The sequence below is a fragment of the Zeus faber genome, assembly GCF_960531495.2.
Source record: "Zeus faber genome assembly, chromosome: 9".
Classification (NCBI taxonomy): Eukaryota; Metazoa; Chordata; class Actinopteri; order Zeiformes; family Zeidae; genus Zeus; species Zeus faber.
In genome coordinates this window covers 2,651,565-2,702,114 of record NC_137197.1, presented here as the reverse complement: position 1 = coordinate 2,702,114, position 50,550 = coordinate 2,651,565, and the positions used below count along the sequence as shown (strand labels likewise).

Here is a 50,550-nt window from a genome sequence, read left to right as displayed (position 1 = left end):
TGAAATAAAGTTCATCAATTTAAACACAGACAGAATATTTACACTTTAAAAAGACGTCGACATGACGAGTGCGGCACAGTGTTTTATTTTTCTAATTGCATTGATTCCACTTATCTCCATTATTTGTGTTGTGTCGGCAGTGTGCACGCACCACCCACTTGGTACGGCTCAAGTTCGAGACTGATTCGTTCGTTCGGTGTCCACCATCACCCAAGCCCGCGTTAGCCCGGCTCCGCGGGCTTGCTTACCCGAGCCAGCGGTCGCCATGTCCGGCACCAGCCGCCAGTACTGGTCCGTGGGCGACACCAAAGCCCTGCTGACCATCTGGGCGGAGGACAGGGTGCAGCAGCAGATGGAGGGAGCCAGCCGCAACCAGGAGGCGGTGCGGGAGATGGTGGAGGAGCTGGACAAGCTGGGCATCCAGAGGAGCAGCAGCCAGGTCCGGGAGAAGCTGAAGAAGATGAGGCACCTGTACAAGACGGCCAAGCGGGACGGGAGGAAGCCCTTCCCCTGCTTCGAGCTGATGGACCGGGTGCTGGGGGAGAGGGGAGGACCCGGGGGAGAGGCCCGGTCCCCCGCAGGTAGGGGCGAGGCCCTGCCGCCGGACGGTGAGTGGGGCGGGGCTTAAGTACACAAAATAAACAAAAACCCGATCGATGATCAACTAATCTAATGATTCGAGGATCGACAGATCAAATGATTGGATGATCAACTAATCTAATGATTGGATTCGATGATCAACTCATGGTTCGATGACCAACTAATCAAATGATTGGATTCGATGATCAACTAATCGAATGATTGGATGATCAACTAATCGAATGATTGGATGATCAACTAATCTAATGATTGGATGATCAACTAATGTAATGATTCGATGATCGACAGATCTAATGATTGGATGATCAACTAATCTAATGATTGGATTCGATGATCAACTCATGGTTCGATGATCAACTAATCTAATGATAGGATTTAATGATCAACTCATGGTTTGATGATCAACTAATCTAATGATAGGATTTAATGATCAACTAATCAAATGATTGGATGACCAACTAATCAAATGATTGGATGACCAACTAATCTAGTGATTGGATTCGATGATCAACTAATCTAATGAGTCGATGATGACCGGATGTTATTCTGCACCGCAGCACCATGCATTCTGACCCCACAGCATGGTCCTGCAACCGGGGAGGCTGCAGTCAAACTCCACCTAGAGAACGACAGTTTTAAAGGTTTAGGTATAATGTTATAGATGGTTACGTTTAAGTATAATGTTAGATGGTTAAGTTTAAGTATAATGTTAGATGTTTAAATTTAAGTATAATGTTAGATGGTTAGGGTGTCGTCCATCTTGTCCATGTGTCCTGAAACTGCAGTCTCCTCTATTGCAGGACTGTGCTACTCCTCACCCTGATGATGTCATCCGGCAGATCTTCTGCTGCCGCGTGACATCATCAGAGTCCCGGCTCCCTCTGCGCGCACACGCGCGCGCGCGCACACACACACACACACACACACACACACACACACACACACACACACAACTTGCGCAAAAAATGTGCAATATATTGGAATAATATTGTAATAATTGAGACTCAACTCATCCTTGTCATCCATGTCCATATTATTGTTCATATGTATTCATCCTGTACAAAACTCCAACTACATTTATATTCATAGTCAGTACTTACACCATACGGCCATTTCATTAGTCCCGTCGTCTTCTACACATTAGTATAATATTACATACATTTTTTACACTGTTGAGACTTTTGACTAAAACTGTTTCGTATACAAATTTGTTTACTAACATTTTCTTTGGCCAAGTAAACAGATTGTGACTCTGATTCTGTGTTTCTCATGCTCCCATCTTTGAGACCATGAAGTTTGATGCTTTTCCCTTCACAGTTTCACTCTGTTTCCTCATCCTCTGTATTGATATCACAGACAAGTCCAATCCCACTGGGAGCGCAGCATCTGCAGCGAGGTCAGGGCCACATCTGGCCTTTCCCAGAATAAACACCAACGTTCGACCCGGTGAGTTATTGACCATCCTCTGCTTATCAGGATTTCAAAGAAATGTCCTCATGAAACCCTCAACTACCAACATAATAAAAACATTATAAGTAATATGTACTTTATAGAATCACGCGCTGTAAACTGTCATTTTGACTTTCAAGAGCAAATTTGAAGTGTGGAACTGTTTTCTTTGATAAATATCCTTCTTTTTTACCATTAAAATATGTTTTCAGTCCAAAGAATGTTCAGAACCTCAGGATATAACCTTTGCAAAAACGTGTATTGAACTCACTGCCGCGTGCTTGCAGAGTCTCGTAAAAGCCGAGGCGACGGCGACGCCGCCAAAGACTTCCTCGGCGCCATGTCGGAATGCCACCGGCAGTGGATGGAGAAGGAGCAGGAGCTGCGGAGGGAGGAGTGGGAGCGGGAGGCGGAGCTGAGGCGGGAGGAGATGCAGCAGGAGCGGGCCCTACGCCGGGAGGAGCGGCTGAGGCAGCGAGAGATGGAGGCTCGGAGCAGGGACAGCGAGCTGCTGACCTCCTGCCTGATGCGCGTGGCCGCCATCATGGCTCAGGACCAGGCGGTGGCGGCGGTGTGAGGGGGGACAACCACGGACGGTAACATCTTTCTGTTGCATTAATTCCTACTTTTCAATGAGAGCCAAGGAAGAAGTTGGCGTTTTCGGCAGCAGCTCAGCTCCTGAACAGGCCTGTGTGAGGTCAGGTTGACGAGCCGCGACCCAGACGTGCGTTCACTTACACAACTCTTCATACCGATGACTCCAGAAACGGCTTTTGAGTCCAACACAGATTGTTAATCTGCTGATGCAGAATACCGTCTCACCTGTCATAAAAGCATCTTTTTCCCTTCAATTGAGAGATCAAACCTTCTCAAAATGGATCACGAAAGTCGAAAAATCAACGTCGGATAATGAACTTCAACTGGGATTTGGTGTTGGGGATGTTCTCCGATTTCAGCTGTTCATCGTGTGATACCCGTGGTTCATCACAACGTCCTCTGTTCTGAAGAACATTCTCTCACATACGTTGAAAAACCTCTTAAGAATTCCTGAAAGAAAATGGATTGTTTGATGGATTCTACCAGAACTTTATGTCCACAGAAGTGGTGATTCACACGCCTGATGAGACACAGTGCACGGTGCCAAAACAAGGCTCTTCCAGATGTAAGGACGTATTCCAATGATATCATCAACACAACCACGAGGAGGAAGAGGCCGCGCCCGGCGACCGCTTCCTTCTAAACAGCAACTGTGATCTTAAAGCAGACGCATCAAAAGGAGCCACAGGGAACCTTTCAGTCCAACTCCATGTAAAGTTTGACAGCAAGACGTTAGTCAGGGTCAGAGTGTTGTCCAAGCTTCATGTTCCTTCCTGACCCAAACTCAAAAGATCTTCTAATCCTGACGTTAAGACGTTTCCTGTTTGACATGGGGTTCAAAACATTTCAAAACACTGCGACATCTGAATGACCAAGAGAGAATACACTCTGAGGTCAGACTATTTAGAGCTGCTGGAATGAAGCGCTCATTGGGGCGGGACCCGACCATGATTTGGAGAGGGGGGCATTTTGCACACCTGTCTCCGTCTCCGACGTTGCAGACAATGCGCACGCCGGCGGTGGGGCCAGGACAGTGTTTTTATTTTGATGTAGTTATTATGTTTGACGTCTCCTTATGGAAGGAAACCGTGCGTAACGGGGACACTTTCTCCATCACTCTCCCGTCGATCGCCCGCTCTCCATCGATCTGTGCAGAAAATAACCTCAAAGAGTCTACGAGTCGCGCCCCCCCCCCCGCAACGTTTCTACTTCTTTTATTTGGAGAAACGTGTTCACATATTGAAATACATTTGATCCAGAGTTTGGAACAAAGCGGTGCTGGTTGGCGTGTCCTGGGAGATTCAAATGGAAGAGATTTTGGTCAAATATTATCTGTGTTTATTGAGCATAAAAACTATCAAGGTATATAGATGTATAATATTTTTTATTGAATATTCAGAATAAAATAGGTCCTGTCAGTGAATGCCTTTTTAATAATAAATAAAAATGACAAATTATTATGACTTGAAATCAAATCATTTCTGTTTGTGAACAACAATGAACAAGTGCAGTTGATTTAATTTACAATTTACTAAAATAAAATTTGCATCAAATCAAAAACAAAATAAATATGACAAAGTAGGTCTAAAAAAATAATAAAGTTTGTGTTGTTGTCCGTCTTCATCAGGACGTCTCGTCAACATATTTTACACAATGAATATTTAACGTCTGCTTTGGGTCAGAACTTAAATACTTAAATATCCAAAAAAACACCAAAATATGGATGTATGTGTCCCAACGACACATCGTCTTTCTGCTTCTCCTCAGAGTTCTCTGTGTTTACAAGCCCAACCTGTCCATGAGGGAGGGGGCGGGCCTTAGTTCTATATCGACAAACGTGATTGGTCAGAGGGGAAAGATCAGCTTTAGATCGTCCAAACGGATTGGCTTTCTGTTGCAACTTGCCGAACGCAGCAATGAATAGACTTGCGGGTTTTTTATAGAAATGATCGAGTTTATTTTATTTTGACATTGAGGAAACAAATTTATTTACAATATCGTTATTGTTTTGTCACACAGCACTGATTAAATTGAGCTTGGAGGGAATTATTTTGTTGTGAAATGTTATCCTGTGCATTTTGTGAGACTTTATCTGTACTATGCTGTTATTGTAACGCACACTGACTGAAAAACAAACAAAAAGACGACTGCTCGACTTGAAGAGTCTCATTCGGCCCTCGTGGTTTTCGTACATTGCATTGGCTCTGACTCACCGTCCGATAGAAGCTCCTCATTCTGAGTCTCAAGTCTTTTCTGGATCCACGTTGTCCTCACAGAGGTTACGAAGGACGCAGCAGGCCTCCACCATGTCCCTGACAACGTCTGTGTTGCAGTCGTTCCTCTTGCTCAGACATTTCCACCTCGCCTTCAGCCAGGCGCCCGGCCCGCTCCATCCCAGCGTTGAGCAGCAGCTGCTGGGCCGTGAGGCAGCCTGTGCCGGGGTACGGCCGGAGGAGCCAGCTCCGCGGGGGATGTCCCGCATCTCCGAGCAAGAAGAGGCCTCCGTCAGCACCGCAGATTTTCTGCATCCTGTCGGGGAAATCATGGGACGCCCACAGTGGTTCCGACCCGCTTGAGTCCTTCACCCACCTTGGAAGGCTGATATTTACATCGCAGAACGTTCCTCTGTCATCCACGACTGCCTGAAGCGACGCGGCGGGACAGCCCTCTTTGCTGGCTTCACCTGCCTGCCAGCGTGGCGGCCTGATGACTGGGATGTGCGTGCTGCCGGTCACACCAACACACCGCGGGATGCCGTACGTCTGGTAGAAACTATCCGCTAGCTCTTTGCGGCGGGTGTTGTCGGGTGCTGCAATGAGTTGCGGTTTAAGAACGTCAATAACCGCCCTGCAGAACTCGTGCACACAGCGGCAAACAGACGCCACCCCGACGGCAAAAAGTTCGGCCACGGCTTTGTAGTCGCAGGAATTGGCCAACTTGAACAGGGCCAGAGCCAGTCTTTTCTGCAGAGGTATGCAGAGGCGATAGGTGGTGTCCTGGCGCTTGAGCTGGGGCGTCAGGGTCCGGCACAGGAATGAGAAGGTGTCCCTCGACACTTTGAAATGCTGCAGCCACTGACGGTCTGTGAAGGCTGCGGCGCTGCTCTCCCACCAGTCGCTGGTCCTGGGGTAGAACCACACGTTGGGCCTTCTTCTCATCCACACCCTCAAAAAGTTCTGAGTCATCTGGTGACAGGGAGAAACAGAGGTTTGATGGGCAAAACGGCAAAAACAAATAAAAGTAAGAGCTTAGCTACAGAAAAATATACGATATATGTCTAGATGGAACCTGGACCATCCACCACAGCACTGTGTTGGGTGAATTACACCACAGGACCCACAATTCCTTTAGGAGCCGCAGGGTTTGTATTTCCCCAACATCCAGGTTTCTCCTCGTCCTCGCTCCACGGCGTCGATTTATTCTTCCTTTGTCTGATCCACTGATTTGTCATTTTCTGTCTCTTGAGGGGATGATATTTTTGCCAACGTTGATCCATATTTACTTCACTGACCCATCGACCTCCACTGCTTTAGCTAATTCTCAACGTGCGTATGGCGGACCCCGCCACCAACTGTGGAAGCAGCATAAAGACAGAAGAAAGCACATGCAGCACGGAAATACAACAGAGGCTGTTTCTTATTGAGTGGAAACTAAGTAACGAATCAAATGTTTTTGTTTTTTTAAATCGTACGGATTTCGACTTTAAAACGAAAGCTGTCTACTCACTTGTTTTATTCCAAACAGCTGAGCAACATGTCGGAGCAGTTTACAGAAACTAAACACAAATGAGGTATAAGAAGCCAAGTGGTAAGAACAGTCCAAACATAGCGGCCACTTCAAGTACGTAACAGTCCAACACCCAGAGCGGAGCGTGTCCTCACCGCCTCCATCCGCTGACGGTGCGTGGACAGGCGGAGCAGCGCCCTCCGTCGGTGCCGGTACCGCCTCCGCTTCCAGGCCTCACGCAGCTTCTCGAGGCGAAACCGTCGCAGACACTCGGCTTGGACGTCTCGTTCCACCTGCCTGGACTGACACCACGCTGCCATCCGCAGCAGCGGCCCCGCTCCGCGCCTCCTCCAAGCCGCCCCCTTGCCGCCTCCATGCCGCCCCCTTGCCGCCTCCATGCCGCCCCCTTGCCGCCTCCATGCCGCCCCCTTGCCGCCTCCATGCCGCCCCCTTGCCGCCTCCATGCCGCCCGGCGCCACTTCCGGGAGAGGGCGTTCCCACCCGGAAGTGGACTCAAGTACCAGCTGACCGGTTTCACCCGGGTCAATGAAAAACGCCCGTTATTCACGTTTCCCGATATTATGACATTAAGTATAATACATATACATATCATACCACGTCATATATGTTGACTTTTTTTTTTATCAGACACAATTCTGTTTAAAACCCACAAGTCTAATCTCGAAAGTGCTAAACAGCTAACGGCTAACAAAACAAAGTCACGCAAATCAGACGTCGCATTTCTCCACGATGTAAAAAACAATAGCAGGACAGCGGATGTATTTACATGTGAATTGTACTGAAAAGAAAACAACATTATGTCGTTGGTCATTCGCTCAAAATAGGAAAAAAATCAGTGGCTCTGAATCCGCGCGTTTAGATTTAAAGCGTGACGTCATCACCAAGCGAGGGTGTGCGTGGTTTGGCGGCGACAGCAAATGAACGTTTAGCGACGAATCAATCAACGAGGCGCGATCGAGGGAGAACTCACGGAAACAAGCATCTGCCCCCTACCGGTCCGTTTGGGAACAACACCGTGACGTGTCAACATGAAATAAAGAATAAAACAGAAACAACAACAACAACAACAACAACAACAACGTCCCATAAAGATCCGAGTTACGAAGAAGACATTCAACTCTCTCTCCGACGGGTTGTCCGTTTTCCTTCCAGCCGAACAGCCTAGAAAGTGGGGTCTTTGAATAGTACGTCAGCATTAAAACTACTTATGTTTCGATATAAGAATTTAGTTGCAGGACTGGAAAGTTACAGGTACTTTGTTACTGTACTCAAGATTTCAAGATTCAAGATTCAAGATTCAAGATTTGTCACATACATATACATACTTCCATACATATATGCAGTGAAATGTAATGCAACGCACCCGGTGATAGCACACAATAAGTCCTAGGAAAAAGTACAAAAATAAAATAAAATAAAAAGTAGAAAATTCCTTTCTAATAGACCGACTAACTGACTCCTAAAACGTAATACAGTAAGTGGAATACTTATAGAATAAGATAAAAAATATATAGAATAAAATACAATAAAAAATAAATTGAAATAAAATGGAATAGATAGAAGGAATATGCCTATGTATATACAGATATGTGCATTTAAAGTGGCATGTGCATTAAAGTGGCATGTGAATGTGAATAGTGTGAGGTAGTGTTTGGGATAATACAGCACAGTATACAACAGTACGGCGCAGCAATACGGCATCACGAACAACCCTGAACAGTGACACAGTATGCGGTACAGTATGCTACATACAGTACAGTAGGTAGTGGAGCCTAGTGCATGGCTCAGTTAGGACCCCTGGTGAGGTCAGCGTTGACAGTTCTGATGGCTTGAGGGAAGAAACTCCGTCTCAGTCTCTCTGTTCTCGCTGCGTGACTGCGGAGGCGCTTGCCTGACGCAGCAGCTGAAACAGTCCGTTGTTGGGGTGATGAGGATCCTTCATGATCCTGCAGCTCTGCTACTACACCTCCTGGTGTATATCTCCTGCAAGGGGGGGAGGGTAGTTCCAGTGGTACGTTCAGCTGAACGCACCACCCTCTGCAGGGCCCGCCTGTCCTGGGCAGTACAGTTCCCAAACCAGGCAGTGATGTTGCCTGTCAGGATGCTCTCCACTGCTCCAGAGTAGAAGGACTTGAGGATCCTCACCCAGACCCGGAATTTCCTCAGCTGCCTGAGGTGGTAGAGACGCTGCCTCGCCTTTCTCACCAGAGTGTCTGTGTGAACAGTCCATGTTAAGTCCTCTGTGATGTGGACTCCCAGGTATCTGAAGCTGCTCACCCTATCGACAGAAGTCCCATTAACCCACAAGGGCGCGTGCGTCCTCGATTGTGATCCACGCCTAAAGTCCACAATCAGCTCCTTGGTTTTGCTGACGTTCAGGTGGAGGCTGTTGTCCTGGCACCAGAGTGACAGGTCAGCCACCTCCTCGCGGTAGGCCTTCTCATCGCAGTCGGTGATCAGGCCCACGACCACGGTGTCGTCAGCAAACTTGATGATGGTGTTGGAGCTGGACCTGGCCACACAGTCATGTGTGTACAGGGAGCACAGTAGGGGGCTGAGGACGCAACTACCTTTTTCAAGTTGATTCAGTTTTGGAAACTTCAGACTCCACTAGCATTCCAAAGCAAACATTCATACTTATTACAACTACATGTCAAACTCAGGAGCAAGAGTTTTATTCACACACACACACACACACACACACACACACACACACACACACACACACACACACACACACACACACACACACACACACACACTATTGTTAATTATAATCAGGATCTTCCTGAGCATCCCCAGTTCAGTCGTACTTCATCAAGAGGCTCTGTTATATCACTGACAAGTACTTTTAAGCACATTCAAGAACAAGTACGTTTAAACATGTACTCAATTGGAAATGTCAACGCGGTACTTTTCCTTTTTACATTTCTATGTTTAGTGTCATCGCTGCGTAATAAAAGGGGAAATGTGTCTTGCAGTTCACATCGCAGAGCTGGGAAAAGATCAACTACACAGGAAAACTTTCTTGTGAGAACTTCGCTCTGGTGAGTACTTCGCTCTGGTGAGTACTTCGCTCTGGTGAGTACTTCGCTCTGGTGAGTACTTCAGCTGTTTGTTTATTTATAAGGGTTGACTTTTGCACAATGTGGCGCCCCCTGTGGTCAGCGCCGGTGCTGCAGGATCCTACATGACTGCTCCCTGGAGCAAACAGGACTCAACTCCAGACGAGGAGCAAACTTTCATGTGAGTGAAGGTTCTGGCAGCACTCGGCAGAAAATACAGGCTGGAGAAGGTTTGAGTTGAAATATTTTTTCAACATAAGCTTTAACGATACCATTATTTTATTATTGTAAGTGTTGGACAAGTTAGAAATATGCCGAACTCCACTGAGGGTCAACTCTACAAACGAGCCTATGAGTATTATTATGATTACTGTGACCCCGTCATCGTTGATGAGAGCCAGCTGAAGTACAGCAAATGTAAGTATCTGCACCTTTCCAAAGCATGTTCCTCTTGTTATGATGCAGCATCATACATCAGTAAAGTCCGTCTCTCTCTCTCTGCAGACTCCATTCTAATAATATTCTGGATAACGCTGCTCGCTTTCGTGGGATTTCTTTTCATCATTTTGACTCTGATGTCTCGTAATGGAAACCCGCCACGGTAAGTGTTACGCACCAACTGCAGCACAAAACTCAACTGCTGTAGGACAATGTGTTTGTGTTACGCTGGTCCAACAACTAAACGTAGTAAATTTAGTATAAAAAATATTTTTCTTTCTTTCTTTAACAGAGCTCGAACATACCGCAACACGCAGAGAACCTTTGCTGCCTGATCCCAGAGGTCTCAAATTCCATCATATTCACAATTAATCAATAGAAAAATGCACCAATGCATAGCTAAATGCCCACATTCTGAAAATTAAATGCACAAATATATTTGCTATTTTTAACCGTTAGGTTTTAATGAAAATGTAGGATTGGTGAGTATTAATTCATTATTTAACCATGCTATATCAGTCTAACCGGTATTTATTATTCCATGCGCTGGCTGAGAATTCTAATTATTGTTATTTTCAGAGTGGGAGGGAACTGGTGGGAAGTTGATCTGTTTTGGGCTCCGCTACGGATCAAGAAAACACTGAACCACCATTTAAATCACACGTTTTTCAGTTTCATGACACTTTGGCACCCGACAAGGCCAAAATAATAAGCTGTGTGTGGGAGGGGAAAGGTTCAAATAAATGCGGAAAATGGGTCGATATATTTAAAAAGACTGTTTTCAGGTTGTAAATAAAGTAAATAAATATTTCAGAATACCGGATTTGATGTAAATCAAATGAGGACACTTGAGAGCTTTAGAGCATTTAAGCCCTTTGAGACTGGATTGTGATTCATTTTTGTAGAAATAAAAAAACAAGACACCACGTGAATTCACAAGATTTAGTGAAACCATTTTATGACAGTTTTCCTTTTGCAAAGCATAAAAAATATTTTTTAGCTTTTCTTTTTTTTTTTTTTAACAAAAAGCAAATGCGTTGCCACATCTCATTTCTGTGTTCCGTCTCCTCTACCTCCTCCTGGAGACGATGTCCAGGCAGATGGTCCTGACGGCCGTCTGCTCCGCCCTCACTTTGCCCGACTTCCTCCTTCCTCCCCGCTTGGCCCCGCCCACCAGCGCCACGTGCCGTAGGAACAGATCGGGCGTGGCGGCTCCGCTCCACATCTCGTGGATGTACAAGGACAGCAGCGCCAGCCCGGCGCCTGCGAGGGGACGAGGCAAAGAATGATTCTGATACCAAAACCAACCCCGCCAGCGGAACAACAATTCAAAAAACTAAATATTCAAACTGAATCTAAAGACATCGATGGAGCGTGTTTCTGAGCAGCTGTAAGATTGTTTTTAACAACTGTAAAATAGAAAATAACAGACGAGGATTTGTTGTTAGACGTTCGATATTTCAGGACTTCGACCAAATTTGCCACCAACGAGTTCCGAGAAGCTCAGGGTCATTAACGGCAAATTCAGTTGATTAGTGAGTAAAAAAATAAAACTTTTTGTACGGTCAACTGTGTCGTGTAACCTTCTGTTGTTTGGCTGGAACGATTCTATTCTGTAGCGTTAAAAATAAAAACGTCTCAAAGACACAGAAGGTGTCAAGACGGCACCGGTATCATCTTGATATCCTGATTGAAAAGAGATGTAAAATAAAGTGAATGGTTCGATCCCTCAGCATCCTGCTCTTCATTCATCAACTGTCTGGAAAAAACAATACTTACTTATTTTAATTTAATGTATTTCGTTTGCTTGATTTTTTTCTTTACTATTATTACTAATTGTTGGCCTTCTAGTAATGTAAAGCTTTTTCAGCTGCATGTTGTGTACAAAGACGCTACAGAAATAAAGGTCATCATCATCATCATCATCATCATCATCATGAGTCCTGGACCTCGTACCCTCTCTGTCTGGATCCTGTTTCCCGTCGGACCGACAGGCGGCGAGCACCGCTGGGTGAAGGTCGTCTGGAAGGTCACGCTGCGCCTCCAGCAGCTGCAGCATGATAGAGCTGAACAGCTGGAGCATCTCCACCCGGGGCCAACCAGGAGGCCGGTCCCGGTCCTGGTCTTGGTCCTGGTCCTGGTCCCGGTCCCGGTCAGCTTGGTGGTACAGTCTGAGCAGGTCGGCCTTCACGCCGGCGTCCCGCAGCAGCAGCTCCACCGTGCATCTGTGCGGAGCCACCGCCGCGTCCATCCACCGCAGGAAGTCCATCGTCCGTTTGGGGGCGTACGAGCACTCCACCAGGGACCTCAGGGACCACATGGTGAGCAGGTGGGCCGTGTCCTCGGCCAGCCCGCTCTGGTGCTGCGGGTCACCGGGTCGCTCTGGTTCCCAGTGCAGAAACACGCTGCTGAGGTGGGGTTTACACTCCGTCAGTAGAGCCCGTTCTTCCTCCGCCGTCCGGGCGTGGTCCGCCGGCTCCTCGGTTTGTTTTCGGCTCCGGGTGGAGGAGCCTCTCGCTCTGGCCTTCCCCTTCCCCGTCCCTGAGCCCGGGAAGACAAACAGGGAAGTGTTTATCTCCTGTCAAACTCAGGGAAGCAACTCAATCAGGAGCAGAACAGTCAACAAACTGAGTGGAGGTGGAGACCACACTCTGTTCAAACTTGACATCATAAGAGGAAGGCACTGCCACACCCTAAAGCCACGCCCTAAAGCCACGCCCTAAAGCCACTTATGTCTTCAGTATTTGTACTCATCACTATGGAGATAAATAATGGTTTGTTTGGGGTCATTAGGGCAATAATAATGGACAAACAGTACTTTTCTGTGTTCTAATCTAATATGACTGATATGTAAATGATGATCCATCATCTTGGAGTATTACCTAAAACTTGAGAATTTCAGATTTTAAACTCAGCGTTGGTGACCCGGTTGTTCTTTTGCTGTTTTCATGTCTACAAAACAGATGACCTTCCTGATGTGGATCTTGGCATCGATTCTGTCCAGATGTTATTCTGTGATAGAGCTGCTTTGTTTTAGTCTGGAATTGAGCAGATAAGTGACAGTGCTGACATGGAGGCATCCCTGATCACAATATTGAATTTTTAACTTGTGTCAGTGGGTGAAAAGGATGACAGAACCTTTTTTAAGGGGACATATTAAGCTTTTCCTTATTTTCCTTCAAATATTTAATGTTACATTGTGGGACGTTCATATCAGATGAGGCCAAAGTGTCAAATAATGAGGTAAACAAACGACAAAGTAATGTCTGTGAACAAAACGCTCAGGATTCCCACCGCTCTGAATGCACCGTTTCCAAAGGTTTGTCCTACTCTCTGCACGAGCTTGTCAGACGGTCAGGATTTCCTTATATGGTCATCTACTCCATCCCATCCACTGTGTGTTTCTCCAAACAAAACCAATAAAAAACTGTGTTTTTATTGTAAATGTATTTATTCATTTTATTTTGCGACGTTTTCATGAAAAATAGAAAAAAAATCCCCACGTCGGGGTGTCCCGGTGCGTCGGGACTTGTGCTCAAACCCCGTTGGCTCACAGAACTCGGAGCCTCAGGGGGTGAGACTCCTTCCACAAAAAAAAAAAAACAGTCGGTTTTGGAACAGAGGGTTATAGAGGCATGTTAGCAAGGCTAGAATGCATCATCTGAGTGGTATTTTATAACGTTTGGTATTATGTGTTTTGGGAACCTCAGAGATCTACAGTTTATTAACTTGTGTAAAAAGGAGCAAACACGTCCCCTTTAAGAAAGATAACGTTTTATTCATCCACACGTGGAAATTCATGTCAAATCGACTGTGAATATTATATTAACAGTTCACATGTCATTATCAACACGTCATTATTATTATCATTATTGTCACTCACCGAGCAGTTCCTTCACTTTGTGCCTTTCAGCCACAGCCTGCACCTGGCCCAGCAGTGTTGCATTGTGGGAAAGCGAGGCCCAGCATTGGAGCAGCGTGAGGGCTTCGGTGCAGGACAGCGGCTGTGGTTTGAATGTGAGGATGTCGGCCTCCGTCTTGGCACCCAGCGCCACCCCATAATGCTTCAGGACGGAGCTCAGCGTCTGCAGGAAGAGCCCGAGCTGAGCGGCCTTCACCTCCATCCTGAAATGAATTTAAATGCTTCAAACTTGAATTGTGTTTGGCTTCGTGACTTGATGCTCTAGTCCAGGGATTCTCACACCTTTAAATAAACCGGGGACCCCCTCATGTATGTCCCAAAGAATAATTTGATATTAGGCCCATTTCTCACACTACTACTACTACTACTAGTACTACTACATGTGGAAAAACATTCAAGGGAAATGTATTAGAAATATTTGTATTGCGACATTTCAAAATACAGAATATAAAAACAATGTATTCAATTAACATTATAGTTTCACAAAATATCAAATACAAATAATAAGAGAAATGTACTATAGAGATGAGGAGGAGCACATTGCATAATTATATACAGTATGTACGTATTGCATAAAAATATAATATTTCAAAAAATTAAAAGATGTACTAAAAATACAGTTTTGAAAGATGTTTTTTCAGGGACCCCCTGGCTAAGTGCCATGGACCCCTCTTTCAACACTTTGAGAATCACTGCTCTAGTCTATGCACACCAACCTTACCTTGTCAAGCTTTGCTTCCTGATTTGGTTCTACTGCAGTTTGAATCGTTAAAATGCCTCCTATTTATTCCCCTTATTATGATTTAGGAGTGTTGACCATGAACTTATACATGAACCGACAGGACGTGGACCCACCTGAGATGTCCGATGATGGTGAAGGCCACGTAGAGGAATTCGTTGATGAGCGGCAGAGGGAGGAACTTTGCAGCGTTCTGTTTGGATGAGGAAGCTGAGGAGGCGGAGGTGGTGGAGGCGTCGTCCCTCTGTTTGTCCTTCTCGCCCAAGTTAGTGAACCACAAAACATGGAGCAGGTGGACGACGCCGCTGAGCAGATGCTGCTCCAGAGTCCTGAGAGGGAGACAGGTCCACACAACATGTTCTGAGCTACTACGACTTTCATTACCATTTATATTATTGCGTGGTTTTTTTTCCCCTGTATACTAATGCATCGATCAATGACGTCAAATTCCTCGCAGATGAAAATGTACTTGGCCAAATAAAACTGATTCAGATTTTGAATGCACCCTTTTCCAACAGAGTATTTCTTTCTAGGTACATCAAGTTTTTAACCTTGAAAAAATAAATAAATAAATTAATAAAAAATATATAAATAAATAAATAAAATAAAATAAAATAAAATAAAAATCAAGGGATTTTAAACAATATTTATCTTCATCATTATATTTGCCTTCATCCAATTTAATAGAAACTCCGAGGTCCTACACACTGAAATGTATTTATTATATGGGAGCCTGGAAGTCTGATACCTCAGATATAAATGCTGACATTTGAGGTGTTATCTCATAGAACCACAGTATACAGTGTCTTACTTTAGGCATGATGAAGCAACACTGGAAGATGATTATCTCACCTCCTTTTGACCAGCTGCAGCATCCAGCTGAGGAGTCCACAGTTATTGGTCAGGTTGTACGCAGCTTTGGTCACGCGAGCGGTTCGGCACAAAACCTTCAGGATCTGAGTCTAGAGGAGGAAGGATTCAGCGCTGGTTATGAATTATTAACAAGGTTATGCTGTTATCTTTAGGTAATAGTTGTGGTTTATCATGAGGTTTAGTGTATATTGCCATATTTCTATAGTTTATTTCATAGGTTTATTGTACATTTTAAAACATTTCCATATACTGACACCTTCTTTTTCATATTTTTATTGTATTGTTTGTTATTATTGCTGCCTATTGTTTTGATGTGAGCTGCTGGGACATTGATATTTCACTCCGGGGATGAATAAGGTCTCCATCTAGATTCCACATTCCTATACCACGGTGCTGAGCCCTTCCTCAACAGGTTCTCTGGCTGTTACCTGGGTGTCGTCGTCACACAGCGGGCTGCTGCTGTATCCCAGCAGCACCGGGAACACCCCCTGCTGGCTGCACAGCTCATAGCAGTAACGATCCGACACGCCCTGCTCCAGCACGCCCAGCATCCAGCCGCGCTCCACCTTGTGCTGAAACAACAAAAAAACAACACATCTGAAAAGGTCTGTCACCCTCCCAAGGCTCCAAACCCCTCATCCACACTGAAACGCAGATTAACGAAGCCAAGCAGCAGGTCGAGGCTGAACACTGTTGACACCATCCAAACCTCCCCTTTCCCTGCCACCACCCTCGCTTTAATAACGGAAAAACAAGTGACAAAGCAAGTCCTGCTGTACTGAAGTTCATTCAAAAAAGTGTAGTGTAAAGAACGTGGATGTCCAGGTTTTCATCAAGCTTTGTCCTAATTTGTTGAGCCTAAAAATAAATAAATAACACAAGTTACACTCTGCTCACTTAATCTTTATTATCTAACAAATCTGCTTTTCCATTATGCTACTCCTTTAGTTCCTGTAAGCTTTTTTGGATGTAAAAATATATATTACAAAAGATAGGTAAAATATGATTTATTTTAATAAGAAATGTATAATAAAGGGGTTATTCAGTCGTTAAATTGAGTTCTACTGAACATAATTTACCCTCCTTAACCTCCTGCACCGCCTGCAGCACCTCTGTGCTCCACCCAGAGGGTGAGCCAGCACTGACATAGGAAATGAATTATTAGGACAACATGTCTGATCCATCAATTGCAATGGAATGGATTATTACACGATGTAAAAAATAATAGAAAAGTAATACAGATGTTGAAAGGTAATTGTCACTGCACATGAACAACAATTTTTGTAAAGTTATTTTGTAATATATACAGGCTCCTTTGGGGGGGGGGGGGGGGGGGGGTGTCATGTTTTCCTGTTCAAGGAGCTGGATAATTAAAACCACCAAGTACCTCCAAGTCGAAGCTGTGGAAGAGCTTGAAGAACTCCGGGACTCTCCGGAAGTCCAGACTCTGCTGGGACAGCAGGAACCTGCTCAGCACCACGTACATGTGGTCCTCTAGAAAGAACCAAACCAGCCAAAGCCAAACCACGGCGGTTAAACAGTGTCCTGACTCCGGAGACAAACAGCCCGACTTAAAGGGACATTTCCACTGAGGGAAGGCACCTGGTTTGAGGATCTGCTGGGCCACTTTGATGATGTATGTGGTCAGAACAAAGGGGAGTCTGGGGTTCTTCTGCCTGATGCCGTTCTTCATCATGTCCATCAGGTAAAGCAGCTTAAACAGAAAACAAACAGCATCGTGACTTCTGCTGTGTTAACTGTCATTTATGAATATTTTTTAAAAATTATTCTGTGGCTATCTGTGTCAAGAAAAAAAAATATATATATATTTTTTACACCACGTACTGAAGTATTGTTTTGTTCAAATTTAAATCATATCAATATGAAATACATAATATATAAATATAAAATTACACCTTAAAAGGAAATTTGCCCGAACCAACACCCGCTATTTCTATTATTCATTCTTTCATTCCAGGTTCACTTCATGATTCTTGTGTATTTTTGTGTGACTGTGAGATCAATGTGCTGCTCTGAGCCCAGAAAAATGAAGAGAAGACTTCATTGATCCCGGAGAAAACTACACGTGATATTACCATAAGATTAAATGTGGTGAATCTGAGCTGCACTCTTCAAAACAAGATATACATTTCATAAGAAGATACCAACGTATTTTATCGCCGATCTCACTGGTCACAAGACAGATCTTGAATGCAGCTGTGCAGCATCAAGTGTTGTCACCTGTCTGGTCTGGACGCTGCGGGTGGCATCCAGGTGCGGGTGGAGGCAGCTCAGGACATGGAATCCTGCCGCTCTCACTTTGGGATCGTAGCTGCTGAGCGACATCACCGTGAAGCCGAAGGCGTGGCTGGACACAAACTTGAAGCAGTTGAGGATACATTCTGCAAAAAGCATCGATGACCGTCACCCAAAGCGTCAATAAAAAAACAAGGTTTAAAACAAGGTGGTGTAGCAGTGGACAGAGGCCCCACCTGGCCCCAGCATGGCACTGAACAGCGGCAAGAGGAAACACGGATCGTACAAACTCTCCGGATCCTTCAAGTCATCGTCTTTGTAAATCAGCTCTTTTCCCTCCTGCAACAAAGTGAGAACTTGGTAAATAACGTACAAACGTGTTAGGGAATCAAAGCGTAGCGGAAACGCTACGCTTTGAAGGGGATGGTGGCTCAGGAGGTAGAGCTGGTCGTCTAGTAATCTAAAGGTTGCTGGTTGGATCCTAGGCTCCTCCTGCTAGCATGCTGTATTGTCCTTGAGCAAGACACTTAACCCCTGATGGCTGCGTCCGTCGGTGTTTGAATAATTGTAAGTCGCTTTGGATAAAAGTGTCTGATCAATGTAATGTAATGTAATGGAAACTAAAAGCTTCCATTGCAGCGAAACTCTGCCTCTACTGGTTGTAAATGAGTGTTACACCACCTCCTCCACAGCACCTCCTTGTCATTCCACCTCACAGGGAAAAACAAACAAAAAAAAAAAACACGTTTGGAAAAAAGGAGGGAATATCAGAAAGCTGCTAAGATAAAGGAGAGGTGCAAGGTGAACTTGGCCCCAATTTTCCTTGATTTTTTCATGAGCAAATTCCAAAATTCCACGTCCAAAAACCTGACTAATCGTACTCAAAGTAAACCCAAATGAGATTGATAACTTTAACTGGCTGTTTGCTGCCATGGAGCCTTTATGCACAAATCTAACAAGGGAGGTAAAGAAATATTAACCTTTGTCACTGAGATGCGCCAGAGAAACTTAACTATGATAAAAAAACAAAAACATTTCAAAAAGAAAGAAAGCGAGAAAACAGAAGAGAAACTTTCCACAAATTCCACAACTCTGACATCAGCCTTCCCTGCGTCCGGCGCTGCGCTGGAAACAAAGAGTCTCATGGTTCCTTTGCATCAGAACATTACGTCTTCATTTCATTTTACACCAAACGTCTTTTCTAATTGTCTTCCAACCTCTGGGATGATCCTGCGGTGCTGGGGGAAGCGGGCCATGGTGTCCAGCATCCTGTCGCCGTGGAGCAGCGCCAGCACGTCCTCTGAACTGGCCTGCTGCCACAGGGAGGCTCCCAGGCTCTTCCTGGCCCTGTGGTGCTCCACCGCGGCCGGGCCCCACAGCAGGGACCTGGAATGGAAATCACACATGAAACGAGGCTGTTCTGTTTACGCCAAGGAAGACGCATCTGCTGACTGCAACACTCACTGGAATTTCATGAGACTGACGTTGTTTCGCTCGTACTCCTGCAGGATGAGCAGCAGCTTTTGATCTGGAAAACAAAACGCAGGCTGTAAATAAGATTGCACAGATACCTGGAAAACACATCTCAACACATCTGGATGATTTCACCTGAAGTGCTCAGCGAAGCTCCGTACGCTCCCAGAAGAACAACAAAGTGAGAGCTGTCGCAAACTGAAGGGCTTTTCTTCACCAGGCAGAGAAGGAGCGACACCAGCGCTTCTGGAAGTAAAAAAAACAATAATAACTCTTTATTGAACATATTTGAAAAAGTGATTTTTTTATTTAACTTCAACAACATCTATAACTTTGTTTTTTTGGGGGGTTTCTTAGGGGGGGATCCAATGAAAAACAGGCCTTTTCTGGAAACTGTGAGCAGAGCTCATCTCCGCTTGAATGAATACTTAACATTGATGTTATAGCTTGAGTAGGTAAAAAAAAATTGTCCTAACACATAAAAAATGTTTTAGAAATCACAAGTTTGTTTTGTGAATGTGGTATTGCAGACAGCATTCATGCATTTTACAAATATGTTGATAAACGATAAAGGCCAATACTCGCATTCTGGCAGAGTAGGCCATCTCATTTATTTCTCCTCCATGAAATAAATGGTGAATTTTCACCAATATAAATACTTAGTACACAATATAAAAATATGTAGCCAGCGATGTGGACTCCAACACACTGATCCAACAGGTTCTATATCCACCTTTGGTCTGAGCAGAATCCTCTGCCTCGGAGCCCAACATGGTGGGCAGGAACAGCGAGTGGCTGCTCGCCATCATGTGGATGGATGCTATGGGTATGAAGTCCTTTGGGGAACTGGCGTCACCGTACAGCAGGTCCAGAAGGTCAGTCAGGGTGTTCAGGAAGTGGCGGCCTGCATATCGATACCTACAGGACAGAGAAGGTTGGTATAGTGATGCATCAATAATAATGAATGCACGTCGAGCATCAACAGGACAGAGTCGTGAGTTGAGTCAGACATCTTACTTGAGGCCGTTCTTCACAAAACTGTTCCAGTCGGATGACGTGAGATCTTCAGCAAAAGTCTAAATGAAGAACATTATTCAGGAAAATCATTGAAATATTTGGAGATGTTCTGGTTTATAATGAGAGATAACAAGCTCACCAAGTGTTTCTGGAGCTTCTGCAGGACGCTCTCCTCCTGCGTTGAAGGTGCTTTGTCCTGATGTTTGGACTGACTGAACCAGGAGATCAGACACTTGATCGAAGCAGTGACAACAGACTTCCTCCACGTCTCCTGTTTCGTCGGACAATCGGACAACTTCTGGCTGATGACATCTACGAGCTGCCACCTGGTGGAAAAAACAAGCTGCTGAAGAGAGAATACCAGATGATACAATTTTACGTTGATTTTTAACAGAAGATGGAGGTAAACCAAACACCAAAATCAAACTGAGGGAACAGCACAAAGCCTGACTGAACACAGTGCCCAGTGATGCCACTTCACTCGTCACTAAAACGAGCCAATCAAATAAGCCGATTGCAGTCCTGTGTTCAACCTGTAGATGGTGCTGTCGCTACATTTCAATTGCAGCGTTATGGTGGCTTTCTTCAAAGCACAACGTTTCGGCCTTCTGTCCGCCTGCATGTCGTGCAGGCAGAGCGAGTCTTTGGACTACGAACCATCCTTCCCTGTCATGAAGGACGATTTGAAGAACGCACCTCTCAAAACCGCCCACTGCTTGGAGGGCAGACGGGAGGCTGCTGATCAAGTGGCTGATGTCTGTGATCTTTGCGTCCAGCTGGATCAGGCCGCTCAGAGCTTCAACATGGAGGGCGGAGGACTTCTCCGCCGTCTTGTCCAGGACGGAGCAACTCAACGTGGGCAGCAGAGCTTCCTTCAAGACTCTTAAAACTTCCGTTTGCACTGTGGGACATTGGCAGTGATTTAGACGGCACATGAGAGGAAACAAACAGAATTCAAATTGTATATCATGTCAATTATTTGGATGTCTACCAAGTTAGGCTTTTGAGATAGTTAAATATTATTACTATGATATCTTTTTCAGAAAAATTGAAATAGAGACATCGCTACATCGTAATACACAACTTTTGCCTCTGAACAATGAATTTCTCATAAAATGAGGTCTGAAGGATTAGAAGGAGATTAATTAGAAAGCCTAGAGCTTCAGTATGAAATCTGACACTTTAAAATTACATTTGGCCCATTCTGATGAACCTCGGCTGGTTTCTGAAACATCCTGAGAGTTATCCATATCGTATCGTAAATTCTCTATGATTAAATGGCCGAGGCTTATCAAGGCTACTTATGGTTCAACTAAACATCTGTTTTGTACAAACCGTCTTTAGGCCTGGCAGGATCGACCCGACCGGCCATCTGGAGGTAAGCGTTCACCAGCGGCAGAAAGTTCTCCATCTGCTCCGTCAGCCTCAGCAAGTTAGCAGGCTCCAGGCACCAGAGCTCGAAGTGCAGACGGTGGGTGGAGCAGTTCCGCAGCAGGAGGCAGCAGATGTCCCGGCTGTCCTGCAGGGGGCGCTGCATGCAGTGGAGCAGCACCTCGGGGTGGACCAGCTTGGCGCTGCCCAGCTCCCTGGAAAGCACCCGCAGCAGGAAGGCCTCCAGCCTTGGGTCGGAGCAGGACAGCAGCAGGTTGCCCAGACCGCGGAGGTGGGCCTGGGACAGAAGGAGCTCCTGGTCTCGGGAGGTGAGGACCTCCAGCGCAGCGAGGCCGTACACGCCAAGCTCGGCTGGACAGTCGTCCTCGCCCGGGGTGACGAGGCTCTGCTGGGGGAGCAGCAGCAGCGTGGAGACCACATCCCTCAGCTGGAACGGGTCCATATAGCGGTGCAGTGACAGTAGACCCCGCACGGGCCGGGACCGCCTCTTGGGAACCTGGGAGCCGCCGTTCTGCAGCTCCCTGAGCACAGCCTTCTCCACGGCCCCAACATAGCCAGCGAGGAGCTCAAGGTGACCCAGGTCGCTGAGGACAGGGGCGCTGTTCTTCAGCAGGTGGAGGGTGTCGTCCGTCAGCTGGCCGCTCAGACGCTTCAGTTTGACCGGGTTCAGGGTGTGGGGGGGCAGCGAGGCCAGTTCCAGAGCCAGAAACCACTGGTCCAGACAGGGATGCTTGAAGATGGAGCTCAGCACGGCCACGAGGACCTGAGCACAGAGGAGTCAGAGAGGAGTCAGGAGCAGGAATGGAGCTCGATGAAATCAACGGCACCTTTTAGGGAGAAAAAGGTAACCCATCCCCGAAAAGGTTGTAGAAACAATATGAAACACGTCAGTAGACCTGCTCTTTGTTGTTGTCGGATGCTGATGAAGCGTCATTTGTGAGGAAGAACCCTGCTCCTTCTTCGCTCTTCTCTGCTTCTGGGTCACAGTTTGTGGCCTCCTGTAAACCTTGAAGCTTTGTCACCAAATCCAGCAGGATTCCCATCAAGGCCTTTAACAGCAGAACTCCTTTGGGGATCTGTGTCAAAGAGATGAACCAATTATCCAGAAATTAAGTTTTGCTTAAAGAATAAGAGGCCGTACTGCCGCCTCTTTCAGCGCGGTTCATCACCACGATCAAACACAGCTTTCAAACCTTTCCCTAAACACTATAACTGTGGTCATGATTTTAGCTTAAAATTGAAATATTTTGCGTCCTGGTTGAGTACTCAATAGAGTTGGGGAGTGTTGGAGGATGCATTCAAGCTACGTTGACATAAGAAAGATGGAGAATTTCACTGGCCTCATCCTAAAGGGGACCTATACTGCAAAACTCACCTTTTCAGTGGTTCTGCACATACATGTGGGTCTCCTAACACACACACTGTCATCTGACAACCAGACAGTTTTTTGTGGGCACACTTTGTCAGAGAACATGGCCTGAAACATGTTCAGATTTCTGACGAGGGACGGAGACGCACAGCGGAGCCTAATGCGCAATCTTCGCCCCTGTCTCCCTCTGCAACTTAACTTGCTTAAGTTATTTCTTATTAAAAAAAAAAAAAAAAAGGAACCTATAAGAGTACCGTTAAAGTACCAGATTGATAAGCAGTATCGGTTACAGTAGTAGTACCGTTAAAATCCTAATGATACCCATCCCTACATATCTGTGAAATAAACATCTGGAAGATCAATTTTGATACGTTTCGTTAAAAGTGTTCCCAAAGAACGAAGGTATTCCACACACACCGGTTCTTCTTCCTGGTGACGGCCTCACCATACGCGAGGGCCACCGCACCAAGTATGCATGCCGAAAAAATTCTCCACCCCCGCCGCTACAACTCCATCCTAGGGTTGACACTGGGTACAGAGGCCGTAGGCTGTGGCGCACGACCCTCTGTCCGTTTCGCCAAACAAAACCAATAAAAATAGTGTTTTTATTGTATATGTATTTGTTTGATACATGAAACAAGAAAATCCCTGCTTGCAGTGTTTGTCTCCCCCACAAGCTTGGAGCACGGCAACCAAAGTCAGAAGAAACTTTTAAATTACGTCTTGTAGATCTAATAAGATTCAGCAGCTGGATTCATTATTTCTCGCCTCAAATTTGTTCAGAAAGATTTTGGTGGACTGATAAGGGGAAGTCAGTGAAAGTTGACAGAGTTAATATATCCGAACCCGGAAGTGAAGCTCAAACCCCATTGGCTCACAGAACTCGGGGCTTCAGGAGGGTGGCTCCTCACCTTAAACAGAGCGTTAGGAACCCGATGGATTCAGAGGCATGTTAGTCTGGCTAGATGCATCATTTCAGTAGCATTTTCAGCAAAAAATAATCAAAAACGTGTTTTGGGGACCACAGAAACCTATATTAACTCATATAAAGGGAAACATAAAAGGTCCTCTTCAATGTTTGTATTGTTGGGTATTCAGGCTGGTTTCTGATCTTACCGAGCCAAAGTTGTCGACTGTGGATTTGATGTACAGTAACATCTGCTTCACCGCCACCGGGAAGTCCTGCATCGTCATTGCAGCCACAGAAGCCTCCACCTTCTCCTGAAAGATTCCTTCCAGGAAACCTTCAGGTCCTTGAAAATAAGCTGCTTTCATCAAGGCAGCGAATGACGTTGGAACTGGCAAACTGCTAGAATCTGCTGGATCACCAAACTGCAAAACAGCATGAATACCCCGAGAAAAAAGTAGTTCAAGCAGACTATTATATGAACATTGTAGCATATAACATTACTTCCTGGATTTGCATTTTGTTATACAAATCATACTCTCTTTTCCTGTTCCTGCCTCAAAATCATATTTTTGCTATCCATCATTTATTATAGTGCCGCAATATACATATTATAGTAAAAACAAAAAAAAAGAGAACAATGAAATGTCTTTGACTTCAGTATTGATCAAAGATGTTTCTACCAAAAATATAAAGACACACACACACACACACACACACACACACACACACACACACACACACACACACACACACACACACACACACACACACACACACACACACACACACACACACAGAGTTAAGCGAGGAGCCGCGTTATTTCACGGTAAGGGGGCGTGGCAATCGCCAACGCTAGTGTTGTGAATACTGAGAGACTGCGAGAACGAAACTGGGAACAGTGATGAGATGTATACAGTGTGTGTATATATAGTATATATAGTGTATATAGTATATATAGTGTAGATACTATATAAAGTGTATATAGTACATATAGTGTATAAATAGTATATATAGTGTACATAGTGTATATAGTATGTAAAGGGTGATGAGATACTTGGTATTGTACACAGTGTACAATACAGACTGGTCAGAGAGCTGATCCTAAGTCTGAACGGTGGTTAAACAGGTAGTTAAACAGGTTGTTTAACGGGTAGGTTGTTAAGTGAGGAGTACCTGTATTTTTGTAGATATTTCAGTTTTATAAATTCACATTTGCATACTCACCAGCTCCTCCCGGGTCTGCGATGGAAGCCATTTGGAGTAGTAGTGATGGAGGAGTGCGATGGAGGGATGAGGAGGGCAGGAGGGCTCAGAGGAGAGGAGCAGCTTGTCGTTTTGCAGCAGAGCCAGGCAGAGCGGCAGAGGATCCCTCTGGCAGTGCAACACGTCTGTGAGCACGGCCGCCAGGTACTCAAACACCACTCCTGAGGGGTAAACAACCATGTGCATTATTAACATTACAGCAATAGCACACATAACAGCATAATATTTAAGTACATTTTCAGGATGTCAAAGATTTCGCAACCAGGCACTTTTCTTCACTTTTTCAACTGAATCCCAAAGCAATAAATACAATACAACCCCTGTAATCCCCAAAGGGAATTAAATGCTCATGAATTCAAATGCAAGTCTTTTTTTCCCCACATCTTTTCCATCAACCTTTAATTTAAAATTAAGGGTGCACCAATCAGGATGTTTGGGCCTATAACCGATCGCTGCAAGCAGTATGGCAAATACTGATCACCAAAGACTTATATTTATCGTGTAGCATTATCGATTTATTGAACTATTCTAAGCAACATTTTATATAAAGTATTAAAATTAAGAGATGAGAAAGTATCATGAATTGACAATTCATTTATAGGCAGACAACATATGTAACACAATTTCCACTCAAGACAAGTAAAAAATGCCTCTGAGAGCTTAACAATATAGCTTTCCTGTGGAATAAAATAAACACAACTGTATAAAATAAAATGAGAATTAACGCTAAATGTGCACAACACACAAAGTAAGAACAATAAATTAAGTATACAGAGGCTACAAAAACAACAATTAAACACAGAGCCTCAATTTACTCCAACTTTAAAAACTGCAACAAAAAAGGCTATAGCCAAAATATTGAAGATTAATTTCTGATTTTAGGCATTTAGGAGATTACGGACCATGTGCAATTAAGTAAATAGCGCTGCAGTCAAAAATATATTGTCTCAAGCCAGTCAGTCAGTCAGTCAGTCAGTCAGTCAGTCAGTGAGTGAGATCTCTTCATATCTGTTGAAGCTTACTTCTTAAGCATCAATGGCATAGTTTTCTTTATAAATATAAGCATCTCAGCATCGTTTTGGCAGACAGCTTGTTCCTCTCTGTATCTACAATATTCCCTGCTGTGCTAATAAATATGCTCCACATCTACACTTGTGCATGGTGCACTGACACACACACCCGGCGTTATGGGCGCTGTGGGTCATCCGGGAAGCAGAGCAGAGCTGAGATCCTGTTCGGCCAAATAATTAAATAAATATAAATAATAACAATAATAATTAAAAAGTGTGTTTTTAATTTAGATTATATTTATACATTTTTTAGATGATACCCCCATTACCTTATTGAACGAAACAAAACACTATGCATAACGGGGAAGAGAAATTGTCTCACGTGTTTTGTGTCATCAGACTGGCTCTTCTTCTTCTTCTTTGGGCTGCTCCCGTTAGGGGTGGTCACAGCGGATCATCTGCCTCCAATACCTTCTGTTCTGCGCATCTTCCTCCCTTACACCACCCGCCTGCATGTCCTCCCTCACCACATCCATAAAGCTTCACTTTGGCTTCCTCTTTTCCTTTTGCCTGGCAGCTCCATCCTCAGCACCCTTCTCCCAATGTAACTGACTGGCTCTTCTGATTGGCCTCACTGATCAAACTATTTAGAACGAATATCAGGCGATAACGATCGGTGCCTGATCGATCAGGGAGACGTCTTTATTTGAAATATTGGGTATGAGTGACTTTTTAGGATAGAGGGAGCTCACCCTTCTCTGGTTGCAGCTTGTTTCGAGCCTCCAGAGCAGCAGGCACCGTGGCACTGAAGGGGAAGGTCTGGACGATGAGGTCGTCACTCAGGGACGCCCCAAACTCCTCCATCTCTCCTTCACCGCCTTCCATGATGACGTCCACCATGTCCTGTACGTCTGGACGGAGGATTGGAACGGGGTAAGCAACGGCACGCACCCGAATCCCGCGGGCCGAAGGGAGGAAACGATGTGAACACCGAGTTGCGTGTGCTCACCATCGATGTGTGAGATGGGGATGCTGGCGGCGTCTCCGTCATGGCCGCTCAGCGTGGCCTGCAGGTAAGCCGCCTCCTGGACTAGGTTGGCCACCTTGTCTGTGTAGACGTACGGGCTGCACACCAATCTCACCAACACCTTCAGAGAGCAGACAGAGACAGGAAAACATCACTGAGGCCATGTGGCACTGTGTGGATTTGAATGCATTGAATCTGTAGTTGTAGTGCCTTGCTCAAGGACTATAACGTGAGATACAACGTTCTCATTAAAAGAAAGGATTTTGATTCTGATTCTCATTGTAATATGAGAGAGCTGCTCCTTAAAAATCTGGTTTCAATTAAGTACCAGTAGTACTACATAATACACAAATCTGTGCATTGAGGTAAAGATAAATCCCCCCCCAAAATAGTAAGTAGTTTACTCCAAGAAAGAACTGTAAGAAAAACTGCCACAAACGTGTCCAGAAACTCAACAAACTGAAGTGATATTTGGACGTCAGGCAGACAGGTCTCTGAGGTCACTTTGGCTTTCACACCCAACACTGTATTTTATCAACTTCTTGTTCTTCAGTAGTATTTAAATCTGTATTTAAGTTCTGTTTAAGAACATCTCTGATTAGACGGTGTCAAGGGGTTTTAATTACAGAGCTCACCTTCTCCAGGAAGTGGATGACCGTCTCCTGGTGCTCGGGCTCCAGCTTGGCCAAGTGGAGCAGCCAGAGCTCCAGCTCACCAGACGTGTACTCAAACACACCGCTGTCTTTCAGCACCTGCAGGAAACATGGGAGAAATACCAAGAAAAAAATGGGGAGAAATGTCATCAAAGTCTTTAAATTTGTACTGCGTTTTCCAGAGTTTCATTCATTGACCTTGACATTCACCCGAATGTAAGAGACAAGAAAGAAGAAGTTGTGTCGCTTTCTACTATTAATTTCTTATCTCGATAGATAGATACTTTAATTATCCCTGAAGGGAAAATGCAGTGTTAAGTGCAGAGGTACGAAGACATTTCTTTACTTTGAGGACCAGCTTCTGCGTGAAGGTTTTCAGTTGGGGGTTACTGCTGCTCACAAACATCTTGAGAAGTGAAAAAAGCACCGACTTCTCCCCAGAAGCCGATTCTCTATCGGCAGCGTCCTTGAGTAGAAAAACAAACGCACAATTGAATGAACGAAACAGCACAGCAGGTGTTAAGACACTTGAAAAGGAGGACATCAATGGAGCTGTAAATGTGTGACTTCCTCACCTGTAATCGGAACCAGGAGAACTTGCTGGCAGGCAGCTCCAGCGCCAGCTGCAGGATCTGATACTGCAGAAGAGAAGGAACCTCGTGTCTCATGCCCTTCTCTGATACAATCCCTGCACACGTTCACAGACACAATTTCGGCTTTGAAAGTTCCAGTACTTTTTGGTACTCAGAGTACTGATACAAAAAACTGACATCTTCAGTTATAATAATAGTGAGATCACACATGTTGAAAAACATGTGTTTATTATTTTTGGCATTTGATGTATTCACTGCTGTGCTTAAACTGGATCAGAACCGTCACATTGAATCACATGACGCTTGCATAGCATCTACGAATTGGAGCATTTCTACAAACATCAGCCCAGTATCAGAGGAGATATCAGCATCTCGACCTTTGACCCCACTGCAGAGAAACTCACCTTTGAAGAGTTTGCTGAAGTCAAACTTGCACTGGCTCACCAGATGTGGCACAGCCTTCTGGTACAGACAGATGATCTGTAGAATCAGAGCTTTGAGCAGGATGAGCTCTGCTGAATCAGCAGCTGTTTGATGTAGACAAACAGGAGATGGTTTTAACTGTTAATCCAACCTTTTGCAGGTATCCAAGAGTGGAATTTAACAAGTTTCAAGACGGATCTTATTGGAATTTAAGAGAGGTTTTTGGAGACATCATCTTTTTTGTTGGATAAAGCATTGTAGAACACCTGTGGTACATTTGTCATTTCTACAAGCCAAATCAATATTTTTCAACAAACTAGTCACAATAATAAATATCCACTAATCATTTTGTTACCAGGGGCTTCTGCTGTTGCACCCTCTTCAGGGCTTCTTTGCTTCTTATCAGTTTTTTCTTTGCCCTCCGCTTTGTCCTTCTTTGTTAGCGACTGCCACTTGGACACTATGCTCGTCATGTCCGGCAAAATCTGGAACAGTAAATAAAACGGTGTAATCGAATTCAGCAACACGGTTAACGGTCTTTCTGTATAACACCATAATATCCATTACTGATATTCACACTGTATGGTGGATACCTTGCTTAATGTCTCCCTGTACTGCTGCACCACTTGCTCCATCATGTTGACAGTGTACATGTCAGAGCTCTTCCAGATGGACTTATCCAGAAGGTACTCCATGTTTTTGTGGGTCCTTTTCAGGATGAAGGACATCATGAAGAAGGTGGCATACTGCACCACTGGGTTGGCAATCTGCCAGAAACAAAATAAAGCATACTAAATACACGCTCAATAAAGAACATGTTCATTTGTAGGGATGCTTTGAAGACATTTACAGTTGTTTATTAAACATGTTTGGGAGAAAACCCTTATCATAAATATTAATATTCAACATATAATTTCATAACGGTTTCAAATATGGGTGTAGAGGGTCTTTAAGTGTGGTGTCCTTACATTGAGGCCCTGTGTGAAGAAGGCCTTGTTGCAAACTGGAGGGAGAGATGTGACCAAAATCATGGCCAGCATTCGAGGCAGAGGGATGAACTCGCCGGTTCGGAAGACCGTGGAAATCTCTGGCTGAGCCTCGTAGATCTAAAATTGCAAAGCAATCCAAAATGTACAACAAAATAAATAAATAAACAAATCCAAACCAGTGAATAACTGAAACCACAAATGCAGTACGACGAACAGGCAAAACAAACAAATGGTACCTTCTTTACTAGATTGATGTTGTCCTGCCAGGCACTCTGGAGCCGTGGGGTGAACGAATACTGCGTCTCCTTAAAGAACCTGCTCAGAATATCAGGGCTGACCTTCAGTGTCTTCACCAGCAGCTCTGACACCAGCTCATCCTCTGTGGGCTTCAGTCCCACTAGGAACTGAAGCAGGACAATGTTGCCAGGTCTGGAAAAAGCAAAACGAAAAGGTCCGGCAAGGTCAGGTTGCCAGACAGAGAAAGGTAGTCTTTACACTGTTCCCAAATCTCAACATCACACTTCCGAATGATTGATATTCTAGCTGATTTCCTACTTGTCCGTGACATATTTCAATAAATATTTTTGTAAATACTTGTAATCGATTGGTCAGTTGGTATAAGATCAGATAAGATTCTGCTCGAGCAATATTTCCAGGAAAAAATGGACTACATGTGTCTTTATTTATATTTATTTCCATATTTCAGTTTTGACAGACAGGAGTACTGGGAAGCTCTCCTGCTGATCACTACAGGAGGGTAAACAGGAGGGTAAACCAGGATTTATTACCTGCCAGCTGTTCCGAAGGTGGAGTCATAAAAGCTGATTCCATTCTTACGGGAGCAGCACAACTCCAGAAGGAAATTATGAACAAGTTCCCGGACTACCAATATGGCGGCCTTCTCTGGGTTTTCGGCCTTCTGAAGAAGGAAAATAAAAAGTATTTTCAATGAGATAGACCACATTACAAATAGGGAGGTGTTTACAGAATAGACTTTCATCAAATGCCAAAGATTTCGATTAAAGGACATACTGCGTGATCGTCCGTGGTCGCGTCTACAATACCATTCCATTTGTACAGCGACGCCAAGTCGGCCAAGACAGCGGGAGTGAAGAAACGCACTTTCTGAGTTTTGCTGATTGCCTTGTTCTTTACAACCTGCACAAGGAGGTTTGGAATGAAAACTAGGGCACCAAAATATGGCATGCATCACAAAAAGCATGAATATGAATACAGAAATAAACAAAGCAACTCTACTTACTCTAGACTTCAGGGAAGACAAAATTAGATTTACTATAGAGATCCTGTCTGTATTTATCCCCGTACGTAGGATTTCTGGCAGCAGCTCTGGTACACCAAAGAAACATGGTCAGCAACAAAATAAATAAATTGATTAATGGATTCTATAAACAATAATACAATAAAAACAATAAAGAAATACCTTTGACTTCTAATAGCTGTCCAACTGTTGCAATATCACCAGACACCAGAAAAGAAACTGCAAACTGAACATAAGCCATGCGGATGTCGGGCTTCCCCTGGAACGAGACAATGTATGTTCAGACAAACTAACGGTAACAAATAAGTAATGCACAACAATAACCACTTTACAGTGCTAGAGCCATTAGTGGCAGCCTGCCCTGGCCACCAGTGGAACATTTGTAGGGACACATGGTGGGAGATCGAAAGAGAGCACCTCATTCTGAAACTCACCATCTTATCCTTCCTCCGTGCCAATCCAGACATGCCCTTACTGAAGTGAATGTGACCGAAGACCTCTCTGGCAGCGTCTTGTCCCTGAGACACCATGGCCGAGAGAAGACTGAGGCACTGACGGACAAACCTGTCCATAGGGACGAGAAACAAGGAAACATCTGATACACAAGCAAAGGACTGGTATATCTTAAACAAGCTGATTCGACATATCAGGCTGCAGTATATAGCAGTGTGTTACACCTACTTGTGATTTTCTGAATGCAGAGAGCCTTGGATAATCTTCATGGAGCCTGAGAGCTTCTTGACAATAGTGGTTCCCACCGCGCTGAAGTGTGACAGGTCGCTGGCGGTCCTCAGCAGGATCATCTCGAAGCTCTCGAAGATCAGCATCAACTGGACAAAAAAAGGGTTTCTCATCACATGACAAAGGCTTTGCAAAAATGTCCACACAAACATTGTGTAAAATGTTAAGGTTAAGACAAAGGAAATAAATCTTGCTCACCTCGCTTTCAATTGGCTTCTCCACTTCCAGCAATTTGAATATTTCAGCACATTCCATAGAGATTTTAATGTAACCTTCAACCACATCGTATAAGCCAGGACACGGCAGCTTCTTTGCAAAGCATATAAATGTCTCCAACCCTGCAGAAGACAAAGCATCTTTTATATCCAAATATTATCAATGCAAGAGTAAGATAAAGATAATGTGCAGATGAAGTGGATGGAGTGTATTGGTTGAAATAGCCACACAGAGTAAATGAGCTGGGTAGGACTTGAATGACAAGGTTCCAACTCTCTTCAATAGATCATTTTCTCTGACATTTTTCATGACCTGCACGTGTAGTTATATGAAAATCCCTGTGCACTCACTTAGGTGTTTTCACAGAGTTTTGCTGATTAGACTTCTTCTCAGAAAAAACTGGGTGTGATGTTTGATTGGCATCTCCCCAATTCTGGACAACGTGCCCTATAGCATCTGACCTTTCTGACAACTGAAAGTTGCAGCGTAGTTCTTACCAACTTCAACCTGAGAAGAAGTCTAATCAGCCAGAATATCTGACAAGAGGGTTCCCAGAGAAGCACGTTTACATACATGTTTTAAATAAATACAGTACTCTTTAAATATTGATCCTAAAATAAATACTGTTGCACAGTAAATACAACTTTTCCAGGACAACTCTTTTCCCCCCAGCACATTTTGGGGCAACCATGTCACATTCCATGACTGAAAAACGACATTAGAACTGCAGCTTTTCCAGGACGCGTGGGAAGCCTCAACCTATTGAAATAAAACATCAATAAAATAATTAAGAGTAAAATATCCCACGGACACAGCGGTGTACGAACCCTTCGTGGCTTTGGTGGGCTCCTTCAACATGGATTTAAAAACAGTCCCATTGAACTCTGTTAGATTGGGCTTTTTAGCCAGGGACTCCGACTCTCCCGAGTCTTCACTATGACGCTTTTTACCCATTTTCTATAATAACTATAATAATAATAATAATAATAATAATAATAATAATAACACAAATTTAAAAAAACACGATTTAACGACGGAGCAGAACGAAACCCGCGTGTGTGTGTGTGTGTGTGTGTGTGTCACACACGCTGCAACGAAAACAGTAAACGGTCCCCCTGCTTTAGTCGTCCGACCAGAAACACGAACCGAGACTTATTAGTTCCGGTCCTTGGCAACGTGGAAGCACGTTACGCCATCATCTTTATTTAGCTTGAAATAAGAAGAAGAAGAAGAAGAAGAAGAAGAAGATAATTATAATAATTAGAATTATTATTATTATTATAATTATTACAGCCATATACACAGTACACAGTGCAATGAGATAATGTTTGTCGAAGAACCTGGGTGCAACACAGAACACAGTTGGACGACATGCTACATGGAGTCTGGTGGAGTGCAAGAAACTACCTAGTAAAGTGACTTAAACAACATCTTGTTGAATGGTTGTAGAAAGTAAAGTGGCTTGGTGAGTGGAATAGTACTAAACAGCAACGCAAGACAGCAGACAACATTGGACAGAGAGCAGAGTAAACAACCAGGTGTGATGGGGGATCAGATAGTGGCATTGTCAATAGGCGGTAACAGTAGTGTGGTGGTCAGAGTCGTAGTACAGGAGTACAATAGTACAGTAGTACAATAGTACAGTAGTACAAAAGTACAGTAGTACAGTGCACAGTTCATATAGCAGCAGAGCAGAGGGGTTCAGATCAGTCCCTGAGCGTTGAGGAGTGGGGTGGCCTGGGGGAAGAAGCTGCTGCATGGTCTCGATGTGAGGGAGCGTTTGCTTCAGCACCTTCTCCCAGATGGGGGGGGGGGGCTGGTGGGGTCTTCCACTCTGCTGGTTGCTTTGCTGGTGCAGCGTGTGGTGTAGATGTCTGAGATGGAGGGGAGAGAGTTTCCGATGATCTTTTCAGCTGTCCTCACTACTCCCTGCAGGTTGTTGTTGTTGTTACTATTATTATTATTATTATTATTATTATTACTATTACTATTCATAAGATTTACTAGTTTGACTTGTATAGTTCAGTCATTTTGAAATACGTCATCATTTCTTAAAGAAAATGTTATGATAATTCTTTCATAAGAGGCATCATTATCATCTACATATTTATTATATACTGTTAAATCTGGCAATAAAATCAGATTTTAATTGCTTAATTAATGCATACAATTATACTTAATGTTTTAAGAATCTAAAACTGAATTAAATTAAATATAGTAAAGTATTTAGACTTACATGTCTCCTATTTTAAATAGCCTTTTTATTTTAATTTAATTTTATTGTATTAAATTATTATTATTATTAATAATAATAATGCAAAAAAGTTATTCAATGTGGCCCCCCAAGAGAGTGCAATCTGTCCAGTGGCCCCCAGGTCGTTTGAGTCTGCATTAGAAGCTCCCTCCATGCTCTATGATGTGATAAAGGAAGAAAATGCTCAAATTTACATGAACGAGTTTCCTAATAACAGATGTGGGACATCTGTACTTTGACAAGTCATGTCAGTTTTTATAGTTTGTAGTACATTTAGAGAGATTCATATTTCAACTAGATTTTGAGCGTTGGCCTAATGCGAATCGCAACGCAATTAGTAACGCACAATTAGTAACGCTGTCTCCAAATTAATAATACATGGAAAAAAGATGAACATTTTTCACACTTTCTATTTTTTGGGGGAGAACCTTAAAATGGGTATCCTGGGAACCAGAACAATCTGCAGCTCATGCCATTTGCTCTGCAGAATACGTCTGGCCACCCTCCCATTCAAACAGGTTTCCACCTGACCTTGCCGGGGTCGGGCCAATCACAACCGTTTATTTAATATGGGGCGGGGTTGATACCATGACGATGCAGAGCTGTTGACACACCTTACCAAGATGGCTGCCACTGATGTGGAACGGTCTGTTGGATCCGTTCTGGACACGGTATTAAACCAACTGGACAGTTGATTTTCTATAAAAAAGCTTTTGTTGATAAGAAAGATGTAAAAGTTGAATTTAGCAACTCACTCACATAGCGCTATGTCACATATTTCAACACTCCAATTGGCTGTAGGACCATCCAGTGGTCTTATTGGTTGTAGGTCTATCCAGTGCTCTGATTGGTTGTAGGTCTATCCAATGATCTGATTGGTTGTAGGTCTTTCCAGTGCTCTGATTGGTTGTAGGTCTATCCAATGCTGTCATTGGTTGAAGGTCTTCCCAATGCTCTGATTGGTTGTAGGTCTATCCAGTGCTCTGATTGGTTGTAGGTCTATCCAGTGCTCTGATTGGTTGTAGGTCTATCCAATGATCTGATTGGTTGTAGGTCTATCCAATGATCTGATTGGTTGTAGGTCTATCCAGTGCTCTGATTGGTTGTAGGTCTATCCAATGATCTGATTGGTTGTAGGTCTATCCAGTGCTCTGATTGGTTGTAGGTCTATCCAATGCTGTCATTGGTTGAAGGTCTTCCCAATGCTCTGATTGGTTGTAGGCCTATATAATGATCTGATTGGTTGTAGGTCTATCCAATGATCTGATTGGTTGTAGGTCTATCCAATGCTGTCATTGGTTGAAGGTCTATCCAATGATCTGATTGGTTGTAGGTCTATCCAATGCTCTGATTGGTTGTAGGTCTATCCAGTGCTCTGAATGGTTGTAGGTCTATCCAGTGCTCTGATTGGTTGTAGGTCTATCCAATGATCTGATTGGTTGTAGGTCTATCCAATGATCTGATTGGTTGTAGGTCTATCCAATGCTGTCATTGGTTGAAGGTCTTCCCAATGCTCTGATTGGTTGTAGGCCTATCCAATGATCTGATTGGTTGAAGGTCTTCCCAATGCTCTGATTGGTTGTAGGTCTATCCAATGATCTGATTGGTTGTAGGTCTATCCAATGATCTGATTGGTTGTAGGTCTATCCAATGATCTGATTGGTTGTAGGTCTATCCAATGATCTGATTGGTTGAAGGTCTTCCCAATGCTCTGATTGGTTGTAGGTCTATCCAATGATCTGATTGGTTGTAGGTCTATCCAATGATCTGATTGGTTGAAGGTCTTCCCAATGCTCTGATTGGTTGTAGGCCTATATAATGATCTGATTGGTTGTAGGTCTATCCAATGATCTGATTGGTTGTAGGTCTATCCAATGATCTGATTGGTTGTAGGTCTATCCAATGATCTGATTGGTTGTAGGTCTATCCAATGATCTGATTGGTTGTAGGTCTATCCAATGATCTGATTGGTTGTAGGTCTATCCAATGATCTGATTGGTTGTAGGTCTATCCAATACTCAGAGACACGTTGGTCTGCGCCCGTTGGTAACGCACCTTGGAAATCGAAAGGGAAAGGAGAGATCAGACTAATACACATTTGGGAATTGGTCTGGGGATGCCAGGCTATAAAATGGGGTCATGGTTGTCGAGAGCCCTGCCTCGTTTCACAAACCTGCAGCCGGTGTGTACGTCCAGGCCCAGCAGGAGGCAGTGTTGTTTCACGGGCAGAGGAAGTCTCTGTGATTTGCACTCACTCAGTCCCTCCAGGCAGATCAGCTGCCACCTCATCACACTCAGCCTGCATGAACCTGGGTGTATTTGACTGAGAGGCATTTAATCAGTCGTCCTGATGAACCTGAGATGTGACGTCCTCGCGGCTCCGCCCGGAGACGCCCATCGGTCCGTGATGGTGGGTCACAAAGTGGTTTCTCTCCTGTAAACGCTCACGAGGACTGTGACACTTTGTTCCCGCTCCTCCAGCCAGGAAGCCACATCTCATTTAAATCACATATGAAGGCTATTCCAGCTTCAAGCTTTTTCGGATAATAATAATAATATTCATGGGTAATCTCTGCCAGGACATTACAGCCGAAAAAGCAGCATTGATATCTGGCGGCTGTGCATATTTGTGCGGTTGGATGTCAGGAATTCAAAATCAGGCTGTTATTTCATTGATGTGACACATTAACGAATGCCGTGCATCCATTCAAAATATCAGTCGTGCATTTAATGTTGCCCTTTATTTATCTGTAGTCATGGGGAAAAAAAAGAATTAGGAGCGGTGAAAAACAACAGACACTGAAAACAGTCACTCTAATTGTCATTGTGAAATATAATCACATCTCCTCACCTCAACTTGCACTGAGAGCGTGTTCTGCTGGAACCTCGGGGAATTGGGGTGGAAATAGAAAACAGGGAACATTCCCAATTTTCTCCAAGCAAATCCTGAGACTGATGGAGGAACAACTCATATCCCACACTGCTGAAGTATTGAAAACAGGACTCTGTGTAACACTATACCAACGTTAAAGTATTGCAGTACTTATCCTTAATGTACTGTATTACTTGTTTCTGTCTGGAGACACATTCCTTCATGAGCGAAGTGGTGATGCTCCAGTTTTGCTGGGATGCTTTTGTGTCAAATATAGATTTAGAATTCATTGCATTAGTGAAAACTCCTTTTAGTACACAATGAATTGTACTTGGACTTGAAGTATAACACCCCACTTAAAAGAGGATTGAAGATGCAGCCTTTGTTTTAAACTGAGCTCCTAAATTATGGAACACACTACTAAGGGATATTAGAGCCGGGTTCTGTGTTTATCAGCTCAGCATTTAATTACTTACACATTCTAGCTGCTTAAATGGATTGTTATTTTAATACGGTTGTGTATATTTGCATATTGTTATCCTGCTTTTGCCTGATTTGATTCTTACTCTTTAATCTCCATTATTCTGATACGTAGTTTTATGTTACGAACGTTACGGCAAAGTTCCATAGATATAAGCTTATTTTTAACCCAGCTCTTTTTTTTGTTTTGTCACTACTGCACTGTATGTATGAGAATGCATATGATTGTTCAAATATACATCCTCTGAGGAGGCACCGATTGGCTCCCGTATAACTTCTGGTCAGATGTGGGCGAACACTTTTCAAGTAGGCCGCCAGTCCGAAAAGGTTGGGAACCGCTGCCCTAGAGGAGGGCCTCACCTTCTGACCTGGTCGGTAATTGGTGACAGGTGTCCTACGGCGGTCATCAAGGCGCCTGTGGCGGTCAGTGGGACAGAGTAGAGCGGACGGGACGGAGATTGCCTCGGCTACGTGGACGGGCGCTTTGAGCTCGTGGCCGGGTGGGGCGTCCGGCCGGTTGTGTATAGCGGGCAACAGCAGTTGTTGATGATTAAAGAATGAATAAAGAGTCATTGCAGGTTGGGAAGTTGAACTCCACTTGCAGACTAACTCTGTCCCAGATGCAATGGATCAAATCCTCTGTGTTGTATGTCCAGCAAGCTGACAGCACAGGTTTAAAAGAAAAAAGAAAAAGAAAAAAGAGCAAGGCCAAACGAACCTGACAGGATTTGAGGCGTTTAGCAGATTAAATATGGGCCAAGTTTTTATGGTCTGTCCGCACAGTGAACAGGTGTTAAAGCCAATGCCTCCATTCCTCCAGGACGAGTTTAACAGCCAGCCGCTCCTGGTTCCCGACATCATCATTTTGCGGCAGGGGACAAACGGCGGGAAAAGAAGGCACAGGGATGGAGCTTCTGGAACCGAGTTATGAACTGGGTTCAAAGACGAAGTCGATCAAGGACAAGGAGTACTTATTCTTCACAGTGATTGCATTAAAGCCGCGATAATCGATACAAGGCCGAAGAGAGCGGTCCTTCTTGACAAAAAAGAAAATCCCCACACTGACAGGCAACGAAGAAGGCCGGATGATTCCAGCGGTCAAGGAATCGTGGATGCATTTTTCCACGGCCTCTCTCTCCGGACGAGGGAGGTTAAACAGACGGCTAGAAGGCAGGGCAGCTCCAGGGAGGAGATGGATGGCGCAGTAGTAGGAGCGACAGGGAGGAAGATAGAGGGCACACAAGTCCTGATAAGCAGCAGGGACAGCTGATAGGTCAGAGGTCAGGGCACTCTGAGGTAGGCGCAGGAACAGCGGCCCCTGTAGGAGCCAGGGCGGACTGCAGGCACAAGGAGCGTGAAGCCGAGGGTAACCCAGGACCACTGGGGCTTGGGGAGGACAAATAAGGTGGGACATACTCACATTGGTAGCCAGAGAGGACGAGATGCAGAGATTCAGTGAGGTGCGTCACATGGGCAAGAAGTTTGCCGTTGAGAGCCGCTGCTTTTACTGGTGATGCTGGTCTGGGTGGCGAGATTAATGTCCAGAAAGTTCTCGTCAGCTCCAGAGTCCAATATGGCTGACAGTGAGCAGGGACTGTTGGTTCCATCAAAGCGTGGCCCCCAGATCCGTGTGACCTGAGTGGATAGGATGCGGAGGGACTCCACCGCGTCGTGGAGGTCCTGATCGGAGGGAGGCCGTGTCGCTGGGCCCGTGCGGGCGAATGTTACGAACGCGGGTCGCACCAAAACGCAGGACGCGGAATCAAGACGTAGAAAGGAGGAAAAAGTTGATGAATGGACGAGTGTCTGGCGTGGAGGGGAAGTGTGGGAGAGAGATCCGGTTACAGCAGCAGGGAGGACGGGGAATGATGAGGCAGAACGACAGGCAGGAGGGAGGGAGGGAGGGTCCTGGGGCATGGAGACAGGGGTTAGCGAGGAACCAACAGGACACGAGGAATCAAAGAGACTTGGATCCAAGTTGGCTGGCATGAAGCACCACGGAGGTGAAACAACATTCTGGGCCAGAGCGGTGACGAGCCGGGGTTTAAATGCTGTAGAGGAGACGAAGCGGCGATTACCTGCAGGTGTGAATGGAGACAGGAAGCCACGCCCACACACACACACACACACAAATAGAATATAAATGACTAGAATAGAAAATAATTGAAAGGACTAGACCAGCATGGACTACATTACATTTACATTTAGTCATTGATCAGACGCTTTTATCCAAAGCGACTTCCAATTGTTCAAACACCGACGGACCATCAGGAGCAATGAGGGGTTAAGTGTCTTGCTCAAGGACACTACAGCATGCTAGCAGGAGGAGCCTGGGATCCAACCAGCAACCTTTAGATCACTAGACCACCAGCTCTACCTCCTGAGCTACCATCCCCTTACAGTACATTCTTCCAAACAAGATGTTCTGTTTGAAGATTGATCATATTATATTTAGATTATTGTATTAATCTTAAATCATCAACTAAACATAATAAAATGCTGATGTGTAATGAAGTTGCTATAATTACCAGGACTCTAATTTAACAGTGGGGCACAGTGTTTGATTTAAACCTCAGAGTAGACGCAGGAGCAGGAGCGCAGAGAAATTAATCAAATCCTTAATTAAAACACTATAATAACTCAAACTGTGAGATAATTAAACACAACGAACACCACATCAATAGCAATTATATTGAATTTCGCTTCCACGTACGGCTATCATGATCAGGACATGTTTGGAGCAAGTAATTGCCAAATATTTGAACAATTTAATTGCCTTTCAAGTTCATTTTCTGCCCCTTGCAGAGCTTTATAATTGCAAGAGTGTCTAAAGAAAAACATAAAATAGTTAATTTGCTTCAAACTCACCTCATTCACATTGTTTTTCATTTATTGGTTTAAAATTCCCCTTTAATTGTTAGTGGAAAAACAGAATTGTGGAATGTGACAATTTCACAAAATTATCAAAGGAATCCGCCCCAACCACTGCGATCAGACGATGATGTCACACGGTGACAGCTCTGCATCTTGGTGCAACTCGTTTCATTGAAGACGTTTTTCGGTGAGCTCGAAGGAGACGTTAAAGCTTAAATATGTGTGAGACCGTGCGGCCTGCAGCAGGCTCTGATATCTCCATCCCCTTTCCAGTCCCGTTCCTCCTCATTCCTCATCATTTTCAGTCTACGTTCGGTGTGAGTCGGAGGAGTCTGTGGAGTCTCCGGCCTCAGGTCACAGCTCTGACCTGGACCTGGATTCGGGTGTTTCCCTCACCTCCTCCTCCTCGCTCTCGCTGTTGGATAAGGACCCAGGGGCCTCCGGGGGTCGGAGAGCGCTTATAGTCTGGATCAGCCTCCCCGGGGTTCGTCTCTCAAATCGAATCGCCTCAAATGAAGTAGTTCCCTAAAAGGGGACGTTAACTTCCTGTCAGCGCCGCCCTCACACCTCAGCCGCCCCTGGATGTTCCACCTTCCAGCCTCTGTTCGAGGGTCGGAATCAAAGCTAAACCTCTGGACCTGACGGTGGTTCCGTTCGCTGCGGCGTTGACTGGAGCCTTCCCCTGACCCCTGACCCCCGATCCTCGACCCCCGACCTCCAACCCCTGATCCCCGACCCCCAGATCGCATACTGGGATGCCATTTCTATCTGGATATATAACATCAATATTGAAACAACATCTCTATTGATTCACAAATCTATATCTTTATCTAATATATAATTTAAATCATTATATCATCTTCTAGCCCAAGTGTCATCCTGTACATGTCTCTAACTGTTATCCCCTTTTAGCCAGTAGAATAGAATAGAGTAGAATTACTTCAGTTTATCATATTTATGTAACTCAGTGCTTTAGATTAACAGAAGGCCATCAAACAGTGACAACAAAAGCAAAGCAAGGAAAGCTAAATGCATGCAACACGTCTTTTAATGGTCACTGCACGCACACACACACACACACACACACACACACTCCCCAGTGCATAATAACAGTAAAACTGAATTGAGATTTTCTATTCTTGTGACTGATTTTAACCTGGAGTGACTGCACACACATCACTTACTCCTTCCTGAGTGTGGAGGCTGCTGTTCCTGTCGATCTTCCTGAGGTCGTCTAACGTTACTCCATCTTCTTCTCATAATATTTCGAAGGAGTCTTGGATTTTGGAGTCTTGGATCATGACACCCAAAGTGTACAAAAATGCATTAAAAATAAAATACTTTAAAAATAGATAATTAAATTGCTTTTCGGAGAGAGGATACGTCGCTGTGATGCTGAAATACAGAGAAAATGAAGAAGTTAACCCTCAAAGAGAAAAGGAAAGTCAAAGACAGTTCTAAATAGTTGGATCCGGTAAAACAGTCCCGTAAAGCGTGAACCGATCGCTGGTTAAATTCTGTTAAATATCGGAAAAAAACTAACGAGGGAGGATATCGATGCCCCGAACAACGCTGGTCGTCGAAATGAATCGAACCAAGTCACAAAGCACAAGCCTTGATAATGGGAAAAAGGGAAGAAAACAACTCGAGGCCACTTTGTTAAGTCGTCTGTTATATTAAACCGTAAGTAAAAAAAAAAAGTTGTTTAATTAACTTTGAGCCATTAAAATAAAGCTTGAATTAATATTCAAACAGAAGCAGGCACCGCGTGGCCACGGGCCCCAGCAGTGTCAGCCAGGTGCCATGCCGCCTGGAGGGCCTGGATGCACCGTCTCATTAGGAGCCGCCAGCCCAGCGCCGGGCGCCAGAGGAAGCAGGAGTGGCACGGCTCTGCAGAACCCTCTTTCCGGGCCATAAACACCAGGTTTATTTTAGAAGTTTGGTTCTGGTGTTCCTCAGGCGGCTGGTGTGCAGAGCTGTCGCAGCCCGGCTGGAAACAGGAACGGCTCGTCAGGCTTCACGTGGAGAAGCGTGAACCGGCGTCGGGACTCGGAGGTCCGGGCCCCGTGCGGATCCGGAGGGAGGGGCCGTCCAGCAGAGGGCCCCGCCCCGCCCTCCGGATCGACGGAGAAGTAATGGTTATTTATGATGCGGGTACTTTCCACTCAGAATGTGCTACACTACTCAGTACTGATATACGGCTCAAAAGGCATTCCACTGCAGATTTATAGAACAGGCTACATTGACGCTGACCTCAATGGCTCTTTCACTGATTGAATCATATTCTCGTTTAAATATTTCTTTCACAAATATGATTTTTTACTTTTCATTGTCATTTCAAGTGCAACTTTAAATGATGTACAGTCTGTATATCTTATGACAGAAGAGCCATTTCTAACAGGAAGAATAACATGTGCTGGGTATTGTTTCAAAAATGACCATACCAGTACCAGTACCAGTACCAGCACTAGTACCAGTACCAGTACCAGTACCTTAAAGTGATATTGATACCAATAGAGAACTTCATTCACACCTTTTTTTCCTGCTACACCCATCATGTCAATGGAAGTGTTCAGTTGCATAAAATGCCACCACTCCTCCCATACAAATTATTTTTACCCAAATACATTTTGAAAGTGTTAAAATTAATGAAATATTGATTAAATAGACGGCACAGGAGGTTTGATTACAGCGAGGAAAACCTCTTTCACTGTTCATATGGACCCCTGACTGTTGTTTTAACAAACACTTGATCAGCTGTGAATCTGTCCTTTAACAGATGGTCGTAGCTGCTGCTGCGGTAGTGAACCAATCACATGTCACATTCAATCCAAGAACGCTTGCTGTGATTGGCTGCGAGCAAAACCACACAAAAACCTCATTTTTTTTCGAGATCTGGTACAAAAAGGATGGAATGCAGGTATCATTCGACCGGAGAACTTTCAGTACAACTTGGTATTAAATTGTTTTGTTGGATACCTGAAAGGTTTTGAGTACCAACACCGAGCCGTGTGCGTTATGAAGGATGAACCGAAGGAAACCACACGCAGAACAAGTCTTAATGATGAAAGGAAGGATTCCCAAACAACCTGAAGTCACTTTGGAGCCATCTGTCTGTCGTGGTGGATTACACAGCGCAACACACATCAAATCCCAACTTCTCCTTCTTCTGATCCGTTTATATATTTTTATTTTCTTGGTCACCTGAGGTGGTGGAGATGTTTTTTGTTCTTTTTAATGAATTCCTCCATATATCGCCCCGCCTCCAACAATGGAAACAGCACATGCACAGCACAGATACAGTGAATGGCTGTTTCGGATAAAGTGTCAGCTAAAAAACCCCCAAAACAAATATGGGATTTTTTAACAAAATAATCTTACGGATTGCCACTTTGAAAACCTAAAAGTGACGTGCGCCTGTTTCTATCTCATTTAGGAGAACGGCGGCTGCTCTGGTTAGGTGTGGCTACCGGCTATAGATGGGTGTTTGATTTTTATTTCAGGGGGTCCCTCCCTGCAGCTGAAGTCACTTTACCAGGCCTGTTCCCACCGCAGCTTCTGTGAGCTTCCTCCACTTCCGACGGCCGCTTCTCAGGCTCTCCTCACGATAACACCCCCACCAAAAGCCGCCCGGGGATCACAGACCCCCCTCCACGCCCTGAAAACAGCCGACACCCGGCCCGTGGGCCACATCTGGGAGCGGTCGGGGCGCAGCTGTCAGTGCCCACACCCTGCAAAAGCCAGATGCACGGATCCTCGCACGGAACCCGCAGATGGTTCCAGATCACCACGCGGGAGGAGCGGGATGCTCTGTGAAGTGCCAGTAAATTTAGATTGTCTGCGCTGCACCCAAGGCCGGGCTGCGTGCCGCAGCGGGGTACGCCACCGGCCTGCGGGTTGTCACCAGGCGGCGGGCTGAGTGAAAACAGAGCGAGGGAAATGTTGTGTTTGGAAAGGACGGAGTGGGAAGCTCCATACATCACACCGCCCGCTTCCCTAATGATAATATCAGAGCATGTTCTTTATTTTCTCCATTTGTCGAGCTTTAAAATCACAGGAGGATTCTGAAAAGCGAGAAAGCGTTCGGCCTCATCCCCCACTTCCTGGAGTCGTTTGGACTTGACGCCACAACATCGTAATCCCTGCGACAAGATCTTTCTTTCATTCCTCCTTCTTCTTAATATACATCCTCTATTTATGGTTTTCAGAATCAACTTGTAGGTTGGCAGCGAGATGTGTAAGATGTCATAATATAATAAAATACAATATAATATAATAAAATACAATATAATATTACATTGATCAGACGCTTTTATCCAAAGCGACTTACAATTGTTCAAACACCGACGGACGCAGCCATCAGGAGCAATTAGGGGTTGAGTGTCTTGCTCAAAGACACTATAGCATGCTAGCAGGAGGAGCCTGGGATTGAACCAGCAACCTTTAGATCACTAGACCACCAGCTCTACCTCCTGAGCTACCATCCCCAATATAACATAATATAATATAATTCATTAATTAATCAATACAGAAATGGAAAAATAGCAAAACAAAAGATGAGATAAAAAATCAATGATAAATTGTTGATAAAACCAAAAAAAATAGAACTCCCTCCTGCTCCTCCTGCACCTCCTGCTCCTCCCGCTCCTCCCCACAGGGCTCCTCTTGCTCTTGCTTCATGAAGGTATGAATAGACTTAAGGAAGTAAAGATACTTAAAAAATCAACTTGTTCTTTCTCACTCAGAGAGGACGAGGCCTGAGGTGGAGCTCAGTGCAACCCCCCCCCATGCCTCCTCCTGACGCCTCCTCCCGGCGCCACCTCCTGACATCACCTCCTGGCACCACCTCCTGACGCCACCTCCTGGTGAGGAAGAAATCCATGGAATGTCTGCCAAACTTTTTAATTATTCCTGGGATTGAATTTCCTTCCACGCTGCTAAAGTCTTCCTGCAGAATGTGACTATTAACTGATAAAAACAGTATGTTTTGCTCGGTGAACACAGTGCTGATTTGTTTTGTAATTTCAAACCAAACCTTTTGCATTATCTGGAGTTTAGACTGAACCCAACCCCCGCTGTCCTGTGCATTTATTTGCTCCATACTTTATATTTTAAAACTGGGATTTCCCACCATCAGGGCTCGGAACCGGTGCGAGGAACAGGGACGAAAACGGACGATATTTTACTGGGTACACAAACATAAACAGAATCATATTTCATTTTTCCAGAGCAGAAACATCACTTTGATCTCTTTTTACTGGTTAATAACGTTGTCTCTTTTGTTCTGTCTAGTATTTCATGAAAAGTATTTTGTCTTCAAGTACTCAGCTGTCTCTGTTTTGCCCCCCCCCCCCCCGCCCCCGCTCTCCCAAATGTTGGATGTAAACCATGAAGCTCTCATGGCATGAACGGGAGGAAGGTCTCCGTTGTTGTTTACGTCGTCCTCACCGGTGCAGGGACGTTCGTTTGGCAGAACGACACCAGAGCTGAAACGCCCAAAGAAACTTCTCCCGCTCGGAACAAACTGATGAAAAATGAATCCCTTTTTAGGCTCCGCCCAAGAGATAAACAAACCATGATAATTATGGCGTGAGGCTGCATTTTCACCATGTCGATTTCCACAATGTCTTTGTCTCTTTGCATATTCTGCGTTATCATTTAATTGCTTTCCATGTATATTGTATGGGACATCTTTTTGCTTGTTTCTGATAATGACGACCAGGCCGAACACTGGTGGAGCACCGGGAAAACATGTCTGACGGAGCAGAACTAAACAGATCAGATGAACGCGTCACGATTCCCATCAGGAAAACTGGGTCGTTGCAGCGGAGATAATGACGACGGAGCCCAGAGAAAGCCCAAAGATGTTACTTCAGATAAAACAAATAATCCCATAAAAACACACATCAAAGTGACTACTACGCCGCGCATCCTCCACGTCCGTTAAATAAGAAATGAATCCACCAAATAATGCAGAGGAAAGTGATTGAAAGCTTTGAATCTATTTATTCAGTCTACGTTCCTGCTTTATCTCTCATTACACATCCTGTGTTTGTCTTTATTCAAATAAAACACCTAGATATTCAACTGTATTAGATATCAGAAGTTGACGGTGTCTCCTTGGTTTTCAGTATTCATATATAACATCGGATGAAACTCAGTCTTGATGCTATCGATGCATCAACCACGCTTCATTTCTCATCATTTATTGAAGTGTTTTTGTGGTTACAGAGTCGTTTTGGACGTTCCTGGATCCTGACTTGACGGCTTTACATCACTTTCCTGAGCTCGACCCACGGATAAGGCTTAAAATCCAAGCTCCAGGTTTAAACTTGTCTTCTTCTAAACCTTGTCAGGTGGTGGACGATGGTTTTTAGTTTTTTTTTTTGATGAATGTTCATCCATATCAACAGTTTATGGACCACATCTAGCTACGCCACTTGACCGAACTCACTTCTGGCGGTGGCGGACCTGGCCACCAACAATAGAAACAGTATAAGGAGGAGCACATGCAGAACGCGAACACACTCAATGCCTGTCTCTTGTAAAGTGCCACCTTAATAGAGTATGAAACGTGGAAGGTGAAAGCATTCCTTTTTAACAAATAATCTTACGGATCGCCACTTTAAATGAGTTCTTCAGGCGTTAATTCCATGTCGGTCATGTGCTCGTCGTCCTAGAAACAAAGGTTTTTGCGATGGGGAAGGGTCCACGGCCTTGTTGACATGCAGGAGCCGCAGTCGGTCCCCATCTTGAGCTTGTTTCACACCGCTTTGATCGCACCAGCACTTTATCTCCTCGGCGACAGCGCCTCCCGCTCCTAATGACTTGGCTTCGGGCTTTGGCTCCGGGTCCCTGATGAGTCAGAGAGGAATCGCTGCTTGTGCCTCACGGTGAGAAGCTGGGCTCAAAACCCCCGAGCCCCCCGCCAAGTCATCAAAGGCCAGAGCGAGGGATGTGGTTATTTAGGGCACGCACTCCTCTCACCCTTGAAATGATTACAACGATGTGGGTTTTCCTCATTTAAAACCTCGTTGGCACCTTCACAGGGTGGAGTTCCCTCGCCGGCCTGCGAAGGCGCTGGTGAGCCCGTCGTGCGTTAAGTGAAATATATATGTCTCTGACACAGTCATAACAACTCTTTCCGTGCACATCTGTGCACGACAAACAGTGCAACAGCACGGACTGATGTGGGAACTTCCCTCGGGCCGATATTAGTGAGATTTATGTCTGATACCTCTACCTTTGTCCATGGTCTCCATCTCTCTCCTTAAGTGTGCTACGCCTGGCTAAGGCCTTGCAGCCCTTCCTGGGCCCTAAACCCCCGCACCACCATCCATCACGCTGGCTTTGTCTTGCACAACAGCCTGCGTGGCATGCCGCAGCGGCAGGACGCCGGTTCCACCCCGTCCAGTCAGGGCCAGGGAGCCGGAGCGTCCACCTGTCCGGACCTCAGAGACGCCTTCTGCCAAAAGCATCTGCCGCCGTCGTTTGATGTCAGAGGATCTTCCCGAGATTTACGCTCTGTAAACAGCGCCGTCCCGGCAGCTGCGCCCACATTCGATGGATCCTTTATCCTCCAGCTGAACTGCGATAATGCCAAATGGGGAACAACGAGAGCGTCACAACAGAACATTGAAGGGGTGGAAGGGTGGAAGAAGTACAAGATCCTCTACCAAAGCACAACGGAGAAATACCCAAAGAAAACAGCTCCAGTTTATATTTTACAAAGTATAGATATTAAATGTATGCACCTATCAAACAAAAAACACTTGCTTAACATCCAGATTTTTTTTTATTTCAGAGTGAAGAAACATTCCATCCTTAAAGCATTTTGTCGGCTTCACACCAAATCCAAACACGCATCCGACCGTCGGCTCCTCCCTCCTAGTGGCGATCGGATGAACTGCGTCTGGGTTTCGCATCTCATGTACGTCAGCGAGAACGGGAGAGCTCGTTTGGACATTTGGAGGTTATAACTTTCCATGAATGGGAGCTGAGCACTCTCTTTATTTAGTGTTTGCAAAGTGTGAAAGATTCATGTTTGTCACACAATTCACTTATATTAAAATAGATTCATAAATTGTGAATATGACACGATATGATAGAAAAAAATTTGACTTCTGGTCGTACTCTTGGACCGAAACTTGTGGCATGAGTTGAAAAATTTGACGCATCACGACTTGCGGTTTGTTTTTGTCGTTTGTTGGATTCAGTGTGAAGCGGACTCTTACCTCCGTCAGTTAAGCATTGAATACCTTTATATTTTGATGAGTTGCTGCAGTTCAGAGCGATGCAGTGCAGGACCTGTTTGTATTCTTTTTTTGTTTTGTAGTTTTAAGATAAACAGCATATACTATAAATTCACCAATCATTATGAAAAAGTCAAATGCTGCGATAACCAGACACCGCTGCTCTGATACAAAGACCAGATTTGTAGGTTGGTTTGATTCATGACCCGAGCGCTCATGTGTTTTCAATAAAGAAACAAAAAAAAAAAAACGCCCTATGCAGGTTGGAGGCTTCAGACTTGATTTGAATTACTGTAAATTTACGGCGGCTGCAGGATGGGCCGTGCGGCGGGCCGTGGAGGAGGATGTTGACTCTGCCAGCCGGCGGAACGCGGGACATAACTCTGCAGAGCGACGCAGCGCCCGGACGCACTTCCATCCCGTTGTCATTGCTGGAGGTTGCCACAGAAACGGCGGGCCGATGAACTGGACCTGCTATCCAATAATCCCCCTGTGGGGCATAAGCACAGTGGAAGCCAAGCAGCGGGAAGCCTCGGGGATGATACACAGAGACTTTTTTTCTATTACTATTATTCTGTTGCGCTGCTGTGGCCACGTCCTGTCCTTGAGCAACGGAGGAACAAATGCTCACAACTTTTATTTCAGGAAAAGTTCAAAATCCCAATGAGAAATATCCCTCTAGTAAAGGTGAACGTAGCCCATTGACATTTCTGCTGAAGTAGAGGTTTATACGTCCTGGCCCCAATTTTAATTTGGAATAAAAAAGTACAAATAGAGCCATATTTTGAAGGATACGGAGCTGCTGGATCATCGATGAGAAATCCTTAATCAGCAGTTTGATAGATCCAGGTCCTGATTCATTGAAACACTAAAGGATTTGCTGTGAAATGTAGTGGAGTAAAAGACAAAACTTTCCAAAACGGAATATACTTAAATAAGTAGTGATTGAAAACATTTTTTTTATGATACTTTAATACTTTGAATTCTTTAACAGTATTATTTTTTTATTTGTGTATATGTATTTTTATATTAATTCATAATTTTTAAAAGTATTTATTTTTAATTCTTTATCAGTATTTATTTTAATATTTTTCAATTTTTTTTTTCTATTAAATAATTCATTTTTTTAGTATTTATTTAGGGTTAGGGTTAAGGTTAGGGCTTAATGTTAGGGTTAGGGTTAGGGTTAGAGTTAAGGTTAGGGTGAGGGTAAAGGCTAGGGTTAGGGTTAGGGTTAGAGTTCCCCCATTGATTTGGGTTAGGGTTAAGTTTAGGGCTAGCGTTCCCCCATGGCTTAGGAATTGGGTTCCGCCATGGTCTCTCGGAGGAATCAAAAGCGTCTTCTTGTACATTTCCATTGATCTCCATGAGTTTAGGTAAGGGTTAGGCTTAGAGTTAGGGTTAGGGTTAGGGTTAGGGTTAGGGTTAAGGCTAGAGTTAGGGTAAAGGCTAGGGTTGCTCCATGGGGTAGGGTTAGGGTTAGGGTTAGAGCTGGCGTTCCCCCTTGGGTTTGGGTTAGGGTTAGGTTTAGGATTCGGGTTAGGTTTAGGACTAGGGTTGCGCCCTTGGGTAAGGGTTAGGGTTAGGGTTAATGTTAGGGTTAGGGTTAGGGTGAGAGATCCCCCATGGGCTAGCGTTAGGGTTAGGGTTAGGGTTAGTGTTCGGGATAGGGTTAGGGTTACGTTTCCCCCATGGTTTAGGGTTTGGGTTAGGGTGAGGGTTAGGGTTAGGGTGAGGGATCCCCCATGGGCTAGGATTAGGGTGAGGGTTAGGGTTA

General features: G+C 44.6%; 1 protein-coding gene across 1 annotated transcript; it reads right to left on the bottom strand.

Moving 5' to 3' along the window:
* Positions 1-10,891: 10,891 nt before the first annotated feature.
* On the bottom strand, positions 10,892-32,995 carry urb1 (URB1 ribosome biogenesis homolog; the record flags this gene model as incomplete). Its single annotated transcript, XM_080007237.1, has 39 exons — positions 10,892-11,159; positions 11,853-12,437; positions 13,780-14,021; positions 14,674-14,886; positions 15,410-15,519; positions 15,859-16,002; positions 16,818-16,924; positions 17,033-17,144; positions 17,672-17,832; positions 17,923-18,025; positions 18,904-19,072; positions 19,151-19,214; positions 19,295-19,405; positions 19,893-20,077; positions 20,177-20,235; positions 20,316-20,502; positions 20,873-21,077; positions 21,512-22,331; positions 22,465-22,644; positions 24,054-24,269; positions 25,072-25,271; positions 26,873-27,031; positions 27,130-27,268; positions 27,783-27,899; positions 28,147-28,266; positions 28,376-28,488; positions 28,798-28,920; positions 29,172-29,301; positions 29,410-29,583; positions 29,785-29,922; positions 30,042-30,234; positions 30,594-30,724; positions 30,838-30,963; positions 31,067-31,152; positions 31,247-31,343; positions 31,519-31,648; positions 31,766-31,914; positions 32,024-32,163; positions 32,869-32,995. The coding sequence occupies 39 exons, from the start codon at positions 32,993-32,995 to the stop codon at positions 10,966-10,968; spliced, it is 6,759 nt and encodes a 2,252-aa protein (XP_079863363.1). The 3' UTR covers positions 10,892-10,965.
* Positions 32,996-50,550: the final 17,555 nt, after the last annotated feature.